Consider the following 72089-nt stretch of genomic DNA (forward strand, 5'->3'; position numbering starts at 1 on the left):
TCTCGATTGAGATAGTGCACTGCTTTAAACACCAGTCAGCAGAACTCGTGCTGTAAATACTTGGAATGCTTTGATGTCTCTCTACTGAGCAGAAAATATAGAAACTGAAAGCAGAAGACCTCTATTATTGCCTCACGCTGCCCCTAGTGCCATAAGTACACATTACATCAGTACTAATTAGAAGCAAGGAAATATAACCTGCAAGCCTCTAAATAAATTGGCAGCTAATGAGTTAGGAAAAGGAACTATATTTAAAATAATTGTAAAAATACATTTTATTCATATTCATTTATAAATGATTTAGTCAGTGTTTGCCCATTGTAAAATCTTTCCTGTCCCTGATTTACATTCTGACATGTATCACAGGTGGGCGCATACTTAGTACTGGCAGGTGATCTTTGCGGAATGTTCGTTCCCTGAAAACGCCAAAGCCAGTGGAAAACGTTTCTGGTCTCCCAGATTGCTGGGAAGGGGGAGAGAAAATAACGCATAATAAACAGCCTAGGCTAAGCACCGCTGGAAGGGCGGGATTACATACCAATATACAGCAGTATATACATATAGGAAGTGTGTCTAAAGCTGAAACCAGGAGGATTACTGTAAAAGTGGGTACCCTGGATAATTTTCTGCATTCTACTATATGTCACTACAGGGCCTCTTTAGTGTATGGCCTGTTTCTCAGATTTTCATACCTCTGCTTCCCTCCCCATTGTACGAGGCGAATAGGGTAAATCTGATATGAGAAAAGCTCCAAATTCTTTGTTTGAGGAGAGAAATACGTTTTCTGTCTGCAGGATTGCTTTCAGTTCCATGCCTGGATTTATAAATGCCCACATACATGTACGAGTGTGACAGGTTCTCTTTAGGCTATCTTACATCCAGTGTGTTGTGAACTCTACTGATCATGCCTGTTCTCTGTGAATGTAGCAGTATGGAAGATGCTTATCTGTGTGAAATTATAGTTGTCCTACCTACCTCTGATACTAAACGCAGCAGCACACTGCAAGGGGGACGTCCCATTACCGACCAATCACAGCTCTTCTATAGCCAGTACACACACTAACTCATGCTGCTGTAAAGGGGACCTGTAGTGTATTTCCAGCATGTAAATCGCTGTTATTTCTTCATACTTGCTTGCTGGTTTATATTATTATATTATTATTATTTCATATACAAATGTGTAGATTTTCAACACTCCTGTTTATCAGACCACCGGCTGAGAAAACGCGTTAAGCCCTGATTTAGGAAGGCCTCTAGAGCCCGTGTAACCGGGCGAATGTGAAATGGATTCATAAGTATTACATCATCTGGGTCATATCCAATTATAGCGAGCATTGGTAAAAGGACGGCCGTAGCATTGCAGACATATACATGCACCTGGCACTAGAAATTCTCTTAATAATCCCAGGACTACCTGCATATATTGTAGAATGTTACTCTGCAGGTGTGTCAGGAACATTTCCTCACTCCTCCTGCTGGTGGCAGTATTTGCTTGAACTGCTGTGGACTTCCACTGACCGCCAGCAGATGGCACTGCACTGACTGTCCATAGACTGGAGGGGGCCATCTGCTGGCGGGCAGTGGTAATCCACAACAATTCAAGCAAATTATAAAAACAGCTTGAATACAAGTTGTATTCGATTGCACTTTGGATATGGAGGATATTTGCTTCCAAAATGGTTTGCATGCAAAAGCATTCAGTACTAAATCCTTTCACCAGCGCTGAGGTTCCTCCTGAATGTGAAGGGGTTCCTGTTCTACCCACACCAGTCAGCAGGCAAGAAAACATTTCATGTTCATGAACCTGAGATTCACACTGAGGCTGGTCTTGTTCTGGGTTCCCTAGAATGGAACCTCAACGCTGGGGAAAGAGTTTTGTACAGAATGCTTTGGCATGTAAACCATTTTGGACGAGAATATCCTCCATTAGTGCAGCTGAATATAACTTGCATTTGGGTTGTTTTTATCATTTATTTACAGCTTGGTTTGGGTGCAGATGGTTATTTGTTCCCTCTCAGTTCCATTAACCGTTAAAGTGAACCTCCGGACTAAAAATCTACTCAGCAGAATTGAAAAGGCTTGGTGTTTCTTAAACAGTTTTACAGCATCAGAACTTTGTTTTTCATACCAAAGCATCATTTTTAGCTGCATTTTTAGCTAAGCTCCACCCATCAAAGAAAACTGCCTGGGCTTTTTTGCCCTAACGCTGTGCAAAGCATGATGGGATTTCCTATGTTGTTATTCACGTTGCCTAGCAACTGGGAGGGGTGATCAGGACACAGGACTGTTGGAACTGTGTCTCATACTTCCTGTCACTCCCTATCACCTTATTTCAACCAAAAAGATGGCTGCCCTCATGAAAGCAAACATTTGCCCATTCTTTTAAAACAGGGTGGGTAAGATTATACTACCTGTCTATTTTAATTAACATAACTAACTTAAAGGGAACCTTAACTGAACGGGGGGTAAAGAGTTTCACTTACCTGGGGCTATTACCAGCCCCCTGCAGCAGTCCTGTACTCTCGGAGCCGCTCTGGAATTCTCCGGTCCCCCGCTGTCACTTAGTTTCGTTTTTGACGACTCACCAGTCGGCTGGCCGCCATGCGTATTATTGGACGCATTCCCTACTGCAATTAGCGCTGTTGCGGACCTGCAACCCGTACAAAAATACGAATGCGGCAATGTGTATTTTTGTACGCGTTGCGGTCCGCAACAGTGCTAATTGCAGTAGGGAATGCGTCCAATAATACTCATGGCGGCCGGCCGACTGGTGAGTCGTCAAAAACGAAACTAAGTGACAGCGGGGGACCGGAGGATTCCAGAGCGGCTCCGAGAGTACAGGACTGCTGCAGGGGGCTGGTAATAGCCCCAGGTAAGTGAAACTCTTTACCCCCCGTTCAGTTAAGGTTCCCTTTAATGACAGTATGTTTGTTAGGCTGAAGTTCCTCTTTAAAGATAAATCCCACGTTTGATGTAAAAGACGCAACGCTATCAAGTTCAGCTGTAAATAATGTAGAAACGGATGGCGAAGATCGCTTCACGTTGCTCACTTTATTTACATAAAGCGCAGCATTTCCACAGTGCGTCCAACAGAAACTGCCACGTCGGAGTGTCAGTTTGCTGCCAGGCAACACATACAATTCGGTTTACCCTGCAGGGCAAAATGACCAGTTTCGCCAGATTGCAGCGGTTATGTTAACAGGATCCGTTCACACAATAAATCATAACACAATCAGCGCAAACGCAAAATCATAGAAACCTATGGTGGAAACACATCTGGTTCAGACACATATGTGCCCCAATAATCAACCGGGGGACACTGAACTGTAAACAGGCCGCTTTGTCTACAGCTCGATGTGAAGCGAGCCTAAGTGCTTGTTTTGAAAATGAGTAACAATAGCTCCTGCTCTATCACAGCTCAATAATCATGTGACATAAGGATTTCTAAGCTGCCTGCAAACTGAATAGAATGATCTTGTTTCAATTACATTACAAAAAAAACCCACATTTTGTAGCATGTCTGTATTTTTGGCAATTTTGCAGTGAAAGTGGCATTTATAGGTAAGGAATCGGAGTCCTTGGATGGGTTTCGTAGCACAACCAATTACACATGAACTGCCCTTTTCTGGTTTGTAGAGAGGCCACCCCCACTGGGGTTTTAGGCCACGCCCTGCAGCCAATGAGAGCCCTGGTGCCAAAATCTACCAACCGGAGGCCCAGGAGGAGGTGACGTGAGGTGGCCCAATAACAAGAATGCAAATTGTATTTAGCTTGAAAATGGGCCAATCTTAATCAACAGGAATTATATAGGATTGGCCCAGTTCTGAACTACATCATGTATGCATGTCAGTGATCCCCTCTGTATGACACGTCAGTAATGTCTGGATACTGCACTGGTAAAGGGCTCCGCCTTTGACATGGGAGACCAGGGTTTTGAACCCTTGCTAGGGTCAGTACCTATTCAATAAGGAGTCCTTAGGCAAGACTCCCTAACACTGCAGGTGGCCTCTTGAGCGCGCCCTTGTGCCTGGAGCTCTTGAGCGGTTTGAGTCAGACAGGAGAAAAGTGCTATATAAGATGTTTGGATTCAGTAGATGATGCTACACAGCCACGAGTCTCTGTAATTGTTTCTGCCCAGTCCGACCCTTCATTTAGTTCACAGTTTGTCTCTCCGTGACGTTGTTTTCCCACAAGCTTTACATTATCTGCTGCATTATTACACTCTGTTATCAGAAATCATGTTGCCAAATACCATTATAACAGTATTGAGAGGAATGTGACAAAGTTTACGTTCTGTGAGTGGAGGATGAACATGAAACTTGTTTCTGCATCAAAGACAAGTTAATGAACCTTCTGTGGATGCTATTCATTGCAGTAGAGCTTGGTACACACATCCAATTTTGATTGGCCAATTTTACCATCTACATGTAGTATGAAAGCTTACCTACATGATCCGTTCAGTATTCAGAATCTAATGGCCAGCATACCGCATAGTAGTGGTAAAATTGACCAATCAAAGTTGTCTGTGTGTATCAGGCTTAAAGATTGTGTATATACATTGTGCTGGTTGCAGATGATCGATGAGCTGTTAGTTCTTCTTAATCGATGCTAACTTAGTTGTCGTTTGTATGCAAATTGAAATTGCACCAATTCAGTGTGCATTAGGGCAGCCATACACCATACAGTCTCGGTGGCACAAACTTACGGAGTCTATGTAGTATAAAGGCCAACAGACTGAAAATGCTTTGAAAGCTTTGTTTTGGTAAGCTGGCCGGGCTACAAGGACTGCCGCTATCCTGGCATCTACCGAGGTGGGCAAACTCTGAAATGCAGATATACTGCATTATTTATTAATCACCCAGTATAAAGCAGTTAGTGAAAATGTGTGTAAAAGTGAACATACGTGTTAAGTGGACCTGTTACCGTGTAGGAGACATAATGCTGCAGAACAGATAGATAAGCAACGTGGTGTTTACAGTGCAGCCAACCTTTTATTCTCATCAGTGGAAGCGGGTGGATGCAGTACTGGCGGTTTTACCAGCTTCCTTATTCATAATGCCTTGTAAGTTGTCTGAAACCCACAGGAGCAGGAAGTTGTCTCATACCAACAGGAACAGGAAGTTGTCTCATACCAACAGGAAGCAGTCTGTAACAGACTTCATATCCTGCTACAAATTAGAGATTAGTTAATTTATTTATTTTTTCAAATCGTGCAAAAAGTAACCCAGATGGAGTTCTCCTTTAAGGACTTCAGTACATATTTTTAATAATTGGCTTGCCTACTCCTAATACATGTCATAGCATTAAAGAGAAATATCCCTACGTCCATCACCTCCTCTAGTGCAGCATTATGTCACTCTTGCACAGTGACCGGTCCTCTTCATGCCACACAATGCACTTTTTGAGTTAAAATATTTTTACCATCTGGACAGAAGACAATCTTTTACTCTCCCACATTTCCTCTAATTCTAGAAATTTCCTTCTGATCGGTGAAGGCTGGGGGGGGGGGGGGGGAGGGGGGGGATTTTAGCACTTTAACCTTAGTGGCTTGGATAATCCTCGATGACTTTTCTGACATAATGCATTGCTAGGTTTCTAAAAATGCTGAAAGACTTATTTTGTAATGTATTTAAATTAAATAAATTTTACAAAGATTTCCTAACGTGTGTTGTTGTTGCGAGTCTTCTGTGTGTCAATCGGCTTGGGGGCTCGTACCGGGATGGTCGCTGGAGATACATGGACAATGAGAGGCAAATGATTCTAGCTTGCATGCAGATTTAAAGGGATACTGTAGGGGGGTCGGGAAAATGAGTTGAAGTTACCCGGGGCTTCTAATGGTCCCCCGCAGGCATCCTGTGCCCACGCAGCCACTCACCAATGCTCCGGCCCCGCCTCCGGTTCACTTCTGGAATTTCAGACTTTAAAGTCTGAAAACCACTGCGCCTGCATTGCCGTGTCCTCGCTTCCCCTGATGTCACCAGGAGCGCACGGCGCAGGCTCAGACCATAACTGGGCCTGCGCAGTACGCTCCTGGTGCCATCAGCAGGAGTGAGGACACGACAACGCAGGCGCAGTGGTTTTCAGCCTTTAAAGTCTGAAATTCCAGAAGTGAACCGGAGGTGGGGCCGGAGCATTGGGGAGTGGCTGCGCGGGCACAGGATGTTCGGGGGGGGGGGGGGGCATTAGAAGCCCCGGGTAATTTCAACTCATTTTCCCCCGATGCCCCTACAGTGTCCCTTTAATGCCGGTTGCATGCAGATTGGAATTGGTCAAATTTGGGAGGAAATGCTTTTGATTGACCAGTTCCAAGCTGTAAAAATTTGCATGCAAACTAGAATTATTAAACTGGGCTCAAACTTGATTGTTTAACGTGCATCATCCATCATGTGAAGTTGCATTAGAACTTACAACCAAGGCAAGTCGATAAGTTAGTTCGCATCTAGATGCAATTTTCACATGCGGGGAAAAAAGTACAATCTACAGCATAACTGAGCGTTTTCACATGAACAATCATTTTACCGCTGTGGCAAAACACACAAGTTGTAACGCAGATAAACGTGCATAGTGTCCAAAGTTATTGCACAAACAAGTGTGAACCCTCCCTTCTTATCGTGACTATCTTTCGTGGTTACACACATCAAAAATCTGTAGCTCGACTCCCAGGCACGACTGATTGTAATGCTACTGTATTTTCACTTCTGTTTACTGTGGTAAGCTGTTTCATCATCAATCCCCTCCCCTCCACAGCAACAGACCACATTGCTAGCCGGAAGGCTAGGATGTGTCTGTACAGCATCGTTCTCCGATTTGTCGCCCGAGGGATCGTTTCCTTAATGATGAACAATAATTGCAAGTGTGTATATAGCTTTAGTTTCATCTTTTCACAATCTTCAACAATTGTGATTTTTTTTTTTTCTTCTGAGGTTAAATGACTAGAACAGGGGGTAGGGAACCTCGGGCTCGGGAGCCAGATGTGGCTCTTTTGATGGCTGCCCCTGGCTCACAGACAAATCAGTAGGGGTTGATTCACTAAGTTACACGGCTCAAGCAGCGCAGCTTACTATGGCAGCGCAAGTGACATTTGCTGTAGCATGCAACTTACTTGCGCTACCCCAAAACTAATGGTTGCTCCAGTTGTCCTACTCCAGGCCCTGTCAGGTCCAGTGACTTTGCAGGACGGGATCCCCACACTTTGATTAGCCCAATGGGCTGTCTGTCACTTGACAGGCAGCCTATTGGACCAAAGTGCGGGGATCTCTTCCTACAAAGTGAATCAGCCCCCTAGTCAGCTAGCTAATTGTACAAGCTGTTAGTCAGTATTCCTCTTGTCTGGCTCTCGGGGAAATTGCTGATGTTGCTGAAACCCAAGAGAAGCTGAAGCGTGTCTGACACTTCCACTGCCCAGAGAATCAACTGTGTACACATCACCATGGCAACAGGGACAGCCCTCTGCTGCGCATGCGCACTGTGCCAGTTTAAAACATATTGTATGGCTCTCAGGGAATTACATTTTAAAATATGTGGCGTTTATGCCTCTCTCAGCCAAACAGGTTCCTGACCCCTGCTCTAGAAGGTAAGTGCTGTATGACTTCAGTGAGTACTGGTAAAATAGCTGTGCACTGGGTGCATATGGCAATTTTACTGCGGGTTTGTGAATGTCCCCCAAAGAGGGGACTCCCGCTGCAATGATGGGAACAATAACAGTAAGATCCGGTTCACACGGACGTTTACCACCAAGCATCCGGGACTCGTTGGTTAAACATTCCCATTCAAGTGAATGGGAGCGTTTAACGTTGCGCGATTACCGTCGATTGCACAATCCTGATTTTTTCGCAGCGTTTCAGGCACCGCTTCTTCATGTCCCCTGGCGGGGATGAAAAACGCAGATCGAGACAGGACATTGACGATCGCCTGCAGAAAGCCCGCTGTCGCCCGGCAAAGGTGACGACGTAGAACGGAAGGCTGGAAGAAACTGCCAAGCGTCCGTGTGAAACGGCCCTAATATAATGAGGGGGGGGTGCTATAATAGGCACATTATAATGGAGCATGCAGGGGCACCAAATTATGGGGCTCCCCAGCAATTCTTTGGTGGGACCTCACTCTTGTTCACACCGTTTCCCTTGCCTCCCCCTGGTGCCCCTCACAGCCTGGGGGTCCATCTCACAGGGGTCATACAACAAGGGTGACCATCATATCCTTCATACCCATAACAAGTGCAAGCCACAAAACACTCGATCTGAAGGATCAATCTAGTCTTTATTGAAGGGAGTGAAGCAGTAGTTGGGGGCCCCCTCACAGCTCCGGGCCCCCCTGTGGTCACAGGGGCAGCTACCCTCTAGTTACACCCCTGCGAGCGCGTTACAAAGCTGTAGAGCCAATTGTCATAAGTGTGGGTGTCCTCTTTTGGCTGCAACCACCTCCAGGCTGGGAGCACACTTGTCTGTTCTTATGTGCGATTTCTACACGGGAAAACTGCCAACCAATGTTAATCAAACTGCTAGTGCACAACTGAATGCATTTTTCCCATGCAGAAAAAACAACGTACAACAGTGAAGCACTGCGCGCATTTTCTCTATCACTTACATTAGCGTCTGTGATAAAACTTGCATGTTTCACACATACAGACACGCATAGGGGCTGATTCACTAAACCGTGATATGACAAATATCACACCTTATCAGAGATATCACACCTTATCAAAGTTAACACACCTTATCAGAGTAGCACAGCGAGCGCTACAAACTTATGCCTACTAATTGGCAATGGCACTCGTCCTGCCCTGAGCCCCTGCGGGTTCGTAGCGCTCGCTATGCTACTCTGATAAGGCGTGTTAACTTTGATAAGGTGTGCTATCTTTGATAAGGTGTGCTATTTGTCATATCATGGTTTAGTGAATCAAGCCCCAGGTGTGCAGGAAGCCAGGGGCGTAACAATAGACCCTGCAAGGGATGCAGCTGCAGGGGGCCCTAAAGCCGCAGGGGGCCCCATGGGAAGGAGGGGGAGTTTATTTTCCCTGTCCTGAGAGACTGACAACTAAGAGCAGGGAATGAAAAAAGCTTTCTGCTGTCTGCACGATTGTTCTAATGACTGCATCTGCTCAGCCACTGATATGGAATCATACAAAGATTTGTAGACAGTCCCATTCAGTGTTCAGCAGGGTCTTGTGTACGGCGCTGCTCTACCCCCAGCATTTTTACCCCTCCTTTGGCGAGGGTTGGCCCATCCAAAGTTGAGTGGGGGGGGCAGTGATTTCTAGTTACACCCCTGCAGGAAATGCTTGCAGAAAAAAACAAATTTGGGCCCATTTCCAATAGCGATAGGATGCGATGCAATCACGGCGCGGGCACTTCCGGTTTACTTCGAAAGTCCGGATGTGGCTATCAGTTCTTGCTAAGGGCCTGTTTCCATTACCACGATCTGATGCGATCATCGCATTGGATCACATGCAAACTGAAGCTAATGCAAGCCAATGGAGCAGTTTCCATTGCTTGCTAATTCTGCAATGCGACCTGGGAATAGAATGTGGTGCATGCTGCAGATTCTTGCAGCACGCACCCAATTCCATAGGCAATTACAGACGGCTGCCTCCGAATCTTTTCCCGGGTCACATAGCAGCGGATTGTCGGCACGACCGGTTCTAGACTTGTTGCTGCGTGAGATAAACGTGTGAGGATGCCCCCCCCCCCCCCCCCCCTTCTTTACAATTTGGAATGATCGCACGGCACCCAACTATTTACTCTGCTTCATTTAAAGGATACCCGAAGTGACATGTGACATGATGAGATAGACATGTGTATGTACAGTACCAAGCAGACAAATAACTAGGCTGTGTTCCTTTTTTTCTTTCTCTGCCTGAAAGAGTTAAATATCAGGTATGTAAGTGGCTGACTCAGTCCTGACTCAGACAGGAAGTGGCTACAGTGTGATCCTCACTGATAAGAAATTCCAACTATAAAAAAACTTTCCTAGCAGAAAATGGCTTCTGAGAGCAAGAAAGAGAGAAAAAGGGGAATTTCTTATCGGGTCACACTGTAGTCACTTCCTGTGTGAGTCAGCACTGAGTCAGCCACTTACATACCTGATATTTAACTCTTTCAGGCAGAGAAAGAAAAAAAGGAACGCAGCCTAGTTATTTGTGTGCTAGGCACTGTACATACACATGTCTATCCTCATCATGTCACTTGACACATGACATGCTGCAGCTCAACACAATAGCACGCTGTGAGTCTGTGACAAACAAACTGCTCACCCTCAGCCACTCCATTCCTCCTATCACTTCTCCTCCTACTCTGACTACATGCTGTTAGTGTAAACACAGTGCAAACATGCTGCCCCTGTAATCTCTGTGCCTGATGCAAGTGTTTCACCTTGCTTCAGGAGAGAACCGTCCCTGACCATCGGATCACAATATTTACAAGCAATGGAAACAACTCCATTGACTTGTATTCGTTCTGCTCGTGTCGGAAGCAATGATTGCATTGCACGGTGGCTGGTGGAAATGGCCCAAACAGAAAAAGACAGACAAGTGTGATCCCGACCTAAACCACTGACCAATGAAATAAGGATTACAGCCTTTTCTAATGTCATCTGAAAACAGAAGGCATTGTGAAATATATATATATATATATATATATATATATATATATATATATATATATATAATCTATCTCCTTCCTTTAAAAACATGATGATGTGTAATTGTGGTTTCCCACAATGCATCACTAATGCATCACTACTGAATATGCAAATGATCTCTTTATGCCCCTGAGGCCTGGCTTATATCCAGAACCCAGTGGCGTAGCAATAGGGGTTGCAGAGGTAGCGACCGCATCGGGGCCCTTGGGTCAGAGGGGCCTCGAGGGGCCCTCCCTCAAGCAAAATATTAGCTCTGTATTGGCCATGTGCTGGTAATAATCACTTCTGTAGATGCTTTAAATCATACCTCCCAACTTTTTGAGATGAGAAAAAGGGACACTTAAGCCCCGCCCCTGCCACACCCCTGGTCACGCCGCCACCACGCCTCTAGTCACGCATACCATAAAAATTTAACAAGAAAAATGTTGTTTTATAATTCAAACCACACTGGTCCTTTCTATCCTGGTTAATTTTCCTTCATAGTAACATTTTAAAATTAGTAATATATCAATTTAAAGGATGGTAATAAAGTTTAGAGTCAAACACATTTTTAGTAGATAAATATATATATTTACATAGAAAGAGGGACAAAGTCCTGAAAGAGGGACAAATGAGGGTGACAGAGGGACAGGGCTCCCAAAAAGGGATTGTCCCTCCGAAAAAGGGACAGTTGGGAGCTATGTTAAATAGTAGTAATCATTAACAAACTGTTCCCCCTCCCCTTCTTGCACCTCTGACACTGTGAAAATCCTTGGTAGGTTTTGGTGCACCATATCAATTGTTATGTACAGAGTGCTTGGGAGGCCCCATGTAAAACTTGCACCGGGGCCCACAGCTCCTTAGCTACGCCACTGCCAGAACCGCTGGTGTATAGCAAGCCTATAGCTCATACATTTTACACAGCCATATCAATGTTTGCTTTTTAGTAGGAGGTTTTTTTGGTCTCTCTCATCCCCAATACTTTCCTAGTGTTTCTTAGTTATTCTGTTAGCCTTGCATAATGACTTCACAAACTGCCGCCTGGACACGCCCCCACCACGCCTCCCAGAAAACAGTTACACCAACTGCCACAAAGATGGAGAAGCAAGGCCAGAAGGAGTCTCCTCAGCCCAGAGGGCCCCAGGAGGAAGCAGAGATCCATGGCATGCAGGGTATGATTCATGTGGCTTTTCCTAAAGATTACACCAATGAAAATGGTGTTTTTTTATTTAGTTTACCCCAAAAAGAAAACTATTGCATGATAAAACAAAAATAAGTGGGTTCAGGAAAACCTGATCAGCATAGGACAGAAATGTCACACAGTCGTCATGACAGCAAAACATCAAAGGTATAACTGGATAGAGGCCAAACTGACCAGAAGAGAAACAAAATATCAGCGATTTCACCCCAATGCAGCCAAATAAACAAACGGGAGATATGATCAGCTCCTGGCGTTCCTTTATCACTGAAAACAGGTGATGTCTTGTATTGGCTCACATGAAGCTGAAGAACAAAGGCCGCGTTCACACTTGGGCGCTGTCCAGAAGCGTTTTGTGCTTTCGATCAGCAAAGATCAGCAGTGTAATCGTATGGGATTACCCCCAATGCGGCCATTGCGGCGTGATTGGGATTCCCACCGATCGCAAACGTACTGCATACAGCATTTTCTGGGCAATTGCTTTCTAATTCTCATTTACTGGAACGTAAAAGTGTGAATGGGGCCTAAGAGATTAAATCTGTTACTTTGGGAAAACCGCCATTTTATAGCCAGAATCTTACATTTGCATATGTTGCTATGGGCAACTGCCATTTTATAGCCTCAATCTTACAGCCACATATTTTGCTATGGGCAACCTCCATTTTAGTGCTATAACCTTACAGTCACATATGTTGCTATGGGCAACCTCCATTTTAGCGCTATAACCTTACAGCCACATATGTTGCTATGGGCAACCTCCATTTTAGTGCTATAACCTTACAGTCACATATGTTGCTATGGACAACCTCCATTTTAGTGCTATAACCTTACAGTCACATATGTTGCTATGGGCAACCACCATTTTATAACCATAATCTTACAGTCACATATGTTGTTATGGGCAGCCGCCATTTTTTATCCACGGTCTTAGGGCCTGTTTCCACTACATGCAGATTGGATGCAGAATGGATGCAGAAAAACTGACTCCAATTAATGCATATGGGGAAATCTGCATCAGAAAAATCGCGTTTAGTTGAAATCGGCCCATAGGCATTCATTGGAGTCCGTTTTTCTGCATGTAGTGGAAACAGGCCCTTAGAGTCTCATATGTTGCTACTGGCAACCGCCATTTTATACCCAGAACGTTATAGTCACATATGTTGCTACGGGCAGCCGCCATTTTGTAGTCACAATCCTACAGTCGCATATGTTGCTATGGGCAACCGCCATTTTTTATTCACCGGCTTATAATCAGGTCTGTTGCTATGAGCAATCATCGTTTTTATATTCCCTAGGTCACAATTATATGAGTATATATACTAGGTCACAATTACAGTATATGTGTTGCCATGTGGAACCCCCATTGTATATTCACTAAATATATATATATATATATATATATATATATATATATATATATATATATATATATATATATATATATATATATATATATATATATATATATATATATATATATATATATCTCAATCAGACCTAATGCTATGTGCAACTGCCATTTTATATGCACTAGGTCACAGCCGGATGTCTTGCAATATTTACTAGATCACAATTATATCTGTTGCTACGGGCAACCACCATTTTATATTGGTGGCTGGATCAGGGCCGGCCCTAGACTTTTTGCCGCCTGAGGCAAATTTAGAAAAAAATTGCCGCCAACGCCCCCCTATCCCCCCCGCCCCCGAGCGGGGGTCCCCCGATCGCCGTCCACTGTTACTGTATTGTGTGCTATTGTAAGTGGACGGTGATGCAGGAAGTGACGTCAGTGGAGCGCACGCTGGAACGCGGAAAAGGTGAGTCCTCCCCGCCCGTGCCTCTTACTATCGGGCATCGGCTGCTTCCTATTTACAGCTGGAGGGGAGCGCAGATCGGGGGACCCAGGGGAGGGAGGGGGGGTCCGACCCCCCTCCCCACCGCTAGGCCCAATACCCCCGTCCTGCCCGCTACCCCTCCGGCTCGGCAGCCGCCCCCCCCCCCGCCCCCCGCACCCATGGATGGGCGGGTGCCGCCCCTAGAAGTTTGCCGCCTGAGGCAAATGTTTCACCCCGCCTCATGAGTGGGCCGGCCCTGGGCTGGATGGTGTGATGGTTAAGGGCTCTGCCTCTGACACAGGAGATCAGGGTTTGAATCTCAGCTCTGCCTGTTCAGTAAGCCAGCACCTATTCAGCAGGAGACCTTAGGCAAGTCTCTCTAACACTGCTACTGCCTATAGAGTGCCTCCTAGTAGCTGCAGCTCTGGCGCTTTTAGTGTGCCAGGAGAAAAGCGCTATACAAATGTTATTTGTCTTGTCTTGTGTATTAATTAGCACTATTGGAAATCACTATTTGATATTCACTGCCTTACAACTGGATCTGTTGCTATGGGCAACCACCATTTTACAATCTCTGGATCGCTATAGAATACAGAATGTTTACATAATAGCATTAAAGAGGCCACATATTAAAGTAAAACAATCCAATTTCATGGCAATTGGATAACAAAACGATCGGTTGTACAGAAAAGTCTAAAGCTTTTTTTTTAGGTCGTTTGAAAAATCTGATTGAATTTATAATTTTTATTCCACAGTATATAAACTAGGTCACAATGATATGAGTTACTATGAGGAACCGCCATTTTATATTCACTGCATTACAATCAGAGCTGATGCTATGTGCAATCTTATATTCTCTACTAGCTCACAGTCAGATCTCATGTTATATTTACTACATTACAGTCACCTCTGTTCCAACGGGCACCCACCCAGTATTTTCTACTCACTGACTCACAATCACATCTGTTGCTATGAGCAACTACCATTTTGTATTCGCTAGGTCACTATCACATCTGTTGCTACAGGCAACCGTTATTTTATATTCACTAGGTCATAATCAGATCTGATGCTATGGATAGGCACCATTTTGTATCCACTAGAACTGTTGCTCACAATCAGATCTCTTGCTACATTTACTAGATCACAATGATATCAGTTGCTATGGGCAACCACCATTTTATATTTATTTAGGTCACAATCACATCTGTTGAGAGAGATATATATATATATATATATATATATATATATATATATATATATATATATATATATATATATATATATTACATTACAGTCACATCTGTTCCAACTGGCAATCACCATTTTATACTCACCGGCTCACATTCACATCTGTTGCTATGGGCAACCACTATTTTATATTCAATAGGTCATAAACAGATCTGATGCTATGGATAGCTACCATTATGTATTCGCCAGGTTGCATTTAGTTCTGTGTCTGTGGGCAACCACCATTTTTGTATTTACTAGCTCACAATCAGATCTCTTACTATAGTTACTAGATCACAATTACAGTGGTGTGAAAAACTATTTGCCCCCTTCCTGATTTCTTATTCTTTTGCATGTTTGTCACACTTAAATGTTTCTGCTCATCAAAAAACGTTAACTATTAGTCAAAGATAACATAATTGAACACAAAATGCAGTTTTAAATTATGTTTTTTATTATTTAGTGAGGAAAAAACCCTCAAAACCTACATGGCCCTGTGTGAAAAAGAAATTGCCCCCTGAACCTAATAACTGGTTGGGCCACCCTTAGCAGCAATAACTGCAATCAAGCATTTGCGATAACTTGCAACGAGTCTTTTACAGCGCTCTGGAGGAATTTTGGCCCACTCATCTTTGCAGAATTGTTGTAATTCAGCTTTATTTGAGGGTTTTCTAGCATGAACCGCCTTTTTAAGGTCATGCCACAACATCTCAATAGGATTCAGGTCAGGACTTTGACTAGGCCTCTCCAAAGTCTTCATTTTGTTTTTCTTCAGCCATTCAGAGGTGAATTTGCTGGTGTGTTTTGGGTCATTGTCCTGCTGCAGCACCCAAGATCGCTTCAGCTTGAGTTGACAAACAGATGGCCGGACATTCTCCTTCAGGATTTTTTGGCAGACAGTAGAATTCATGGTTCCATCTATCACAGCATGCCTTCCAGGTCCTGAAGCAGCAAAACAACCCCAGACCATCACACTACCACCACCATATTTTACTGTTGGTATGATGTTCTTCTGCTGAAATGCTGTGTTACTTCTACGCCAGATGTAACGGGACACGCACCTTCCAAAAAGTTCAACTTTTGTCTCGTCGGTCCACAAGGTATTTTCCCAAAAGTCTTGGCAATCATTGAGATGGTTTTTTTTAGCAAAATTGAGACTAGCCTTAATGTTCTTTTTGCTTAAAAGTGGTTTGCGCCTTGGATATCTTCCATGCAGGCCGTTTTTGCCCAGTCTCTTTCTTATGGTGGAGTCATGAACAATGACCTTAATTGAGGCAAGTGAGGCCTGCAGTTCTTTAGATGTTGTCCTGGGGTCTTTTGTGGCCTCTCGGATGAGTTTTCTCTGCTCTCTTGGGGTAATTTTGGTCGGCCGGCCACTCCTGGGAAGGTTCATCACTGTTCCATGTTTTTGCCATTTGTGGATAATGGCTCTCACTGTGGTTCGCTGGAGTCCCAAAGCTTTAGAAATGGCTTTACAACCTTTACCAGACTGATAGATTTCAATTACAGTACTTTTGTTCTCATTTGTTCCTGAATTTCTTTGGATCTTGGCATGATGTCTAGCTTTTGAGGTGCTTTTGGTCTACTTCTCTGTGTCAGATAGCTCCTATTTAAGTGATTTCTTGATTGAAACAGGTGTGGCAGTAATCAGGCCTGGGGGTGACTACAGAAATTGAACTCAGGTGTAATAAACCACCTTTAAGTTATTTTTTAACAAGGGGGGGCAATCACTTTTTCACACAGGGCCATGTAGATTTGTAGGTTTTTTTTCTCACTAAATAATAAATACCATCATTTAAAACTGCATTTTTTGTGTTCAATTAGGTTATCTTTGACTTAGTTAACGGTTTTTGATGAGCAGAAACATTTACGTGTGACAAACATGCAAAAGAATAAGAAATCAGGAAGGGGGCAAATAGTTTTTCACACCACTGTATATCTGTTGCTATGGGCAACTAGCATTTTATATTCATTAGGTCACCACCACATCTGTTGCTATGGGCAACCACCATTTTATATGTATTAGCGATATGGGCAATCACTATTTAATAATCCTCTGCCTTACAATTGCTATTCCTATGGGAAACCACTATTTTACATTCCCTGGTCCGCTATAGAATACAGAACGTTAATATAGCAGCATTAAGGTGGCCACACGGTAAAAAAACAAAATCAAATTTTACAGCAATTAGAAAAAAAAAAGGATTGGTGGTACAGAAAAAGTGAAAGCTTTTTTTTCTTGTTCATTTGAGAAATTTGATTGAATTTATAATTTTTTTCCCGCTTAAAATAGATCTGGAGTGGTGGATTTTTCAGACTAATTGTAAAATGACATCTTTGGCTTATGAATCTTTAGTGGTATGTGTGGCAAGGCATGTGGTGGGGGTGTGATTAGCGGTGTAGCATAGGCGTGTCTTAAAGTCTCTGTCTTTCTCATTTCAAAAAGTTGGGAGGTATGTCTTTTGGGCAGCGGCTTCCAAAGCGGCATCCCCCAGGGCGTGCCTGCTGCGCTTATTAGGAAACATGTCTCTGAATAAACCTGTTTGGTTTCTCACTAGGAATCCCCGACGTTCCATTCTGCATGAATAAAAGTGGTCAAGTAAAACGCCCAATGAACCCATTCTTGGTCTGGGCCCGTATTCAACGACCCATTGTGTCCAAAGCCAACCCCTGGGCCAGCACCACCCAGATCAGTACGTTGCTTGGGATGGAGTGGAGCAAGCTCACCGAAGAAGAGAAGAACCCATTTTATGAAAAAGCCCATGAAATAAAAATGAAGCACAACAAGATGTTTCCAGGTATGCGAGTTAAGAAGCTTAATGCCATAGTTAGATGTTTCTTATACTTACTGCTGGTTGGGGAGGGAGGGGCTTAAAGGACCATTGTAGTGAAAAATGTTGACTCCTGCAACTCCTGTGTAGAGATGATTGTGTGTAGAGGAACCCATGGACAAGCAGGTGATCAGTCTCATCAGGTGATACGTTTGCAAGGCTCTGATTTGTTGTGATTATTTACTTCCTGTTTAAAGCTACATACCAAGTTTACATTTTTGTCTTGCCCATCGCTCTTGTCAGCCAGAATTCTAAAGTGTTAACAGGCTTCTTTCAATGTCACAAACGTCCCCTTGGTGATCTATCTGGTTAGATTCCTATGCCCAATGCCTCCTAACTGTCCTGATTTCACCGGGACTGCCCTGAGTTGAAACGTATGGTCCTGTATCCCGTAGCAACCCCTCAGATCTCAAACAGGAAAAAAGACTCGTGCTCTTACCGAAAACAGTATGCCACCATAGGCACCTATTATAAGGAGTGGGGGGAGTTAAGTACTAGGCATAGGTGGAGAGAGGTCTTAGGGTTGGGCATCGGTAGAGGGAGGTCTTTGGGTTAAGCAACAGTAGAGGGTGGTCTAAGGGTTAGGCATCAGTAAAGGGAGGTCTTAGGGTTAGGCATTGCTAGTGGGAGGTTTAAGGGTTAGACATCAGTAGAGGGAGGTCTTAGGGTTAGGCATCAATAGAGGGAGGATTTAGGGTTAGGCATCGGTAGAGGGGGGTCTTAGAGTTAGACGTTGGTAGAGGGAGGTCTTAGGGTTAGGCATCGGTAGAGGGAGTTCCTAGGGTTAGGCATCAGTAGAGGGAGGTGTTAGGGTTAGGCATTGGCAGCACGGTGGCGTAGTGGTTAGCTCTCTCGCCTTGCAGCGCTGGGTCCCTGGTTCGAATCCCAGCCAGGGCACTATCTGCAAAGAGTTTGTATGTTCTCTCCGTGTCTGCGTGGGTTTCCTCCGGGCACTCCGGTTTCCTCCCACATTCCAAAAACATACAGATAAGTTAATTGGCTACCTCTAAAAATTGGCCCTAGACTACAGTACTTACACTACATAATATAGACATATGGCAATGGTAGGGATTAGATTGTGAGCTCCTTTGAGGGACAGTTAGTGACAAGATATATATATATACTGTACAGCGCTGCATAATATGTCGGCGCTATATAAATACTAAATAATAATAATAATAATAATAATAATTGGTAGAGGCAGGTCTTAGGGTTAGGCATCGGTAGAGGGAGTTCTTAGGGTTAGGCATCAGTAGAGGGCGGTCCTAGGGTTAGGCATCGGTAGAGGGAGTTCTTAGGGTTAGGCCTCAGTAGAGGGAGGTTTTAGGGTTAGGCATCAGTAGAGGGGGGTCTTAGAGTTAGACGTTGGTAGAGGGAGGTCTTAAGGTTAGGCATCGGTAGAGGGAGTTCCTAGGGTTAGGCATCAGTAGAGGGAGGTGTTAGGATTAGGCAATGGTAGAGGCAGGTCTTAGGGTTAGGCATCGGTAGAGGGAGTTCTTAGGGTTAGGCATAGGTGGGTTGAGGGAGTTTGTAGGGTTAGGCATCGGTAACAGGAGTTCTTAGGGTTAGGCATCAGTAGAGGGCGGTCCTAGGGTTAGGCAACGGTAGAGGGAGTTCTTAGGGTTAGGCCTCAGTAGAGGGAGGTTTTAGGGGAAGGCATCAGTAGAGGGCGGTCTTAGAGTTAGATGTTGATAGGGGGAGGTCTTAGGGTTAGGCATCAGCAGAGGGAGGTCTTAGGGTTAGGCATCAGTAGAGGGAGGGCTTAGGGTTAGGCATCGGTAGAGGGAGGTTTTAGGGTAAGGCATCAGTAAAGGGCGGTCTTAGAGTTAGATGTTGATAGAGGGAGATCTTAGGGTTAGGCATCGGCAGAGGGAGTTCTTAGGGTTAGGCATCGGTAGAGGGCAGTCTTAGGATAAGACATCGGTAGAGGGAGTTCTTAGGGCTAGGCATCAGTAGAGGGAGGTTTTAGGTTTAGGCATCAGTAGAATGTGGTCTTAGAGTTAGACGTCGGTAGAGGGAGGTATTTGGGTTAGGCATCGCTAAAGGGAGGGTTCTGTGTGAGAGTAAGATTAGGTTAAAACATAGTAAAATATCAGTATATATCAAGATAACCGATATTTTACTATTGGAATTAAGTAGAATATTGGTAATTTTACCGATATTCTACTAGCGGCAATCCTATGCGTCCTTTTTTCCCCGGCAACTATTTTACATGTACGCCCTCTAATGTCCTGATGGAGGGAAGCAGTGGAAGAATCAGGGCGGAGATCACAGCCGCAGGCCGAGCCGGCTGTAATGACGTGAGTTTTGATCACGCCGCATCACCTGGGCTGTCGTCAAAGCTGGCTCGGCATGCGGCTAGTTGAGCGGCACTGGAACAAAGAGAGTGAAGTGAGTCATTTATCTACAGTCGCTCCCTGTGCCGATCTTTGCGTAGAGGGATGGGAGGATTAGGAGGAACCACTAGACAACAGGGAACTGTTTAGGGGAGGCACTAGACATCAGGGATCTGTATAGGTTAAGGGAGGAGCTACTAGACACCAGGGAACTGTATAGTTGTGAGGAGGGGGTACTAGACATTAGGGAACTGTATGGAGAAGGGAGGAGGAACCACTAGACACCAGTGAACTGCATAGGGGAGGAGGAAGAGGCACTAGACACCAGGGAATTCTATAGGTGAGGGATGGGGACCACTTGACAATATTGAACTCTACAGGGGATGGAGACCACTAAACACCAGGAAACTGTATAGGGGAGGGGAGCATGCTGCGTGTAGAATTAGGGCCTGGCTAGAGGTGTAGCAGAGGCATGTCTTAGTGACCCTTTTTCCTGGCTCCAAAATTTAAGGGAGGTATGCCGGTGCCTGTTATCTGTAGGACCTTCAGGAAGATCCTTCTTTTAGGAATCAAGCATGGACTGGAGGGCAACTGACCTTTGCATTACTTTGTACCACACTGAGAAGAACAAATCAAGGGGTAGTAACATTCAAGAAACAGGGGCATAGCAATAGGGGTTGCAGAAGTTGCGACCACATCGGGGACCTTGGGCCAGAGGGGCCTGAGGGGCCCTCCTTCAACTACAGTATTAGCTCTCTATTGGTCCTGTGCTCATAATAATCACTTCTATAGATACTTTGAATAGTGGTAATCACTAACAAACTGTTCCCCATCCCCTTCTTGCACCTCTGAGCACTGTAGTTGCCATTGGCAGGTTTTGGTGCCCCGCATCAATTGCTATGTATCGAGTGCTTGGGGGTGGGGGGCCCGTTGTAAAACTTGCATCAGGGCCCACAACTCCTTAGCCACGCCACTGTCCAGCACTCAGCAGCACTCAGCCCAGCAACTGAATATTTTGGCAACCTCTTCAGAGTCAGAGTCAATGATACCATCCCCTTGCCGTCTCAATGTTTTTAGAGGGCCACCGATTGGTGGACAGTGGAAGTTCATTAGTACGCAGGCCTGCACCATCAGCAGCAAGTGAAACAAGGCCTTGTACGCTCATCCTTTAAGGGTGCCTGAGATGGGACTCCAGGCTATATGGGGGATGGGGGGTGCGCGGGTGGCCGAGCCACGCATGCACAAAAGAGTGCGGCCAGCCAGATTACCAGAGAGAATTAGAAGAGAACGGAGCTGCCCAGGAGGACAGTCAGGGAGCCCGTGAGCCTCATGGGGTTAGAGGAAGCCCTAGGTAAGTATAAATATAGCCTGGAGTCCCATCTCAGGTTCTCTTTATCCCCTCTCTTGTGTATATAAAATAACTCTATGTTTCTGTTCAGAGTGGGAGTACAAGCCACGAATTGCAAAGAAGACAAAACCTGCAATGGGTGATGAGGCCTCCGGTTCATCCAGAACCTCTGTCTATCAACCACAAAACATCCTGATGTACAAACCCAATCCACGTAAGTCAAGAATATTTCTGTAACTTGCCAGTCTTTAAAAAGCACCATCTCTATTAATATGATTAGCTACACGTGCCTTAAAGAGGAACTCCAGTGAACATTTTACTGTTGGCAGGTGATGTAGCTGCTGCATGTTTTTTGGCAGTTGGAAACAGCTGTAAACAATTATTTTCCACAATGCAGCAAGGTTCACAGACAGGACACTGCCAAAAAAAAGTACAAACTTTTCTTGTGGGAGGGGTTTCTTGTGGGAGGGGTTTCACCACAATATCAGTCATACTGGGTGCACACATAGCAGAACGGGAAAGAGTGCGTTTTCTGCCATGTGCTCTTTTGTGCGTTTTTAGTGCGTTTGCGTTCAGCGGTTTTTCCACAGATGCATTTTTTCAAGCGTCTTGCATGTGTTTTTATGCGTTTGCGTTTCGCATGTACAAAAAACATATGCATTTTGTATGCGTTTTTCATATGCTTTTCAATTGTGTCTTATGCAAATCACTAGGTAGACAACAGGAACCGGAAATACATCACAAAACAATTTAAAAAATTGCATATAAAAATGCATGGGTACGGTCAGGGGGCATGGCTAGCGGCTGCTCGAGATGGACGTCTGTTAGCAGAGCTCCGCACACCCTGGCTGCATCGGCTCACTTCACGCAGCACTTTTCGCCCCAAAAGGTTTCACCCGACATCCCTGCAGCTTGCTGAATCCCCCAAACCTAGATGGGAGGTAAGAAAGCCCGGCGCGAGAGAGATCTTACTGAATCCTCCCGGCAAGAGCCGCGCTCACGGAGGAACAAGATGGCGCCCGGGCCCAGCCAGCAAAGAGAACAGGAGCATGTGGAGAGCGAATCCGACGGAGAGAGCAGATCCACCAGTCTCAGCAGACCTCTATCCATCGGCGGACAGTCTGGGTCGGGAAGCAGAGCCCCAAGCAACCTTTCAGCCCGCGATCAAGCGCTTATGGACATGTTTAAAGTGATCCTGCAGAGGGAGCTTGAGGAATCCTCCGGCAAGCTGGCTGCTCGCCTCTCAAAAGAGATCAAGGAAATGGGGTCCAGGATTAACGAACTTGAGCGTCGCATCGACAATGTAGATGTCGTACTGGATGAACATAACAAGGATCAGGAGACGACCCAAGCAGACCTCCAAGATGTACAGCTGCGTATGGAGGATTTCGAAAACAGAGCTCGCAGAGGTAATTAACGGGTCAGGGGTCTGCCTGAGAGTATAACAGATCTGACTTCTACAGTAACTGCTCTTTTTCAAGAGCTTGTCCCTAGTCTGCCGATTGATAGACTCGAGTTTGATAGAATTCATAGAGCCCTGGGCCCAGTCAAGCCTAACGGCCTCCCCCGGGACATTGTCATTAAGTTTACCTTCTATAGATCTAAGGAAACTATTCTAAAAGCTGCAAGAGATAAAGAAGACCTTGAATTTCAGGGACACCATTATCAAATATTTGCTGACTTAGCGCCTGCTACAATCCAGAGGCGTAGAGAGATGAAGCCTTTCACTAAAATCCTTCAAGCTCATGACATAAAGTACAGTTGGGGTTTCCCCTTTAAGCTGGTGTTCTCTTACAATAACCGAGTCCATGTGATTCTAAACCCAGAAGAAGCCCGGAGAAAGTTGGAGAGGCTCAAACTTACGCTTCCGGCCTCCTCTCCCACCCGAAGCCAAGGCCCACCTCACTCCCAGCCTCCATGGGAAAAAGTAAAACAGCAGGGGTCCTCAAAGAAGCGCGAAAAGGAGATACTGATGCCGGCAACGCAGTCCGAGCCTGGCTGATCCAGTTTGCCCGGAATTGATTGGCTCTTCATCTTGTCCTCACCAAGCTGATCTGGTGAACTTACCTTATCGGTGTCATGTCGTATCCTTGGAGCCTGACTCTCAGACTAGAATTTATCTTTGCGTTTTCTATAGTGAGCTACACGTAGTGTATGAAAACGCACTCTTGCTCCAGTAGCCAACTGGACTCCTAGGCTAAATGATTTATCTACTTGACTCTATTTTATATATTTCCACTAGTTTTATCACCTGAAAAACCCAGATATAGACTCTGGTGTTAGGTGCAGGGGTAAGCGTTCATTTGGTATTCAGTATTTAGTATTTAACTCTTAGCTTTATAGTATATCTGATAGATTTTGGGGTTAATTAGGTGCTGTTAATTGGTATAACCTTTAGTTTGCTCAGCCATGCAGCCGGGGTGGGATTATCCCCCCGCACAAGCGATTTTTTCACCCGCTTGTTTTCTGGCACTGAGCCTGGATGGCCCAAGCCAGTCTCAGGTTGCCCTAAATTCTTGTATCGCCGTTTACTCCTGTTTTCAGGAGAACCGGCGAGCTAACTTTGGGCCCTTTTCTATTCTCTCTTTCTCTTTCTGCTTCCCCCTCCTCTACCTCCCCCCTCCTCTACCTCCCCCCCTGGTCCGCCCTAGCCTACGAAGAATATTCATCACCTGATAACCTATGGTGCCTCGCGTTTCCATTGTCGAGGCACACAAGGACCTTCTCCTCTGCTAGCAATAATGGCTGACCCTACTTTAAAAATTATAACGCATAATGTCCAAGGCTTCAATTCTCCCCAAAAAAGGAGCAAAGCCTTTCATTACTATAAGTCCGCTCACACAGACATTGTATGTCTGCAGGAGACTAGGTTCTCTAGATCCAGTCGCCCTTCTTATCTTAGTAAACATTTCCCGATGGCTTTCCATGCTTGCGCAAGGGAGAAGGTCCGTGGCATGTCTATTGCTTTCAGAAGGGGCCTCCCTTTCAAATGTGAGCACACTCTAGCTGATCCCACCGGGAGATATCTGATATTACGGGGCACCCTCTATGATTCCAAAATTACCTTGGCTTCCTATTATGCTCCTAATCAATTCCAGGACCGTTTCCTATCCCATTTCTTACAGGTGGTAGCGCAGCACGGGGAAGGTATGATTATCCTATGTGGAGACACAAACGAGGTGCTAGATGAGGGAATGGATAGGGCCTACAAACCTGGTTCTGCAAGAGCTCTCCAACCCATTTCGTCCACTCGGTCGCTGGCTGTCTCCCGTCTATTCAGGGACGGAGGATTGCTAGATGTCTGGCGTGATTTTAATCCACAAATGCGCGATTATACCTTCTGCTCAAGCCCACATGGGAGCTTTTGCAGAATCGATCACTTCTTTATGCAGGCACCCTATTTAGATAATGTCTCAGCCGCTAAAATCCTCGCAGTAACATGGTCAGACCATGACCCAGTGCAGATCCAATTGTCCTCCTTGATACCCAGGGGCAAGAGTTTCATCTGGAGAATTAATGACTCTGCTTTCCAGGCAAGACAATTTTGAGAGGATTCACTCCTTTCTCACCGAGTATTTGGAAACCAACGAAGGGTCGGTTGCCTCTGCGGTTTCTCTCTGGGAGGCTTTGAAGGTGACCGTGAGGGGACAGATAATTGGCTTTGCTTCCTATCTCAAAAAGCAAAGAGCTCAAAATATAGTTAACTTGACAAAACAGTACGAGGAAGCAGATCAGGCCTGGAAAGCCTCCCCATCGGCCGCTCTGAAGCTGACCAGGGACAGATTGCGGTTGCAACTAGATTCTACCTTAAGCGTAGAGGTAGAAAAGCAACTTCGATGGCGTAGAAATTTTTACTACCGTTGGGCTGATAAACCCCACACTTTCCTAGCTCGCAAATTGAAAAATCAAAAATACAAGCCTCCCACTCTACGAGTGAAAGACTCTCAGTCACCCCCCACTACGAATCCCTGTAAGATAGTCCAGTACTTTCAGAACTTCTTGCAGAAGTTGTATAGGGCGGAGGGAGAGATCGATAAGACGCAGCTTGAAGCCTATCTTGAATCAATTCACCTCCCTCCTCTCGATGCGGCCGATGCTGAACTCCTTAATGCAGAAATTACCTCGGACGAAGTTCTTGCAGCAATAAAATCGCTTAAAAGCGCTAAATCCCCGGGGCCAGACGGCTTTTCTCCCCTTTTTTATAAAAAATTCGCCCAAATGATAGCACCCCTCTTAGCCCAAATGTACAATGAATACAATAAAAATAAACTCCCAGGCCGAGATACGCTCCAAGCTAATATAGCTATGCTCCCTAAAACTGAAACAGAACCAACGGATGTTAGCAATTTTCGCCCCATTTCCCTTCTCAATGTGGACATAAAAATCCTGAGTAAAATTCTAGCCTCACGAATCAATAGGTTTCTCCCCCAGATAATCCACAAGGACCAAGTGGGCTTTGTCCCGGGGCGTCAAGCATCGGATGCTGTGTATAGAGCTATCCAGGTTTTTGAAAGCTTACGCCATAGAAAGATACCTGGTGTCTGTCTAAGCCTGGATATCTACAAAGCGTTCGATACACTTTCATGGGATTATTTATACTTTGTTTTGCAGTATAGGGGTTTTGGACTATCCTTTTTAGCCTGGCTTCAAGCCTTGTACTCCTCCCCATCAGCTAAAGTGCATTATGCTGGTTATTTATCTCCTAGCTTCACAATAGAGAGAGGAACTCGTCAAGGGTGCCCCCTTTCTCCTATTTTATTTATAATAGCGATGGAACCATTAGCGCAGATGATTAGAAACTCTGAAGAAATTCTCGGTTTCCAAATAGCCGGTACTCAGCATAAATTAAACCTTTTTGCTGACGATATGTTGCTGTTCTTGTCTAATCCAAAAACTTCTATCCCTGCATTAATGAAGGCTAGGCCGGGTACACTCTGTTAAAATGGTCTTGTTGCCAAAAATTCTTTATCATTTTAGGTTACTCCCCGTCTGGATTCCCCCGCACTTGTTACGACTCTTTCAGCATAAAATAAACAAATTTATCTGGGGAAATTCCAGGCCTAGAGTTGCCAAGGCCTCATTGTACCTCCCAAAACATTCTGGAGGCTTGGGACTTCCGGAAATACGTGCATATTATCAAGCAACACAGATTGCACCAATGGTTGGCTTGTATAGAGGGTCAGATATGCCACAATGGTCCTTATTTGATATAGCCTCTGGTTCGCCTCTGTCAGTACAATGCCCTATTTGGTTGCCTCCCAAGCTCCGGCCCCCATCACTCAGTTGCATGCTGTCTCATTGCCTTCGGGTCTGGGACTCTTTAAAATACTCGCAAAAGCTTTTATCCCCATTTCTGCTGCTCTTACCAATCACTAATAACCCCCTTTTTCCTCCAGCATGCGGTGACCCTGCAGCATTCCGCTGGTGGACTTAGAATCTGCTGATAGTATATCACATGATCAAAGATTCAAAAGTGGCTAGTTGGGATTATCTTAGGGACAAGCACCAAATCCCCGGATCAGAGTATTTTAGATATCTGCAGCTGCGACATTGGATAAATTCCCTGTTGAGAAATGTCCCAGATGCCAACATATCTCTATCACCTTTCGAGAATGCTTGCCTCCAGGACACAAGGGGTGCTGGGCTGGTGAGCAGGCTCTACTCGTCTCTAACCAGTTCTGCCCCCTCCTTTTCGCATGGGTACGTTAAGAGGTGGGAAATTGATTTAAAAGGTTCTCGCACTGTGGAAGAGTGGCAACATGCTTGGCATAGTCTCTTCCACCTTTCCATTAACTTGGGCCTTGCTGAAGCATCTTTGAAGGTGATGATGAGATGGTACTGGGTTCCCTCTAGACTAGCCCGTATGGGAGGAGATGGTAACTGCTTCAGGGGATGCCAAGCCAAGGGTGACCTACTTCACACTTTTTGGTCCTGCTCTCTATTATCTCGTTTTTGGTCAAAAACATATCGCTTGACACAGGCTGTTTTTCATACTCAACTGCGCAAAGACCCGTGGTCTGCCTTACTACACTTCAAAACTGGCAGCCTCAGCAAGGCTCAGGAAATTCTCCTCCAATTTATATTTGTGGCGGCTAAGCTAACTATTGCTAAAGCCTGGAAAAAACAGATTGTGTCATTTGAGGAAGTCAAAAACAGAGTTACCATAGCCCCCAACCGTCCCGGATTGGTCGGGATTCTCCCGATTTGGGGGGGCCCTCCCGCTGTCCCGGGCCCCCCCTCTTGAATCCCGGCCGGCTGGGCAGAGAAGAGGTGGAAAACTGATCGAGGCTCCAGCCGCGGTAATGAGGGATGCGGGAGCTTCACTACTTCCTCACTCCCTCTCTCTGAATACCCCCCTATGTATGTCTGTGTCCCCCCCTCCTGTAGGCAGAGTGAGCGCAGCGGAGCGGGCAGTCGGGTCCTCTTACCGTTGATGCACTCGTACTGACACCGGACCTCCATGTGCTTCCTGTGACGTCATAGTAAACAGGAAGCACATGGAGGTCTGGTGCCAGTACGCGTGCATCAGTGGTAAGAGGACCCGACTGCCCGCTCCGCTGCGCTCACTCTGCCTACAGGGAGGGGGGACACAGACATACATAGGGGGGTATTCAGAGAGAGGGAGGGAGGAGTGAAGCCGGCTCCCGCATCCCTCATTACCGCGGCCGGATCAGTTCTTCACCTCTTCTCTGCCCAGGCAACCTTCCCCCCCCCCCAACCTAAAAGTGGCACCCTCCTCCGCACCCACGGGCATTCCCCCCCTTCCACCCTCCTCCCCAGGTGTCAGTGTACCTTGGCCCCTGCACCCTTCCCAGGCACCCAGTCCCTGCCCCCTGTCCCTGCACCAGGCACCCTGCACCCATCCCCAGGCACCTGGCCCCCTGTACCCTTCCCCAGGCACCCAGTCCCTGCCCCCTGCACCAGGCACCCATCCCCAGGCCCCCTGTATCCTTCCTCAGGAACCCTGCACCCTTCCCTAGGCACCCTGGCCTCTGCACCCTTCCCCGGGCACCCTGTCCCAGGCACCCAGTCCCTGTCCCAGTCACCCTGCTCCAGGCACCCTGCACCCTTCCCCAGGCACCCAGTCCCTGTCCCAGGCACCCAGTCCCTGCCCCCTGAGTGTCACCCTCCCTGCCTCTGAGTGTCACCCTCCTCTCTGCCCACTGGCACTCTCCTCTCTGCCCACTCGCACCCGCCTCCTCTCCACTCACACCCTCCTCCTTCCCACTGGCACTTTCCGCCCCCACCCACTGGCACCCTCCTTTCCACCCAGTGTCACCCTCTCCCACCCTCCCCCCGCACACTCCCTCCCATTGTCACCCTCTTGCAAAAGCAGGGGTGTCTCTTAAGTGTCCCTCTTTCACATCTTCAAATGTTGGGAGGTATGGAGTTACAGGGTTTATGATTCAGGAGCAAATGGCGGGAATCCTTATGGATAGGCAGTCCAAGACTGATAAAATATGGGACCCCTGGAAATCATATCTGACCATCACCGGTCACAGATAGTTATATTACTCTGCTGTCACCGCTATGTCCACGAACTCAGGGCTATGAATCTTGGCCCGGGTTAGGACCAGTCCCCTCCCTCCCCCCCTCCCCCTCTTCTCTCCTTGCCTACTTTCTTTCTATTCTCTATCTCTCTTTCTGTTCTCCACATTCTGCAGCTAACTTCGCCTACCCCCACTGTTGGGGGAGGCCAGAGACCTTCAGGATGAAGCTCTCGAAGCGGGAACGGTGTTCAACCTGGAATACTAGTTCCCCCTATTTACGTATAGTTGGAGCCACTCGGCTCCCCTTACTTTTCTGACAACTCATCATGCCTCCAATATTGTTTTGTTTTTGCATTTGCACCTGTTTACTTGCTGTCAGTCATGATGTCTTGTTCAAATGAGTGCTTTGTCCTGCGTTGTGAGCTGTTATCTTTACTGAAAATTTAATAAAATTGTTTGAAATAGAAAAATGCATGGGTACTTTTCCGTTAGCCGGGCGCATCCTCTAGGTGGCGACAAAACTCCACCAGAGTTACATCTTTCCCTACTATCCATGTCGGCCTGGAGGGGGAATAGTAATTAGCGCCGCCGCCACCTGCCTGCCGGATGCGCGCGGCTAACGGATAAGTACCAATGCATGAAAACCGCATACCACTGCATTCCCACTGATTTTCATTATGTGCGTTTTTGATGCGAGTTTGAATACTATTCAACGAAACATGTTGCATATGCGTTTTTTCCTGTTGTCCATAGACTTCCATTAGCGGCAAGAAACGCAGCATTTTCCGCAATGCTAGCGTTTCTGCTAAGCGTGCACCTATCCAAAATGATTTGCATCTCATTGACCATCGTTAGTGCTAACACTATAAAGGCTACATACACACATCAGACCATAGTCTTTGTAAAATAAAAGATCACAGACCAAATGTTACCCCCTTTCATGTAGTATGAGAGCCATACCTACACAGTCTATTCTATGGAGCTGAACTCCCCATCAAATAGAAATATTTGCAGGATGCTGCACACACAGATGCTGTACACATGCAACAGATCAGTATCTGCAAAAGATCTGTTCCTGCAAAATGCATTCATAGTCTATGATATCTGCAGATCCTCATACACACCTTGTTTAACGGACAATCATCTGCAGATCAGACAATTATCTGCAGATCCTCATACACACCTTGCTTAACTGACATTCATCTGCAGATCAGACAATCATCTGCAGATCTGAAAATCCATCCTGGTGGATCTGATCTGCAGATGAATGTCAGTTAAACAAGGTGTGTATGAGGATCTGCAGATATCATAGACTATGAATGCATTTTTCAGGAACAGATCTTTTGCAGATACTGATCTGTTGAATGTGTACAGCATCTTTGTGTTCAGCATCTTGCAAAGATTTCTGTCTGATGGGGAGTGCAGCTCCATAGAATAGACTGTGTAGGTATGGCTCTCATACTACATGGAAGGGGGTAACATTGGTCTGTGATCTTTCATTTTCCCAAAACTTTTATCTGATGTGTGTACCCACCTTAACACTAGTGTTATCCAGTACATTAGTGAAGAGGGACAGGTCCTCTTCACTCCTCTTCAGTGTATAAGTAAGTACTGTACCACCAAAAACCACGTGTCTTCCATCGTTGTCACATGACATGCATGTAGGAGTGGACCCTCTGCCATGGAAGTGAGCTAAATACTGTGATCTCTGTGGTAAAAATAAACTGAAGAGATAAACAATTGTATTTATCCTCCTACACCTAAAATGACTTTAGACATCCCATGGTTTTATTTTATATTTAACCATTTACAATGCAGGTTGAATGTTTTGTTGCCTCTGCTCAGTGACAGCCTAATAAGTGTCCCAGAGTAAGAAAAAGGTCAATAGTTCATTTATTTTATCTTCCTCCATTTGCTCCCGGAAGCTGTATTCTGCCAGGAAAACTTTTATAGCAGTAATTTGCTTATCAGTAAAGTTTACTATATTCCTGACAAGGTACCGACAAGACAGAAGCTGTCACTTCCATGCCTGTAAATTAAAAGATACCGGAGGTGACATGTGACATGATGAGACAGACATGGGTATGTACAGTGCCTAGCACACAAATAACTATGCTGTGTTCCTTTTTTTCTTTCTCTGCCTGAAAGAGTTAAATATCAGGTATGTAAGTGGCTGACTCAGTCCTGACTCAGACAGGAAGTGACTACAGTGTGACCCTCACTGAAAAGAAATTCCAACTATAAAACACTTACCTAGCAGAAAATGGCTTCTGAGAACAGTAAAGAGACAAAAAGGGTCAATAGTTCATATATTTTAGCTCTGGCATACTTCAATGTGTCATTGAGCAAAAACAATAAAACAGTTAAAACTGAAAAAGTAGATTTAAACATAAAATAAAACTATGGAATATCTTAAAAAGTCATTTTTAGGAGAAGGAAGATAGATACAATTGTTTATTTCATTAGTTTATTTTCGCTTTGGGTGTCCTTTAACTCTTCCTGGCAGCAAAATAAAGCAAGTAAAACAGCCTGGATATGCACTGTGCATACATGTTTATCTCATCATGTCACAAGTCGCCTCGGGTACACTTTAAGTTTAAGCCAATCTGAAATTGTTATTTATGCACACTTAGATGTAAGTACAGTTATACGTTAACCCTGGGTGGGCTGTGTATTGTTACTGTACTAACCATGGAGTGCTGTTTGGCTGCAGAGCATTGTCCCCGGACTGCAAAGAAGACTAAAACTCCACTGCATGATAAACCTTCCACCTCCAGGCCACCTGTCTATAACACCCCAGCCAACCTGATGCTCAAACCAAATCCAGGTAAGTCCTGGCTGTATTCTGTAACTTGCAAGCATTTAACCGCTTAAAGGACCTCTGTCACGAAAATCCTAAAATTTTAAATACATATAAACATATACTAATAAGAAGCATGTTTCCTCCAGAGTAAAATGAACCATAAATTACTTTTCTCCTATGTTGCAGTCACTTACAGTAAGTATTAGAAATCTGACATTACCGACAGATTTTGGACTAGCCCATCTTATCATAGGGGGGTTCTCAGTGTTTTCTTTATTTTTAAAAGCACTTAGTGAATGACAGTTGCTCCGTCCAACGACCAAAAAGTGTACAGCGAGCAGGGAAGCTGGCCAGCATCATTGTATAAATCTTTTTCAGGGAGTGTCTTTATAAAGAATAAAGGCCATGCTGAGAATCCCCTATAGAGAGATGGGCTAGCCCAAACCCTGTCGGTAATGTCAGATTTCTACTACTTACTGTAAGTGACAGCAACATAGGAGAAAAGTAATTTATGGCTCATTTTACTCTGGAAGAAACATACTTCTTATTTGTATGTGTTTTAAATTTTAAGATTTATGTGACAGTTTTTCTTTAAGGCCCACAGGGTTTCTTCCTCAGTGACCAGGCCATTTTTTACAATTCAGTGCTCTGCAGCTTAAATAGCTTGCTGCAGAGCCATACAATGCAGAACACAAATGAATACCCCCCCCCCTTTTCTGCCCACCAACAGAGCTTTCTGTTGGTGGGCTCTGATCGCTGCTGCTGCAGCTTGTTTTTTGTTTTTATTAATTTAATTCTTAATACAAATGTGTTATCCCTCCCCCAACCCAGGGACCAATCAGAGTGGTCCTCTCTCATAGGCATCAGCCTATGAGAGGGGATCGTGATCGGAGCCCCTCCAGGGGACAGCAGCGTCACACAGCTGTCCCCAGTACAGTGCTGCCGTAGATCTCAGCGCTGTACAATGTAAATAGATGGTGGTTACGCCGTCTAACAGTCTGCTAGCGGCGATCGCTGCTGGGACTGGGAGACTGATGACGGAGCAGAGCTCCATCACTCAAGCAGGGATGCGCGCGCATCGGCGTGCGCGATCCCCTGCAAACCACTCCCCCAGGACGTTGCTTGCGATAGCGCTGGCGATTTATAATATGAACAAAGCCTTCACAATATGTCTGCTTCCATGAAAGCAGGAAGTAGACACATTGCAGATTTATTTTAGGATTTGTATCAGCTGTAACCAAGATGTTTTTGATTAAAGATTATTTTGCTGTTGCGTATCTTTTACAGCAGAGAGGAAGTTTTGAGTTCAGGTCCACTTTAACTCTTGCAAGGGCCGGAGGGATTGCTTCTTTTTTCAACAAAAGTGAAATTTCACTTTAAAAGGACTGCCATATATGTTTCCTTTCAAACAATACCAGTTGCCTGGCTGTCCTGCTGATCCTCTGCCTCTAATATTTTTCAGCAATAGACCATGAACAAGCATGCAGCATATCAGGAACTCTGACTGAAGTGACTGGATTAGCTGCTTGCTTGTTACAGATGTGTGAAATCCAGGTACTACTGCAGCCAAATAGATCAGCAGGATAAATATCAAGATAACTTCAGATAAAATACTCTAGTATCGTTCCACCCCAACGCAATGTGCAATTAGAATATACAAAACACTCCCAAGACTATAGGGGTTTTCTTTATTCTTCAATAGTAAAAATCTTCTGGATTGCAGTCGTGACAATTCATACAAAGATCTGCTCTACAGAACCATAAACTGCCTGACAGGCATTTCACGGTCAGAAGCCACTTCCTCAGAGGCACACAAATGTGTAGATATCAGGATAAAACCCAAGGTTAAGAGACCAGAATCCAAGATACAGAGTGTCCAGACATGACACAAGAATGTGCTGTCTGCAGTCACCAACAGGAACGCTGAGATCGCCCAATATACTATTGAAGAATAAAGACTGTTGCTGTTCCTATTAAAACCCCCGAAAGTCTTGGGACTGTTTTGTATATTCTAAGATAAGCAGGACAGCCAGGCAACTGGTATTGTTCAAAAGAAATTAAATATGGCAGCCTTCAGATCCCTCTCAGTCAGTTCAGGTGTCCCTGGCGTTTAGTTTCCCTAGGATTTCTGTGCAAAGAGTGATCCAATTAATTTTCACAACCTTTTTTTCCTGTAACTTGCCAAAATGTGTCAAGCAAGGGTCTAGTATACAGTGCAGGAGAGTACTGACATATATGCACATCAATACTGGTCACAGCATGTTCTGTATTGACGTGTATAACAGTCAATACCGCTAGGGAGTTTGACCACTTTACCACCACCGGTGCGTGTATCTATGCCCCTTTTAATACGCTTTCCCAACCAGGGGCGTAGATACCTGCACCCCCCGCCGCTACTGCCGCTGTCCGCGCTCCCGCGAGCTCGTGCGCGCGCTCCTGCGCTCGTGCACCCTGCCGCCCGCTCGCCCGGAGATCAATGAATGGGTAAAACCGTTCCCGTTCGTTGATCTAAGCCCCCCAGCAATGATCGGCTGCTTCTATGAGAAGCAGCGCGATCATTGTGAAAAAAAAAAAGTTTCCCAGCTTCATAACACTTCCTGTAATCGTACTTCCTACGCTTACAGGATGCATTCACAAAAAAGTACTGTGGCCACCTTTTGGCCAAATAGTAAAACTACACCCAAAAACATTTTTCATATATAAATGAATGGTTTTATAAAATTATGTATAAATTAACTCATTACCTCCCACACTCCCCAATTTCTTTTTTTTTGGGTAATAAAAAGAAAAAAAAATGACAATTAAAAAAAACAAACATAAATAGTTACCTTAGGGACTGAACTCTTTAAATATTTATGTAAAGAGGGTATAACACTGTTACTTTATAAACTACGGGCTTGTAATTAGGGATGGACGCAAAACTGAAAAAAATGCACCTTTATTTCTAAATAAAATATTGGCACCAAACATTGTGATAGGGACATAATTTAAATGGTGTAATAACCAGGACAAATGGGCAAATAAATGTCATGGATTTTAATTGCAGTAGCATGCATTATTTAAAAACTATAATGGCCGAAAACTGAAAAATAATGATTTTTTTCCCCACATTTTTTCCTATTTTCCCATTAAAACACATTTAGAATAAAATAATTCTTGGCATAATGTCCCACCTAAAGAAAGCCTAATTGGTGACGAAAAAAACAAGATATAGTTCATTTCATTGCGATAAGTAATGATAAAGTTATAGATGAATGAATGGAAGGAGCGCTGAAAGGTGAAAATTGCTCTGGTGCTCAAGGGATAAAACCTCTCAGTTGTGAAGATGTCCAACAATAAATCCTACAGAAAAAGTCCAATATAAGATTTTTATATAATTCATGCTAGTTGTTAAGCTAATTTCCACAATGTAATATTTGTTTTGAAGGTGAATCGGGGAAGCACACATCGTCCAGTGAAGGGAATATTGCACAGATAGCTGACGCTCCATCTCTGTTATCATGCCCGACAACCTCAAACCCACCACCGACCTCGCCTGATCCAGTCTCACCACCAAGATCTGAGAGGTCACAGCAGTCGGCAGGACCAGGACCTTCTGCAGAACCTTGTACACCTCTACCGCAAGATGGCCACGCCCGCTCGGGAAGCACAGAGAATACCGCCTCCCCGCTGTACTCCATCCGCGAACATTACGTCATGGATTATGGTGGCATCTGCCCTGGTTATGGATCACCATTCATGACTCTTCCACCAATCCACCCCTTCCCAAATGTATTCCAAGCACCTTATTCAGGATATCCCATGCCTTACGGGCATCCACCAAACGTCTCATACCCCTTCCCGTATGTCCTTCCAGGAAATTACTACAGTCCATATGGGTAAGGAAAAACTCTTATGATTATTGACACTATTATTATTAGCAGTATTTAAAAAGCACGGGACCTTTTGTGCATTGCTTTTCATATGTATGTTTAACAGTTTGTGTTACTAACTGTCAGTCAAAAGCAAGAAGTATTGAATCAGGATGAAACCATCGTTGGCTAACTTGGAAAAGAAAGAGTAAAGCTGAGTGCTCCCCACCCGACGGGTCCAGCAATGTCCCCTTCATGACGAGTGTGCAGTGATTTCTCTTTATGCTACGCAAGCATGACGGCACACGATGGGCGCGAAAGTCAAGCAATCGCAGTACTTTGTACTGAGTCGTCGGAGATCTTAACGACCCAATCCGCCGTGAGGGTCGTTATTGTCGTGCATCGCTTAACGTTGCTTGCGTGATCGCATGCCAGTGCCCATGTTGTGAAACCACAGAAATGGCCGCTTGTCTCTCAAACAAATTGCGGTCGTCTGGAAAAATCATCTGAAAAATCTCGAGGTGGGTTCCGGGCATATAGCATTTGGGTGATAAGCCTTCTTCAGACTTCGTCAGGAATTGAGTCTGCAAAAGACTTATTAGCCGAACCCTTACTCTTTTTCTTCCAAGTTAGCAGTACAATACTCTACTGCTAATACTAACTGTCAGTCAGAAAGGCTTGCATTTACATGGTAGCCAAAAACAGATTAGACCATAGATTCCATAAAACACTGAATTATGGCCTTTCCAGTCGATGTTTGGATATTATCAATAGTGATGGTCATGTCTAGGAGAACTCATGCAGAGGCATGTGATTTGTTTGATGAGCTGATTTGTTGTGTGATCACATCCTGTTTTAGCACATGATCCTGACTAGCAAATCAGAAACTTACATATCTATCATCTGACCAAACTGATCACATGCTTCTCCATGACTTCTCCTAGACATGATCATCACTAATCAGAGACGTACCTATCTATCACCTGACCAAACCGATCACATGCTTCTCCATGACTTCTCCTAGACATGATCATCACAAATTATCAATCCAACAATGATCAGGAAATGCTGTTCAGTGTGTGCTGCTGGGAGATGCATTTGCAGCATGTGGTCACTGACCTATCCAACCAGATTATTGCTGCAGTCAGATCTAACATCAAGCAACACAATGCAGTCAACAATGGAAATTATGGATACTTGGAATATATTGATTTTGTGATCTACTAGAAAAGGCACAGTGTATGGATACATTTATGTCCATACTCCAGTCATGATCTAATGTCCCTACCATAGTCATGGTCTGTTGTCCCTATCATAGTCATGGTCTGTTGTCCCTACCATAGTCATGATCTAATGTCCATACCATAGTCATGGTCTGTTGTCCCCACCATAGTCATGATCTAATGTCCCTACCATAGTCATGATCTAATGTCCCTACCATAGTCATGATCTAATGTCCTTACCATAGTCATGATCTAATGTCCCTACCATAGTCATGGTCTGTTGTCCCTACCATAGTCATGGTCTGTTGTCCCTACCATAGTCATGATCTAATGTCCCTACCATAGTCATGGTCTGTTGTCCCTACCATAGTCATGGTCTGTTGTCCCTACCATAGTCATGGTCTGTTGTCCCTACCACAGTCATGATCTAATGTCCCTACCATAGTCATGGTCTGTTGTCCATATCATAGTCATGATCTAATGTCCCTACCATAGTCATGGTCTGTTGTCCATATCATAGTCATGATCTAATGTCCCTACCATAGTTATGATCTGTTGTCCCCACCATAGTCATGATCTAATGTCCCCACCATAGTCATGATCTAATGTCTCTACCATAGTCATGGTATGTTGTCCATATCATAGTCATGGTCTAATGTCCCTACCATAGTCTAATGTCCCTACCATAGTTATGATCTATTGTCTCTACCATAGTCATGGTCTAATGTTCCTACCATAGACATGGTCTCATGATGTCCTTACATAGTCATGGCCTAATGTCCCTACCATGGTCTCATGTCCCTATCATAGTCATGGTATGTTGTCCATATCATAGTCATGGTCTAATGTCCCTACCATAGTCTAATGTCCCTACCATAGTTATGGTCTATTGTCTCTACCATAGTCATGGTCTAATGTTCCTATGATAGACATGGTCTCATGATGTCCTTACATAGTCATGGCCTAATGTCCCTACCATGGTCTCATGTCCCTATCATAGTCATGGTATGTTGTCCATATCATAGTCATGGTCTAATGTCCCTACCATAGTCTAATGTCCCTACCATAGTTATGGTCTATTGTCTCTACCATAGTCATGGTCTAATGTTCCTACGATAGACATGGTCTCATGATGTCCTTACATAGTCATGGTCTAATGTCCCTACCATGGTCTCATGTCCCTATCATAGTCATGGTCTATTGTCTCTACCATAGTCATGGTCTAATGTTCCTACCATAGTCATGGTCTAATGTTCCTACCATAGACATGGTCTCATCATGTCCCTACCATAGTCATGGTCTAATCATAGTCATGGTCTATTGTCTCTACCATAGTCATGGACTAATGTCCCTACCATGATCTCATGTCCCTATTGTACCATAGACATGGTCTCATAATGTCCCTACCATAGTCATGGTCTAATATCCCTACCATGGTCTATTGTCTCTACCAGAGTCATGGTCTAATGCCCCTACCATAGTAGTACCTGGAGGAAACCCACTCAAACATAGAGAGAACATAAAAACTCCATACACAGTAGATAAGGTTCCGGATGTGATTCCATTTTGAGATTCCAGTGCTCCAAATAAAACATGATATCCAGATAATGTCACAGATGGAGCACTGCATGCAGGTGTGAGATAGATACTTACCTTATACTTTTTAAACCTAGTTTTAGACAGAATAGAGAGGTATGGAATCTCTTGTGTATGTTGGTTTCCCATCTCCTGGTGAGGTACGGACCAGTGTTAGTTGTGGGAACAGATCTACAGACACCAAATCAACAAAAACTGAGTCAGAAAACACCTTTAATGACTGACTGTACATAGCTTTCTTGGGCCATTACCCCATAACAGCTTCCTGGACGTCACGCCGCTTTTTCAAAGAGCGTGGGGATCTTTGAAAGAGATCCCCCCGCTCTTTGAAAAAGCGGCATGACGGCCACGTTACCGGTGGAGCAGTCCCCCGGAGGTTCTCCTTGGCACCTTACTACTGATCTCCTTACCCTTGGCCTGGCTAAGTATCATTGCTATCTTGCATCTTTTGTGTTTCACTATATTGGTCACGTCTGATCTCACTGAAAGTCCTCATATATAAGGGCTGACGTTAACTGCTTATATATACTGGTTTGATATAGTTCAGTAATCATTATGTATTTTTGTATGTGTATTTTTCATATTCACTCTTATGCACTTTATTAGCTTTGATACATGAACCTGGGTTCTTGGCCCAGGATAGCTCATTATTGAACTTCCTGATGGCCATCAGAGATATATCATTTATGAGTTCGTTCTGTCTACCTATATATATGTATATGTGTATATCATCAAATTGGATAGATCACATGGGTTTGGTGCCTATTTCATTTTAATTGGTTTTAGATATGTACAGTAGTGTTGCAGGTTAGATAATTAACTTTTTTGTATATTTGCATATATGTGGTGTAGTGCTGTCATTTAAGGGCTGAATTCCTTTCTTTTCATGTAAACTATTACCTGTTAACATGCTCAGCCCTTTTGTTCCCATTTAACCAAAGCATATTTTATGCCCCCAACACAGCATGTGCAGATAGTATGCCCCCCAACACAGCATGTGCAGATAGTATGCCCCCAACACAGCATGTGCAGATAGTATGCCCCCCAACACAGCATGTGCAGATAGTATGCCCCCCAGCACAGCATGTGCAGAAAGTATGCCCTCCAGCACAGCATGTGCAGATAGTATGCCCTCCAGCACAGCATGTGCAGATAGTATGCCCTCCAGCACAGCATGTGCAGATAGTATGCCCTCCAGCACAGCATGTGCAGATAGTATGCCCTCCAGCACAGCATGTGCAGATAGTATGCCCTCCAGCACAGCATGTGCAGATAGTATGCCCTCCAGCACAGCATGTGCAGATAGTATGCCCTCCAGCACAGCATGTGCAGATAGTATGCCCTCCAGCACAGCATGTGCAGATAGTATGCCCTCCAGCACAGCATGTGCAGATAGTATGCCCCCCAACACAGCATGTGCAGATAGTATACTATGCCCCCCAACACAACATGTGCAATTACTATGCTGCTAATACAGCACGTGCAGATAGTAAAAAATGTCTTTATCGCCAGACAGTCAAGCATACTCAGGGGACAACCTGTCGTCCAATTGGACAGCACAGCAGTGTCACCTGATGCGGAATTCGATTGGATGCCAGCGAATGACTGCTCGCTGGCTTCTACACTATGTGGATGGGTGGTGTCAGCACTGCCATTCTATATGCGAGACACCAATATTTAAAGATGTAGCGGACTACGTAGGGGACTGCATTCGGCCAACGGGCCTTAGTTTGAGGACCACTGGTCTAGAAGGTACTATAGTTCCAGCTTGAAAGCAATCAGCGGAAATCATATGCAACTTGGAGATTAGTCAACCAAATCCACTTCCAACCGAATTTGGTTGGCTTAATTTGAAGCTGTACACAGTTGAATGAAATTTGCATACAAGGCAAAGTTATTAGTATCTCATCGACCATCTCCATTCCTGAGTGGTCAGCAGCCAGAGGAAAGTGGCCCGAGCAGGTCCCTCAATGCTGCTTTACTGGCCTGCTCTAACGTACAGAGGAGACAGGACACTCCCACCAATCCATCGCTCACTACATTGGCTACACATAAAATGGAGAATCCTCTTCAAATATTTGATGCTAACATTCAAGTCCGTGCATGACCCAGGCCCCGGATACCTGAAAGATTTGTTGCAACTGCGTCACCCCTCCCACAACATCAAATCAAAAGGATCCAATAACTTGACCACCCCACAGAGTTCAACTCAAACCATTTGGAGCTAGAGCTTTCTGTTATGCTGCTCCTACCCTGTGGAATGCCTTGCCAAGCTTGATCAAGACAGCCCCAACCCTGAACATGTTTAAATCAAAACTGAAAAGTCACCTGTTTAGTCTGGCATTTATGATGACATCACTTTATCACTACTGTTGCTCATACCAAGCAGCTACATCCTCATAGCTACTCGTAATTTAAATGAGTTCAGGCTGGCCGCACCCGGGGGAGGGGGGGGTGTTAACTTACCCAGGCACCAATGTTCTCCATCCAGGCCCCACGTCGCGTTCCGCATAACACCCATGGTTTCTTCTTCAAGGGTTGGAAAAGGAAGCATGGGAGTGAATGGAACGTGACATAGAACGCAATTGGAACACATCGGCGCCTGGGTAAGTTAACCCCCCTCGGCTGCAGGCTGCCTGAACTCATTTAGATTTCAATTTCGAGTAGTTACGAGGATGTAGCTACTTGGAACTATGTACTGATCTGGGACAAGCTTATGCGCTTTGCGTCCTACGGGAAAAATGCGCTTTACTGATGTCTTGTTGCTGTTTTTTTAAGTCTTTCCTGTTCTGACGTTTGTCTTACTTGTTCCTTGCAGCACCGCCTCTTTCACCAGTCCGGCGTTGGCCAATCGCGCCGCGCTGTCTCGGTACATGGAACATTACGGCAGCCAGAGCCTCACCATGAACAGAGGCTGGCCATCCCCGGCTTACCAGGCGGAGCCTCCACAGGAAGGAAACTGGCAGAGGCAAGGCCTTACCGACCCAAACCCCTCCCCAATCCCTGCATGGGATTCCTGGCCACTCCCACCGAGCTGTCAGACCCAGAGAGAAGGGGAGTGCCAACTTCACAGGATATAAACGAGTCTGCCGGCAAAGCAGATACCTAGAGATGGTTCAATGAGATGTAAATAATTCAAATGCAAATTGTACAACTCTTGGAATTAGGCCAATCAAAACTGGCAGGAAGTTTATTGGACCTACAAATTATTTCTATTAAATCAGAATCAGAAATGTTTTAATCACCAAGCATGACTGGGTCGTGCCCGGAATTAGTTTTGGCACATACTGTAGCTCTGAGTAGGGATAGGGGATATAGATAACAGAGCATAATAATAACATAGATAACAAGAGTGCAAATTCATAACTGTAACCACTAGTGCAAATTAAAATTAAGTAAATAGGGTACAGTTCCAACACAGTGTATCATTGGTCAATCGGTACAACAGGAGTGCAACACTGTGTTGGAACTGTACTGTTTATTTGCACTAGTGGTTACAGTTATTTATTTGCACTCCTGTTATCTATGCTATTGGCATGCTCTGTTATCTATACTCCCTGTCCCTACTCTGAGCTTCTGTATGTGCCAAACCCAATCCCGGGCACAACCCAGTCATGCTTGGCGATTAAAATATTTATGATTCTGATTTAAAGGGGCACTATGGCGAAAATTTTTAAAATGTAAAATATGTGTAAACACAAACAAATAAGAATACTTTTTTTCCAGAGTAAAATGAGCAATAAATTACTTTTCTCCTATGTTGCTGTCACTTACAGTTAGTAGTAGAAATCTGACAAAAGCAATAGGATTTGGACTAGTCCATCTCCTTATGGGGGGGATTCTCAGGGATTTATTTATTTTCCAAAGCACTTAGTGAATGGCAGTTGCACCGTCCAACTGCCAAAATACTGTGTAGCGAGCAGGGAAGCTGGCCAGCATCACTGTTTAAATCCTTTTGGGGAATATCTTTATACAGAATAAAAGCCTTGCTGAGAATCCCCCATGAAGAGTTGGACTAGTCCAATACCTGCTGTCACTTCTGTCAGATTTCTACTATCTACTGTAAGTGACAGCATTATAGGAGAAAAGTAATTTATGGTCATTTTACTCTGGAAAAAAACGTACTTCTTATTTGTACGTTTGCACATTGTGCTTGATTTTTTTGTGAGGTCACTGCTGAGTAATGGGTGAATGCAGGGATGTGTAACATATCTGATCTGCCTGGCAAATGGCTGTCACTGGATCCATTTGCTTAAAGGAAATCTAAAGTTTAAAAAAAAAAATCAGTTGAACTTACCTGGGGCTTCTTGCAGTCCCTGCAGTCATCCTGTGCCCACTGCGCCGCCCTTCCAAGACCCTCTGGCCAGCAGGGGTGATCCCCTGTAAGCTGGCCGGCAACGTAGCGTTCCCGTGCACGGCAGCATTCTGCACATGCGCAGTGCAGAAAAATCACTACTATGCATGCGCAGAATGCTTCTGGAAACAGGAGCGTGATCATGCGCAGTGTTCTGTGACTGGCCACTACCGGCCAGCTTTCAGGGGGCCGCTGCTGCTGGCTGAAAGGGTCACGGAAGGACAGCGTGGGCACAGGTTGACTGCAGGGGGTTGCAAGAAGCCGCAGGTAAGTTAAACTGTTGTTTTGGTTTTTTAGGCTTAAGTAACACTTTAATTTGAACCTAAAGCCTAAAATAAAAAAGTTAGATACTTACCACTAACCACGATTCCCCACGACCCCTCCACTGCTGGCCGGAGCCAACTCTGACAACTCTGATTGGCTCAGTTGCAAACTGCATACAAGCTGCACGCAGATCAGAATTATTAGTATCCAATTGACCTTCTATGGTGACCCTGGAGGGAGTTAGGCCCCATTTCCACTAGCACTCCCTGTTCTGCTAGTACGCAGCCGGAAGCTGCGCCATGCACGGCTATGGGATTCGCTGCCACTCGCTATGGCAAGCGATTCGGTCGGCGGCAGCATTATCCCCTATTGCAGAGTTACCCTGTGCGATTTGCCTGCGGGGAAACTCTACGGATTCGGCCCGATTTCCGCTCTAGTGGAAACAGTCCCTTATCTCTTTATATATTATTCCTGTGTCTCTGCGTCCGTTGTGTCCCTGTGTCAGTGCTTTTTTGCACTGTGCATGTGCAGGGAGGGACGCAGAGACACTGAGGAGAGCTGAGGAAGGACGGGGCCAGAAGGGGCAGACGGGCGGGCATGTGTTGTGGTGACAGTCATAGAGATGGCCCAGCCTTGGAGAACTCATGGAGAAGCACATGATCAGTTTGATCAGCTGATAGATTTGTAACCCTCTGATCTGCTGAGATGACTTCCTGGTTTAACACATGATCATGACCAGCAAATCAGAGCCTCACAAATCTATCAGCTGATCAAACTGATCACGTACTTCTCCATGAGTTCTCCAAGGCTCGGCCATCTCTAGTGAAAGACCTAGCCCGTTTTTAAACGGGCTCAGGTCACTAGTATTTTAATACACATTTATGGCACATCAGTTTAGTAGTTTTTAATTGGCACGACACTCCTTTACTGATATAGTAGCCTAATATAGTCACTACGTGCACTTTACTATTTAGTGCTGCAGACGTTGGTAATTGGTAGATAATACATTTTTGATGTCCATGTGGAATTGCTATGTGTACCTTTACCTTGATCTGACTGGGGGTGCAGTGTCGATTTACATATTTAGTTTCCTTTTTATACTACTTCTGACACTGCATTATTTGACCACAGTCTTTTTGGGGGAGAGGTCCCATATCCTTCATTTATATATAATATTCTTCATCTAGCAAGAGCTCAGGCAGGTTATTGATGACATGAGGGGCCTGTGTTTTGTTTTTAATCTTTATAGTTAGCGTTAATAAAGATTTTTGCATTTACTTTTTGGCTTCTTGATTTTCAATTCTCTCCGATGGAACAAGGATTGTTGATATTGTAAATATAGGGAGCTAATAGTTATTAAAGGACAAGACAAGGAAAAAGCACTTTGTGTGGTTTTGAATAGCAAGGAGACGGGTCAGGGTCTCTACTGTCTTTTTACTGCCGTCTGTCATTTTGTTTGGGAGATTCTTCTGGGGGGGTTGGGTAGGAGGGGAAGCCTCCGGATTCTCCTAATGAGGCTTTCCCCGCCTCCTCATCCATCTGGATCCAGCGCTGGCAGCCCCCAGACACAGAGCGGCAATAATATTTACAATTGCAGATATACACATGCGTAGTAGTGGCTCTCCGCTCGGGCTCCAGCAGAAATAGCCGAGTCCGATCGGGTTCGCTCTACTGTGCAGGTGCATATTGCTCATGCCTGTGCAGTAGAGCGGACCCGATCGGGCTCGGATATTAATGCCGTAGCCCGAGCAGAGAGCTGCTACTGCGCATGTGCGCACTCCGACAAGTGACCAACAAGGAGATCCTGGGGGGAAGGGGGGGGGCAGCGCTGGATCCCCTCTACTGAGGAGGATGGGGAAGCCACATTAGGATCCAGAGGCTTCCCCCTCCTGAGGTAAATACCCCCTGTTTTTTGTTACAGATTCCCTCTAAGGACTCTTTTCCATGGATGGCTGAACTGCTTGTTTGCCACGCTGTACACTCTCCCAGCTGCCGGACACAAGCGCAGTTTAGCTGAAATTCCATGCAGCACGCGTGTCACGTTTACCTGGCAGCAAAAAAGTCTCAAGTTGCGTCTGAGGACGGGAATCAGATGCAACTACAAGGGGAGGTCCGGGGGTGCGCCTGTTCACCGCCTGTGCCAAAACCTCACAAGAGCTTGTCCGGGGGATGGGAACGGCTTGCAAGTCGTGAATTTGCTGCCTTCAGCTACCCGTGGAAAAGTAGCCTCCACATCAAGTAACGGAGGTGAAACTTTGGAATTTACCTCAGGTTGTGGCCACCGACACCAGTTAGGGTGCATTTCCCCAACAGGAAATACAGACAACATTAAAGACCTAAAACAGGCTCTAACCCTTCCTTCACATTAGCTAAAAGTTCAAATAAATTGTTTTTCAGTTTTTACTTTCCTTCCTCAGATAGATATTCTCTGCTTTACCCATCCCAGTCATTTAATACTAATGCTAGGTAGTAAAAAGTCTGTAAATACTGTAGTTTGTAGATGAAGAGTGTGGTCATGTAACCTCCACTGTGCCCAGCCCTCTTCAGTCAAAGCCCCGCCTCCTCCACTGACAGTGTCCTATCCATCCTTCCCAAAGGAAAGGGAGGCAGATTGTCAGCTTAGCCACACAGGCAAATGTATGCTGAGATAGCTGATGTAACACATCTCATGTGTTCCATTTATTTACATGTTTTGCAGCCTTATAATTACAAAGTCATTCATTAATGGAATGTACATGTTCAAACTGTTATTAAATAAAGTTTCATGTTTGCTGTATGTTAAATGCTTTCTTTCCTTTAATATCAATCTTATATTGCTTTTAGGCTTTTATACCTGTGCATTTACTTAAAGAGAGCCTGAAGCCATTTCATTGCGTACGAGAGATAACGGCGCAGGAGACTTGGGTGCAGGATACAGCCGGTATATGGCTGATCCTGTTAGCGCACAAGTCCCGGCCGTTTTAAATACTGTTCCCCCTCCAGGCCACCATGGATGGTGGGGAATGAAATAATTCGGCTTCCAGCAATCGCTGGAAGCCGAATTATTATGTTTTAAAAGTAACTTCAGCTCCGACTTCTGACGGCACCGAAGGTACGAAAAAAACAAAGAATGGATGGGAGCTGAGCACCCGGCAAAAGATGGGGGTGAGCAACACCCGCTGTGATGTGTCATGCACAAGTCCTCACTTTTCTGGCCGCACCATATGTGCACAGTGAAGTGCTCACAGTTTCAAAAGAGCGGAAGAAAGTTCCTGGTAATGCGGAAAACATAAAGATGAAGAGACCGGGCACTGTCCTGTTATTGCATTTATTCACTGTTTGCAGCCAGGTGACATGACTTCCGGGGCAGCTCCAAGGACGGAGTGAGGGAGGCCTCATTAAATCGGCAGACCCCATATCGACCTTGGGGTTCAGTCCCATAGTCGTGTGGAATGAGACCGAGGTTGAGGCACTCCGGATACTGGAGGAGCTTTGGGAGGAGGGTGGGGACTCCACACAATGGGAGTCAGGGGAAGAAACAGCATTTCTTAAATTGGGTTAGGGCAGCCCTTTCCGGGCTTGCAAATCAGTACGGCCTGTTGCCATTCCAACCGGATCCCCCACAGACCAGTTTCTCCACCAGGTCGCTGCAGACATTAAGGCAATATGCTATCAGGAACCTCCCACCAACCTGCCGGTCAGAAAAAGATCGGCCTTTAGGTGGTTGAGGCAGCGCCGCGACCTGGTGGTGAAGCAGGCTGACAAGGGGGGAAACGTGGTGGTAATGTCTAGCGAAGTTTACACACAAGAGGCCTACAGACAGCTCAACGATCGGGAATACTACAAGACTCTCCCAGGTAACCCCACTCCCAGGTACCAATCGACCCTCCGCACCCTGTTGCGGCGGGGGGTCGAATTAGGGTACTTGTCGCAGAGGTTGTCCCTTGACCTAATCCCCCAGGCCCCCAGATACCCTGTATGCTACCACCTTCCAAAGTTACACAAATCGATGAAGAATCCCCCCGGCAGACCAATAGTGTCGGGGTGTGGGTCCCTGACAGAACGCCTTTCCAGCTATCTGGATCACCTCTTGCGCCCCCTGTTGGGAGGAGTTCCGGCCTACCTAGCAGACACACTAGATGCAATAAGGATTGTTGAAAGTGTGACATGGCAACCAGGCTACACGCTGGCCACAATAGATGTGGAAAGCCTGTACAGCCGAATACCACATGAGGATGGTATACGCGCCGCACGCAGGTTCTTGGACAGGACCAACAAAGACGACGGCTTCAAGGAGTACCTGGAGGAATGCCTCCGGTATGTCCTTACGCATAATGCCTTCATGTTTGATGGAAGGTGGTACCATCAGACCTCTGGGACGGCCATGGGGACCTCAGTGGCATGTACCTATGCAAGACTTTTCCTAGGTGCCTGGGAGGAGGATTATGTATGGACCACCAAAAATCCCTTCCGCAACAAGATAAAGGTATGGACCCACTATGTGGATGAAGTGCTGGCTGTGTGGCAGGGAACAAATGGAGAGTTCCAGATGTTCATGAGCTATCTCAATTCAAACAATATCAATATGCGCTTTACCAGCGAACTTAGTGATAGAGAGATCAATTTCCTGGACCTAAAGATTAAGCCAGATGGTGCTAGGCTGATCTGTGAGGGTTTCAGGAAACAGACAGCTGTTAACTCGTTGCTTCACATGCATAGTTTTCATCCTGGGCATGTGAAAAAATCCCTGCCATACGGCCAGTACTTACGCCTGAGGAGGAACAACTCCACTATGGCGGACTTTGAGGCCCAGTCTGATGACCTGACCAAACGCCTGGAAGCAAGAAGCTATGGGAGAGATCTCCTTAAAACAGCAAGAGCCAGAGACAGGGATCGAGCCTCTTTGTTAACTAGGAGGAAACAAAGAAGGGATGAAGGATCACTCACCTTCACATTTGACTACACATCTATGTCCAATAAGATCAAACAGATTGTGACGAGGAACTGGGCCATAATTACTAGAGACCCCACGCTACAACAGATCTTCCCCAAACCCCCACGAGTAGCCTTCCGTCGAGCACCCACATTGAGAGACAACCTAGTCCAGAGCGAATATCGATCACCTTCCCCCCTGAATTGGCTATCTGCCAGACGTCCTAAAGGAAACCATCACTGCGGCCACTGCAAGTTCTGCCCATACATGTTGGTGGGCACGAGCTATCGGTTGGGCGCAGTGAATTGGGAAGTAAGAACACTTATAACTTGCCAGACCAAATTTGTTGCATATGCCATGTTTTGTCCGTGCTCATTCTTCTACGTGGGCAAGACAACCAGGCCCTTAAAGGAGAGAGTGGGTGAACACCATGGCTCCATAAAAAGTGGCAAGAGATGCCAACGTCTGATCGAGCATGTCCGAAGTGTACATGAGGGTAAGTCCTCCTGTTTGAGATTTGCGGGTCTTTTTCACGTCGCACCGTTGAGACGGGGAGGCGATCGAGATCGCGAGTTAACTAGACGCGAGTCGCGTATCATTTTACGGACAGATGCAATGGGGCCTTTAGGCCTCAACGACAGACTGGAATTGGCATGTTTTCTTGATCCCTAGGGCAATATGGCCAATCTCTTTTTGGGAGGTCCTTCCTCACCCACCCTCTCATTCTGAGCGAGATATCCCCAATTGTCCCCTCCCTTCTCCCTCCCTTCCATCGCCCCCCTTGCCCCCCCTCACTCTCTGATCCCATTAGAATTCCTCCACACCAATGTTCAATGAAATGCTCTAGTGCCCTTTTCTCCCCTGTGTAACTAACAAGAACACTCTCCCCCTTTCCAACCATGAATATACATTTCTCCTGACCCCAGGGTACCCGACTTGATCTGGTCGGATAACCACGCCGATATGAAGTGGGGCGCCCCACAGTGAGTGCAATCCGCACTGGGTTTTGCCAATACGCTTTCCCTGTCCCAAGAACCCCTATAATGGGCAAGAGGTTGGCGAGAGTTGGAGGTGGTGCGTATACGGAGGGCAACCCCGCTCCGGCCTGATATATATGGAAACATGGTGGCTATTGCCACTTCCCCTTCCAACACAATTAATTAATGGCCCCATGGTTTATTTTTTGGGGGGAGTATCAGGGTCGGCGCGGCACGATTGCCCCCCGTCTTCCCGCACACCCCACTCTTCACCGCCATACCCGTGGGACCATTGGTGAGGAGCCATCCTCCTCTTTGACAAAGAGGAGGATGGCTACTACTGGAGTGTCACCTAAAGTTACGTGCGCATCATATAGACTACTTGTATCATCAGAAGAAAAAAGTTGAGGCACTGTAACTTGCAAAGGTACATTTACTCACAGTATACAGACAGCGGAAATGCGGTGGGGGTGACGAGGCCTGACAGCTGTTTCGCTTAGAATAAGCTGCCTCAGAGGCCAAAGGTACATACCTTTGGCCTCTGAGGAAGCTTATTCTAAGCGAAACAGCTGTCAGGCCTCGTCACCCCCACCGCATTTCCGCTGTCTGTATACTGTGAGTAAATGTACCTTTGCAAGTTACAGTGCCTCAACTTTTTTCTTCTGATGTGAAAAAGAAATTGCCCCCTGAACCTAATAACTGGTTGGGCCACCCTTAGCAGCAATAATTGCAATCAAGCATTTGCGATAACTTGCAACAAGTCTTTTACAGCGCTCTGGAGGAATTTTGGCCCACTCATCTTTGCAGAATTGTTGTAATTCAGCTTTAATTGAGGGTTTTCTAGCATGAACCGCCTTTTTAAGGTCATGCCACACCATCTCAATAGGATTCAGGTCAGGACTTTGACTAGGCCACTCCAAAGTCTTCATTTTGTTTTTCTTCAGCCATTCAGAGGTGGATTTGCTGGTGTGTTTTGGGTCATTGTCCTGCTGCAGCACCCAAAATCGCTTCAGCTTGAGTCGACGAGTAGGTGGCTGGACATTCTCCTTCAGGATTTTTTGCTAGACAGTAGAATTCATGGTTCCATCTATCACAACAAGTCTTCCGGGTCCTGAAGCAGCAAAACAACCCCAGACCATCACACTACCACCACAATATTTTACTGTTGGTATGATGTTCTTTTGCTGAAATGCTGTGTTACTTCTACGCCAGATGTAACGGGACACGTACCTTCCAAAAAGTTCAACTTTTGTCTCGTCGGTCCACAAGGTATTTTGCCAAAAGTCTTGGCAATCATGGAGATGTTTTTTTAGCAAAATTGAGACGAGCCTTAATGTTCTTTTTGCTTAAAAGTGGTTTGTGCCTTGGATATCTGCCATGCAGGCCGTTTTTGCCCAGTCTCTTTCTTATGGTGGAGTCGTGAACCCTGACCTCAATTGAGGCAAGTGAGGCCTGCAGTTCTTTAGATGTTGTCCTGGGGTCTTTTGTGGCCTCTCGGATGAGTTTTCTCTGCGCTCTTGGAGTAATTTTGGTCGGCCGGCCACTCCTGGGAAGGTTCATCACTGTTCCATGTGTTTGTCATTTGTGGATAATGGCTCTCACTGTGGTTCGCTGGAGTCCCAAAGCTTTAGAAATGGCTTTATAACCTTTACCAGACTGATAGATCTCAATTACAGTACTTTTGTTTTCATTTGTTCCTGAATTTCTTTGGATCTTGGCATGGTGTCTAGCTTTTGAGGTGCTTTTGGTCTACTTCTCTGTGTCAGATAGCTCCTATTTAAGTGATTTCTTGATAGAAACAGGTGTGGCAGTAATCAGGCCTGGGGGTGACTACAGAAATTGAACTCAGGTGTGATAAACCACAGTTAAGTTATTTATTTAACAAGGGGGGCAATCACTTTTTTACACAGGGCCATGTAGATTTGGAGTTTTTTTTCTCACTAAATAATAAAAACCATCATTTAAAACTGCATTTTGTGTTCAATTATGTTATCTTTGACTAATAGTTAACGGTTTTTGATGAGCAGAAACATTTAAGTGTGAGCAAGAAGTTTTAAATCAGGATGATACCATTTATTGGCTAACTACAAATGAATAAGAATGAACCAGCTTTCGGCCTTGCAGCCTTCGTCAGGTTTACATCCTGTTAGTTTGCAAGCTGGTGGTACAGACAGCTTATATACATGCAACATCAAAAGGGAAAACAGATATTTTTTTCAAGCATAAATACATCATGAAGATGCCTTAATACAAACAGACCATCTAAATGGGGTAAGATAAGGATCCTTGTTTACTCCCTGCTCACAGACCTGGTATTAGGATTGACCCAGAGGTATCGTAAATTCTTAGTTCACAAGTTCAGCTAGGGTGGCTGAGACAGTTCATATATCATCAATCTCATACCAATATAGAAAGTTGTTGTCCTTATTCAAACCCTTCTGCACAGCTTTGAACCAATTTATACATTTTGTTTCTGCTATTAATCGGTCATTTGACGTTTTGAAGTCGCCCTTCAGGGCAGTGACACGAAGATCATCCATGCTGTGTCCGTTGGACCGAAAGTGTGTAGCAACTGGGAGTCCAGATTTGGTATCATTAATAGTGTGCCTGTGTCCATTCATACGTTTGCGCAGAGTTTGTCCAGTTTCTCCCACGTACATAACATTGGGGCATTTAGCACACATGATCAGATATACCAGATTGGTGGACCCACAAGAAAATTTACCTTGTACTCTGTACTCCTGTTGTGAACCTGGTATCGTTACCCTGTCAGTGGAGTAAATGTGTCTGCAGGTCCCACATATTTTTTGTCGGCAGGGTGATGTTCCGTTTTGTTGAGGCCTATTCAAAGAGCTCCTGACAATCATCTGTTTTAGATTGTGTGGTTGCCGATATGACAAGAGTGTGATTTAAGTGTGACAAACATGCAAAAGAATAAGAAATCAGGAAAGGGGCAAATAGTTTTTCACACCACTGTATGTGCCTCAGTATAGGTTAGCTGGGTATATGTGCCTCAGTATAGGTTAGCTGGGTATATGTGCCTCAGTATACGTTAGCTGGGTATATGTGCCTCAGTATAGGTTAGCTGGGTATATGTGCCTCAGTATAGGTTAGCTGGGTATATGTGCCTCAGTATAGGTTAGCTGGGTATATGTGCCTCAGTATAGGTTAGCTGGGCATATGTGCCTCAGTATAGGTTAGCTGGGTATATGTGCCTCAGTATAGGTTAGCTGGGTATATGTGCCTCAGTATAGGTTAGCTGGGTATATGTGCCTCAGTATAGATTAGCTGGGTATATGTGCCTCAGTATAGGTTAGCTGGGTATATGTGCCTCAGTATAGGTTAGCTGGGTATATGTGCCTCAGTATAGGTTAGCTGGGTATATGTGCCTCAGTATAGATTAGCTGGGTATATGTGCCTCAGTATAGATTAGCTGGGTATATGTGCCTCAGTAAAGGTTAGCTGGGTATATGTGCCTCAGTATAGGTTAGCTGGGTATATGTGCCTCAGTATAGGTTAGCTGGGCATATGTGCCTCAGTATAGGTTAGCTGGGTATATGTGCCTCAGTATAGGTTAGCTGGGTATATGTGCCTCAGTATAGGTTAGCTGGGTATATGTGCCTCAGTATAGGTTAGCTGGATATATGTGCCTCAGTATAGGTTAGCTGGGTATATGTGCCTCAGTATAGATTAGCTGGGTATATGTGCCTCAGTATAGATTAGCTGGGTATATGTGCCTCAGTATAGGTTAGCTGGGTATATGTGCCTCAGTATAGATTAGCTGGGTATATGTGCCTCAGTATAGGTTAGCTGGATATATGTGCCTCAGTATAGATTAGCTGGGTATATGTACCTCAGTATAGGTTAGCTGGGTATATGTGCCTCAGTATAGATTAGCTGGGTATATGTGCCTCAGTATAGGTTAGCTGGGTATATGTGCCTCAGTATAGGTTAGCTGGGTATATGTGCCTCAGTATAGGTTAGCTGGGTATATGTGCCTCAGTATAGGTTAGCTGGATATATGTGCCTCAGTATAGGTTAGCAGGGTATATGTGCCTCAGTATAGGTTAGCTGGGTATATGTGCCTCAGTATAGGTTAGCTGGGTATATGTGCCTCAGTATAGGTTAGCAGGGTATATGTGCCTCAGTATAGATTAGCTGGGTATATGTGCCTCAGTATAGGTTAGCTGGATATATGTGCCTCAGTATACGTTAGCTGGGTATATGTGCCTCAGTATAGATTAGCTGGGTATATGTGCCTCAGTATACGTTAGCTGGGTATATGTGCCTCAGTATAGGTTAGCTGGGTATATGTGCCTCAGTATAGGTTAGCTGGGTATATGTGCCTCAGTATAGGTTAGCTGGGTATATGTGCCTCAGTATAGATTAGCTGGGTATATGTGCCTCAGTATAGGTTAGCTGGGTATATGTGCCTCAGTATAGATTAGCTGGGTATATGTGCCTCAGTATAGATTAGCTGGGTATATGTGCCTCAGTATAGATTAGCTGGGTATATGTGCCTCAGTATAGGTTAGCTGGGTATATGTGCCTCAGTATAGATTAGCTGGGTATATGTGCCTCAGTATAGGTTAGCTGGATATATGTGCCTCAGTATAGATTAGCTGGGTATATGTGCCTCAGTATAGGTTAGCTGGGTATATGTGCCTCAGTATAGATTAGCTGGGTATATGTGCCTCAGTATAGATTAGCTGGGTATATGTGCCTCAGTATAGATTAGCTGGGTATATGTGCCTCAGTATAGATTAGCTGGGTATATGTGCCTCAGTATAGGTTAGCTGGGTATATGTGCCTCAGTATAGGTTAGCTGGGTATATGTGCCTCAGTATAGGTTAGCTGGGTATATGAGCCTCAGTATAGGTTAGCTGGGTATATGTGCCTCAGTATAGGTTAGCTGGGTATATGTGCCTCAGTATAGGTTAGCTGGGTATATGAGCCTCAGTATAGGTTAGCTGGGTATATGAGCCTCAGTATAGGTTAGCTGGACATATGTGCCTTCAGTATAGATTAGCTGGATATATGTGCCTCAGTATAGATTAGCTGGGTATATGTGCCTCAGTATAGATTAGCTGGGTATATGTGCCTCAGTATAGATTAGCTGGGTATATGTGCCTCAGTATAGGTTAGCTGGGTATATGTGCCTCAGTATAGGTTAGCTGGGTATATGTGCCTCAGTATAGATTAGCTGGGTATATGTGCCTCAGTATAGATTAGCTGGGTATATGTGCCTCAGTATAGATTAGCTGGGTATATGTGCCTCAGTATAGGTTAGCTGGGTATATGTGCCTCAGTATAGGTTAGCTGGGTATATGTGCCTCAGTATAGGTTAGCTGGGTATATGTGCCTCAGTATAGGTTAGCTGGGTATATGTGCCTCAGTATAGGTTAGCTGGGTATATGAGCCTCAGTATAGGTTAGCTGGGTATATGTGCCTCAGTATAGGTTAGCTGGGTATATGTGCCTCAGTATAGGTTAGCTGGGTATATGAGCCTCAGTATAGGTTAGCTGGGTATATGAGCCTCAGTATAGGTTAGCTGGACATATGTGCCTTCAGTATAGATTAGCTGGATATATGTGCCTCAGTATAGATTAGCTGGGTATATGTGCCTCAGTATAGATTAGCTGGGTATATGTGCCTCAGTATAGATTAGCTGGGTATATGTGCCTCAGTATAGGTTAGCTGGATATATGTGCCTCAGTATAGGTTAGCTGGGTATATGTGCCTCAGTATAGGTTAGCTGGGTATATGAGCCTCAGTATAGGTTAGCTGGGTATATGTGCCTCAGTATAGGTTAGCTGGGTATATGTGCCTCAGTATAGGTTAGCTGGGTATATGTGCCTCAGTATAGGTTAGCTGGGTATATGTGCCTCAGTATAGGTTAGCTGGGCATATGTGCCTCAGTATAGGTTAGCTGGGTATATGTGCCTCAGTAAAGGTTAGCTGGGCATATGTGCCTCAGTATACGTTAGCTGGGTATATGTGCCTCAGTATAGGTTAGCTGGGTATATGTGCCTCAGTATAGGTTAGCTGGGTATATGTGCCTCAGTATAGGTTAGCTGGGTATATGTGCCTCAGTATAGGTTAGCTGGGTATATGTGCCTCAGTATAGGTTAGCTGGGTGTATGTGCCTCAGTATAGGTTAGCTGGGTGTATGTGCCTCAGTATAGGTTAGCTGGATATATGTGCCTCAGTATAGGTTAGCTGGGTATATGTGCCTCAGTATAGGTTAGCTGGGTATATGTGCCTCAGTATAGGTTAGCTGGGTATATGTGCCTCAGTATAGGTTAGCTGGGTATATGTGCCTGCAGTATAGGTTAGCCGGGTATATGTGCCTCAGTATAGGTTAGCTGGACATATGTGCCTCAGTATAGGTTAGCAGGGTATATGTGCCTCAGTATAGGTTAGCTGGGTATATGTGCCTCAGTATAGGTTAGCTGGGTATATGTGCCTCAGTATAGGTTAGCTGGGTATATGTGCCTCAGTATAGGTTAGCTGGATATATGTGCCTCAGTATAGGTTAGCAGGGTATATGTGCCTCAGTATAGGTTAGCTGGGTATATGTGCCTCAGTATAGGTTAGCTGGATATATGTGCCTCAGTATAGGTTAGCAGGGTATATGTGCCTCAGTATAGGTTAGCTGGGTATATGTGCCTCAGTATACGTTAGCTGGGTATATGTGCCTCAGTATAGGTTAGCTGGGTATATGTGCCTCAGTATAGGTTAGCTGGGTATATGTGCCTCAGTATAGGTTAGCTGGGTATATGTGCCTCAGTATAGGTTAGCTGGGTATATGTGCCTCAGTATAGGTTAGCTGGGTATATGTGCCTCAGCATAGGTTAGCTGGGTATATGTGCATCAGTATAGGTTAGCTGGGTATATGTGCCTCAGTATAGGTTAGCTGGGTATATGTGCCTCAGTATACGTTAGCTGGGTATATGTGCCTCAGTATAGGTTAGCTGGGTATATGTGCCTCAGTATAGGTTAGCTGGGTATATGTGCCTCAGTATAGGTTAGCTGGGTATATGTGCCTCAGTATAGGTTAGCTGGGTATATGTGCCTCAGTATACGTTAGCTGGGTATATGTGCCTCAGTATAGGTTAGCTGGGTATATGTGCCTCAGTATAGGTTAGCTGGGTATATGTGCCTCAGTATAGGTTAGCTGGGTATATGTGCCTCAGTATAGGTTAGCTGGGTATATGTGCCTCAGTATACGTTAGCTGGGTATATGTGCCTCAGTATAGGTTAGCTGGGTATATGTGTCTCAGTGCCCTCCAGCGATGGCGTCCTGGTCTTCACTCCCTCAGCCGCGGCTGCCTCGAGGGCAGATGCAAAACTCGGCGGCCGAGGGAGTGCTCTGGTGGGCAGCGTGAGTGGAGGCGGAAATGTTGCTCCAGCGCCGCCCCTGGCCTCTCAGCCACGGCTCTCTCCTCCCCTGATTGGCCGAGAGATTATCAAAAATCAATGGGACGCGGCCATGGGGCCGCGATCTACCGATCAGGCAGTCACGATCTACCCGTAGATCGCGATCGACCGATTAGGCAGCCCTGATCTAATCCTACCATAGTCTAATGCCTTACTGTATTATTATGTATTTATATAGCACTGACATCTGCAGCACTTTACAAGAGTAAATCAGTGCAGAATAAATAGTATATGGTGTATATAGTGCAGTGATAGGGGTATATAGCAGCACAGTTTGTATAGTATATAGTGTGTAGTATATACAGTGGCTTGCAAAAGTATTCGGCCCCCTTGCAATTTTTCACATTTTGTCATGTTACTGCCACAAACATGAATCAATTTTATTGGAATTCCATGGGAAAGTCCAATACAAAGTTGTGTACACCTGAGAAGTGGAACGAAAATCATACATGATTCCAAACATTTTTTACAAATAAATAACTGCAAAGTGGGGTGTGCGTAATTATTCAGCCCCCTGAGTCAATACTTTGTAGAACCACCTTTTGCTGCAATTACAGCTGCCAATCTTTTAGGGCATGTCTCTACCAGCTTTGCACATCTAGAGACGGAAATCCTTGCCCATTCTTTTTTGCAAAACAGCTCCAGCTCAGTCAGATTAGATGGACAGCGTTTGTGAACAGCAGTTTTCAGATCTTGCCACAGATTCTCAATTGGATTTAGATCTGGACTTTGACTGGGCCACTCTAACACATGGATATATTTTATTTTAAACCATTCCATTGTTACCCTGGCTTAATGTTTAGGGTCGTTATCCTGCTGGAAGGTGAACCTCCACCCCAGTCTCAAGTATTTTGCAGACTCCAAGAGGTTTTCTTACAAGATTGCCCTGTATTTGGCTCCATCCATCTTCCCATCAACTCTGACCAGCTTCCCTGTCCCTGCTGAAAAGAAGCACCCCCAGAGCATGATGCTGCCACCACCATATTTGACAGTGGGGATGGCGTATTCAGAGTGATGTGCAGTGTTAGTTTTCCGCCACACATAGCGTTTTACATTTTGGCCAAAAAGTTCCATTTTGGTCTCATCTGACGAGAGCACCTTCTTCCACATGTTTGCTGTGTCCCCCACATGGCTTGTGGCAGCCTGCAAACGGGACTTCTTATGCTTTTCTGTTAAAGGACTTCCGAGGCCAAAAAGATGAAAATTACACAATACCTTTTATATATCTGAATCCACGGAGGACGTCCAGCGCGTCCTCCGCACCGTACCGCCGTCATTGCTGCCTTTCTCTTTCCCCCCTGGCTCGGCCCGACCCCACTGAACGGGTCGCATAGGCTTCCACTACTAAGATGGCCGCTGCCTTGAGCCGCGGCTGCGCAGTACGCTTTGCCCTTAGTGCGACTGCGCAGCCTTCAGCCCGCCTCCCGCAGCGTACGGACATACGCTTGGGCAGCATTACGGAATCCGTACGCTGCGGGAGGCGGGCTGAAGGCTGCGCAGTCGCACTAAGGGCAAAGCGTACTGCGCAGCCGCGGCGGCCATCTTAGTAGTGGAAGCCTATGCGACCCGTTCAGTGGGGTCGGGCCGAGCCAGGGGGGAAAGAGAAAGGCAGCAATGACGGCGGTACGGTGCGGAGGACGCGCTGGACGTCCTCCGTGGATTCAGATATATAAAAGGTATTGTGTAATTTTCATCTTTTTGGCCTCGGAAGTCCTTTAACAATGGCTTTCTTCTTGCCACTCTTCCATGAAGGCCAACTTTGTACAGTGCACTACTAATAGTTGTCCTATGGACAGATTCCCCCACCTGAGCTGTAGATGTCTGCAGCTCGTCCAGAGTCACCATGGGCCTCTTGATTGCATTTCTGATCAGGGCTCTCCTTGTTCGGCCTGTGAGTTTAGGTGGACGGCCTTGACTTGGTAGGTTTACAGTTGTGCCATACTCCTTCCATTTCTGAATGATCGCTTGAACAGTGCTCCGTGGGATGTTCAAGGCTTTGGAAATCTTTTTGTAGCCTAAGCCTGCTTTAAATTTCTCAATAACTTGATCCCTGACCTGTCTTGTGTGTTCTTTGGACTTCACGGTGTTGTTGCTCTCAATATTCTCTTAGACAACCTCTGAGGCCGTCACAGAGCAGTTGTATTTGTACTGACATTAGATTACACACAGGTGCACTCTATTTAGTCATTAGCACTCATCAGGCAATGTCTAAAAATTGGAATCATGTATGATTTTTATTCTACTTCTCATGTGTACACCACTTTGTATTGGTCTTTCAAGTGGAATTCCAATAAAATTGATCCATGTTTGTGGCAGTAATATGACAAAATGTGGAAAACTTCAAGGGGGCCGAATACTTTTGCAAGCCACTGTATGTAGGACTGCAGCTGTAGAACTACAATGCCATATGCACTTAACTTTTTCTCCTGAGTGATATTTTCAAACTTGTCCATAAAATGGCTTTTAGGCCTCTTGCACACTGCAAGCAATTCCGATATAGATTCCGCTTTTTAATCTGTTTTTACATCCGATTCAGATTCCGATTTGCAGTGTGCAGGGAGCAAACTGCAAATCTGAATCGGATGTAAAAACTGAGAACTGCAAATCTGAATCTGAATCGGATGTAAAAACTGATTAAAAAGCGGAATCTGAATCGGAATCGCTTTCAGTGTGCAAGAGGCCTTACACCCCCAGCAAGCAAGACTATACTCCAAATCATTTCGATAATACATTTTCACCAGCATTTGGGTACTTTATCACTTTTACAATACTTAACACTTATTTTAAAGAGAAAAAGTTAATTGCATATGGGCCCAAATATCTAGTGAGAGCAGAGCAGAGGGGAGCAGTAGAGCAGGTGAGGGCAGAGCACTGCAGGGGAACAGCAGGTGAGAGCAGAGGGGAGCAGTACAGCAAGTGAAACCAGAGCAGAGGGAAGCAGCAAAGCAGGTGAGGGCAGAGCAGAGGGAAGCAGCAAAGCAGGTGAGGGCAGAGCAGAGGGAAGCAGCAGAACAGGTGGGGACAGAGCAGAGGGAAGCAGAAGAGCAGGTGAGGGCAGAGCAGAGGGAAGCAGCAAAGCAGGTGAGGGCAGAGCAGAGGGAAGCAGCAAAACAGGTGGGGACAGAGCAGAGGGAAGCAGAAGAGCAGGTGAGGGCAGAGCAGAGGGAAGCAGAAGAGCAGGTGGGGACAGAGCAGAGGGAAGCAGAAGAGCAGGTGAGGACAGAGCAGAGGGAAGCAGCAGAACAGGTGGGGACAGAGCAGAGGGAAGCAGAAGAGCAGGTGGGGACAGAGCAGAGGGAAGCAGAAGAGCAGGTGGGGACAGAGCAGAGGGAAGCAGCAGAATAGGTGGGGACAGAGCAGAGGGAAGCAGCAAAGCAGGTGAGGGCAGAGCAGAGGGAAGCAGCAGAACAGGTGGGGACAGAGCAGAGGGAAGCAGAAGAGCAGGTGGGGACAGAGCAGAGGGAAGCAGAAGAGCAGGTGGGGACAGAGCAGAGGGAAGCAGAAGAGCAGGTGAGGACAGAGCAGAGGGAAGCAGCAGAGCAGGTGGGGACAGAGCAGAGGGAAGCAGAAGAGCAGGTGGGGACAGAGCAGAGGGAAGCAGAAGAGCAGGTGAGGACAGAGCAGAGGGAAGCAGCAGAGCAGGTGAGAGCAGAGCAGAGGGAAGCAGCAAAGCAGGTGAAACCAGAGCAGAGGGAAGCAGCAGAACAGATGGGGACAGAGCAGAGGGAAGCAGCAGAACAGGTGAGGACAGAGCAGAGGGAAGCAGAAGAGCAGGTGGGGACAGAGCAGAGGGAAGCAGAAGAGCAGGTGGGGACAGAGCAGAGGGAAGCAGCAAAGCAGGCGAGAGCAAAGCTGAGGGAAGCAGCAAAGCAGGTGAGGGCAGAGCAGAGGGAAGCAGCAAAGCAGGTGAAACCAGAGCAGAGGGAAGCAGCAAAGCAGGTGAGGGCAGAGCAGAGGGAAGCAGCAGAACAGGTGGGGACAGAGCAGAGGGAAGCAGAAGAGCAGGTGGGGACAGAGCAGAGGGAAGCAGAAGAGCAGGTGGGGACAGAGCAGAGGGAAGCAGCAAAGCAGGTGAGAGCAGAGCTGAGGGAAGCAGCAGAGCAGGTGAGAGCAGAGCAGAGGGAAGCAGCAGAGCAGGTGAGAGCAGAGCAGAGGGAAGCAGCAGAGCAGGTGAGAGCAGAGCAGAGGTAAGCAGCAGAGCAGGTGAGAGCAGAGCAGAGGGAAGCAGCAGAGCAGGTGAGAGCAGAGCAGAGGGAAGCAGCAGAGCAGAGCAGAGGGAAGCAGCAGAGCAGAGGGAAGCAGCAGAGCAGGTGAGGGAAGCAGCAGAACAGGTGAGAGCAGAGGGAAGCAGCAGAACAGGTGAGAGCAGAGCAATGGGAAGCAGCAGAGCAGGTGAGGGCAGAGCAGGTGAGAGCAGAGCAGAGGGAAGCAGCAGAGCAGGTGAGAGCAGAGCAGAGGGAAGCAGCAGAGCAGGTGAGAGCAGAGCAGAGGGAAGCAGCAGAGCAGGTGAGAGCAGAGGAAAGCAGCAGAGCAGGTGAGAGCAGAGGGAAGCAGCAGAGCAGGTGAGGGCAGAGCAGAGGGAAGCAGAAGAGCAGGTAAGGACAGAGCCGAGGGAAGCAGCAGAGCAGGTGGGGACAGAGCAGAGGGAAGCAGCAAACAGGTGAGAGCAGAGCTGAGGGAAGCAGCAGAGCAGGTGAGAGCAGAGCGAAGCAGCAGAGCAGCTGAGAGCAGAGCAGAGGGAAGCAGCAGAGCAGCTGAGAGCAGAGCGAAGCAGCAGAGCAGGTGAGAGCAGAGGGAATCAGCAGAACAGGTGAGAGCAGAGCACAGGGAAGCAGCAGAGCAGGTGAGAGCAGAGCAGAGCAGAGGGAAGCAGCAGAGCAGGTGAGAGCAGAGCAGAGGAAAGCAGCAGAGCAGGTGAGAGCAGAGCAGAGGGAACCAGCAGAGCAGGTGAGAGCAGAGCAGAGGGAACCAGCAGAGCAGGTGAGAGCAGAGCAGAGGGAAGCAACAGAGCAGGTGAGAGCAGAGCAGAGGGAAGCAGCAGAACAGGTGAGAGTAGAGCAGAGGGAAGCAGCAGAACAGGTGAGAGCAGAGCAGAGGGAAGCAGCAGAACAGGTGAGAGTAGAGAAGAAAAACAGAGGAGAAGCAGCAGCAGAGCAGGTGAGAGGAGCAACAGAGCAGGTGAGAGGAGCAGTGCAGCAGAGCAGGTTAGAGCAGCAGGACATCAGAGCAGCAGAATAGGGCAGAGGAGCAGCAGAGCAGGTGAGAGCAGCAGAGTAGAGCAGAGGAGCAGCAGAGCAGGTGAGAGGAGCAGTGCAGCAGAGTAGAGCAGAGGAGCAGCAGAGCAGGTGAGAGCAGCAGAGTAGAGCAGAGGAGCAGCAGAGCAGGTGAGAGCAGCAGAGTAGAGCAGAGGAGCAGCAGAGCAGGTGAGAGCAGCAGGACATCAGAGCAGCAGAATAGAGCAGAGGAGCAGCAGCAGCCACAAGTAGCCGCAGAACACTTGTTGTTTACAGCAGCACAGCTCAGCCATAGCCGCACACTACTCAGCAGCTCTGCCACCAGGAAGAGGCGTGGCCTCTGTCACCCAACTGACAGCAGCTTCAGCCAATGCGGAGTCACGCTGCGGGCAGGCAGCCCCGCCCCCCAGCGCTCCGGCCAGTGAGCGGGCGGCGGGGGCGGGATTTCCGTTGTCAGGGTGCTGGCGGCTCGGTTGCTGCAGTCGGTGCGGGAGAGGCCGGCATGTCCGGCGGCCATGAACGGCTTCAGCACGGAGGAGGACAGCAGGGACGGGCCGCCTGCGCCCGCCGCCCCCTTCTACGGCCAGACGTGCTGCCTGATAGACGGCGGAGAGCGCTGCGCCCGGCCGGCCGGAAACGCGTCCTTCAGCAAGAGAGTCCAGAAGAGCCTCAGCCAGAAGCGCCTCAAGCTGGACATAGACCGCAGCGTGAGTGTCTGTATACTGTGCTGTATATACACCCCATCACTATATACTGCTATATATACACCCCATCACTATATACCCCCATCACTATATACTGCTATATACCCCCATCACTATATACTGCTATATACCCCCATCACTGTGTATACACTATATACTGCTATATATACACCCCATCACTGTGTATACACTATATACTGCTATATACCCCCCATCACTGTGTATACACTATATACTGCTATATACCCCCCCATCTCTGTGTATACACTATATACTGCTATATACCCCCCCCCCCATCACTGTGTATACACTATATACTGCTATATACCCCCATCACTGTGTATACACTATATACTGCTATATACCCCCATCACTGTGTATACACTATATACTGCTATATACCCCCATCACTGTGTATACACTATATACTGCTATATACCCCCCATCACTGTGTATACACTATATACTGCTATATACCCCCCCATCTCTGTGTATACACTATATACTGCTATATACCCCCCCCCCATCACTGTGTATACACTATATACTGCTATATACCCCCATCACTGTGTATACACTATATACTGCTATATACCCCCATCACTGTGTATACACTATATACTGCTATATACCCCCATCACTGTGTATACACTATATACTGCTATATACCCCCCATCACTATATATATATATATATATATATATATATATATATATATACACTATATACTGCTATATACCCCCATCACTGTATATACACTATATACTGCTATATACCTCCCATCACTGTATATACACTATATACTGCTATATACCCCCCATCACTGTATATACACTATATACTGCTATATACCCCCATCACTATATACTGCTATATACCCCCATCACTATATACTGCTATATACCCCCATCACTGTGTATACACTATATACTGCTGTATACCCCCATCACTGTATAAACACTATATACTGCTATATACCTCCATCACTATATACACTATATATTGCTATATACCCCCATCACTGTATATACTCTATATATTGCTATATACCACCATCACTGTATATACTCTATATATTGCTATATACCACCATCACTATAAACTGCTATATTCCCCCATCACTGTGTATACACTATATACTGCTATATACCCCCATTACTGTATATACTGCTATGTACCCCCATCACTGTATATACACTATATACTGCTATATACCCTGCTATATACCACCATCACTGTATACACTATGTATTGCTATATACCCCCATCACTGTATATACACTATATATTGCTATATACCAGGGCTGTGGAGTTGGAGTCGGAGTCGGGGCAATTTTGGGTGCCCGGAGTCGGGAAAAAATGCACCGACTCCGAATAAATTTAAACTAATTAAAATAGAAAATATGATAAAATGTTCTATTTCTCAGATAATAGTCATCATAAATAATGTGTATATATACAGTAATAGCTGTGCTTAGTCCACAATAATGAAATAAACCAATCAAAATTAGTTACTTGTGCTGCTTCAATAAAGCAGTCCCCGTATTTTTAAAGTCAGATATACACATCTGATTGTGACTGTATATATGATGTGTACACAGGAATCTCTTATATATACGAAATAACATCTATGCTGTAAGTATAAAACCTGATGTGTAGCCGTGTCACTAATAGAGATGGTCAATGAGATGGGAATAATTCTGCGTTGATTCTGATTTATGCAAATGTAAAAGTACGCACTCTTTTTGCTCATGAAATCAAATAATTGGTACTTATCCGTTAGCCGGGCGCATCCGGCAGGTGGCGCTAATTACCATTCCCCCTCCAGGCCGACATGGATAGTAGGGAAAGATGTAACTCTGGTGGAGTTTTGTCGCCACCTAGAGGATGCGCCCGGCTAACGGATAAGTACCAAATAATTTGATATGTTGTTAAAATTTGGTTTGGTGACTACGAATTAAATGGTACCTGAGAAGGATGAAAAGAAAAGTTCTATACATACCTGGGGCTTCCTCCAGCCCCCTTCAGGCTAATCCGTCCCTCGCTGTCCACCTCCACCACCTGGATCTTCTGCTATGAGTCCTGGTAATTCAGCCAGTCAGCGCAGTCCGGCCGCATGCCGCTTCCACAGCAAGGAGCGTTCTGCACCTGCGCAACAGTGCTGCGCAAGTGTAGTACGCTCCCGGCGGAGTCGGTACAAAAATCCTCCGACTCCTCTAATTTGCATATTACAATCTTGTCGATTGAAAGTATGTAACATGAAATTCGTCTCTTAACTGCCAACGCTTAGGAATTTTAAAAGACAACTGAAGTGAGAAGGATATGGAGGCTGCCATATTTATTCCCTTTAATCATAGACTAAAACTAGTCCTTGGTAAGAGTACTTGTAAAAGGTACAGACCGGAACAAAGAACATCTATCAGACCCTAGGCAATGTAACTGTGGATACATGTACAGTGTTCTCCCCAGAATTTTTTTCCAGCCAGGTGGCATGAAAAAGTAGCCGGGTGGCGTAAAGTGGGCGTGGCCATGACGTGCTGGAAAATGGGTGTGGCCATGACATTGGCGTAGCCAACTGTATTGTAAAACTAACTCAAAAGGGCCCTTTTTTCCCTAAAGCACAGTTAGGCAAAATGTCCTTAAAGGTTTTAAAAATTAAACACTGTTTTCCCCCCAAAAACACATAATTAGGCAGCATTTCCATTACCCCAGATGTCCAATGCAGAAACCATTACTCAAAATTTCAAAAAAAAGGTCAGGCTGGTGGGGTGGGTAGGTAGGTCAGGCGTGTGGCTAGTGAGGTGGATTAGTGTGTTAGGCAAGTCAGGCTGGTGGCTAGTGGGGTGGGGGGGGGGTAAAGTAGGTCAGGCTAGGGGGTAGTTGGGTGGGTGGCAAAGTAGGTCAGGCTAGTGGATGGGTGGGTAGATCAGGCTAGTGGATGGGTGGGTAGATCAGGCTAGTGGATGGGTAGGTAGGTCAGGCTAGTGGATGGGTGGGTAGGTCAGGCTAGTGGATGGGTGGGTAGATCAGGCTAGTGGATGGGTGGGTAGGTCAGGCTAGTGGATGGGTGGGTAGGTCAGGCTAGTGGATGGGTGGGTAGATCAGGCTAGTGGATGGGTGGGTAGATAAGGCTAGTGGATGGGTGGGTAGGTCAGGCTAGTGGATGGGTAGGTAGGTCAGGCTGGTGGATGGGTGGGTAGGTCAGGCTGGTGGATGGGTGGGTAGATCAGGCTGGTGGATGGGTGGGTAGATCAGGCTGGTGGATGGGTGGGTAGGTCAGGCTAGTGGATGGGTGGGTAGGTCAGGCTAGTGGATGGGTGGGTAGGTCAGGCTAGTGGATGGGTGGGTAGGTCAGGCTAGTGGATGGGTGGGTAGGTCAGGCTAGTGGATGGGTGGGTAGGTCAGGCTAGTGGATGGGTAGGTAGGTCAGGCTAGTGGATGGGTGGGTAGGTCAGGCTAGTGGATGGGTGGGTAGGTCAGGCTAGTGGATGGGTGGGTAGGTCAGGCTAGTGGATGGGTGGGTAGATCAGGCTAGTGGATGGGTGGGTAGATCAGGCTAGTGGATGGGTGGGTAGGTCAGGCTAGTGGATGGGTGGGTAGGTCAGGCTGGTGGATGGGTGGGTAGGTCAGGCTGGTGGATGGGTGGGTAGGTCAGGCTGGTGGATGGGTGGGTAGGTCAGGCTGGTGGATGGGTGGGTAGGTCAGGCTGGTGGATGGGTGGGTAGATCAGGCTAGTGGATGGGTGGGTAGATCAGGCTAGTGGATGGGTGGGTAGATCAGGCTAGTGGATGGGTGGGTAGATCAGGCTGGTGGATGGGTAGGTAGGTCAGGCTGGTGGATGGGTGGGTAGGTCAGGCTGGTGGATAGGTGGGTAGGTCCGTAGGGTAGGTGCCCTCTCCCTGCTCCTTACGTGTGTTGTAAAAATCCGATCCTCGGCTGCTTCCTGAGCGTGTCCCCCAGCTGCAGCACTTGCTCCTTGCTGTCAGACAGGGCGCATGCTGCGGATCAGCAGGCATCCCGGCTGATTCTCCAGATCCCACCATCCGTCTTAGCAGTTGGCACGCGCGCCGCTGGCTGGCAGAGGGGCGGGTCCACGGCAAGGCAGCCTCCTATTGGCCGGTGGGCGGGGCGGACGCACGTTTATTGGTGGAGGACGCCGACTCATCCCGCCCAGTTCATCGCTGCTAGAGACTGGGAGAGGAGCTTCCACTGTGAGGAAACATCGGCAAAAGGTGTCCCCGGCTACAGGCTGCGCGGCGGCCATTTTCTGGAAGATCATTGCTCAGAGGATAAATACTTGGTGCCAGCGGGGTTTTAAACCAGGCGGGCGGGATTTTAAAACAGCCGGGCGGCCCGCCCACGTAATTAGCCCTGGGGAGAACACTGATGTAAGAGTGATGTGCAGGTATTCTGCAGGGGAATGAGGAGATTCTTCCTCTATTACACATTCTTCATGCACAATCTGAACATCTATCAGGCCCTCGGCAATGTAACTGTGGGTACATGTAAGAGTGATGTGAAAGTACTCTGCAGGGGAATAAGGAGATTCTTCCTCTATTACACATTCTTCATGCATAATCTGAACCAGGTTTATGGGTGATAGACAACACCTCTGTGTTCAATGTGCACAACATTCTCAGTGGATTCCCTGCAGCTCTGTGGGGAGTGCATATGTAGAGTATAGTACTACTGTGTAACAAAGTAAACCTGAGACAGATGAAATTAAAGTTTTATACATATCTGGGGCTTCCTCCAGCCCCCTTCAAGCCAGTCTTGCATAGTGCACATGCACACACTCCGCCGCCGGGAGCGTACTACATCTGCGCATCACTGTTGCGCAGGTGCAGAACGCTCCTGGCTGTGGACGCGGCATGCGGCCGGACTGCGCTGATTGGCTGAATTAGCAGGACTCATAGCAGAAGATCCAGGTGGTGTAGGAGGACAGCGAGGGATGGATTAGCCTGAAGGGGGCTGGAAGAAGCCCCAGATATGTATAAAACGTTTCTTTTCATCCTTCTCAGGTACCATTTCATTCGTAGTCACCAAACCAAATTGAAGCAACATATCAAATTATTTGATTTCATGAGCAAAGTACATTTGCATAAATCAGAATCAACGCAGAATTATTCCCATCTCACTGACCATCTCTATTAGTGACACGGCTACACATCAGGATTTATTCTTGCAGCATAGATGTTATTTAGTGTATATATAAGAGATTCCTGTGTACACATCATATATACAGTCACAATCAGATATGTATATCTGACTGACTGCTTTATTGAAGCAGCACAAGTAAATAATTTTGATTGGTTTATTTCATTTTTGTGGACTAAGCACAGCTATTACTGTATGTATAAATTATTTATGATGACTATTATCTGAGAAATAGAACATTTTATCATATTTTCTATTTTAATTACAGTTTAAATTCATTAGGAGTCTGAGTCGGTGCATTTTCTTCCGACTACAGGTACCCAAAATTGCTACGACTCCGACTCCACAGCCCTGGTATATACAGTATACACTATACTGCTATATATCCCCATCATTGTATATACATAGACCGCAGAGTGTTAGTATACTGCTATCTATCTATCTATCTATCTATCTATCTATCTATCTATCTATCTATCTATCGCAGCGTGTGTGTCTGTATACTGCTATATACCCCAACACTATATACACCATACAGTATATACAGTGTCCCCCTCTCTGTACCACCAAGCCTGTCATAGACCACAGTGTGAGTATATACTGTATACTGCTATATACCCCCCTCACTGTATACATAGACTGCAGCGTGAGTGTATAGACTGTATACTACTATATGCCCCCACCACTATACACTGCAACTATATACACCATGCATTATATACCCCATCACTTCATACATAAACCGCAGCATATGTATATATCTGTGTGTAGTGTATGTATCTTAGTCTAGGGCCAAGTTAACTTATCTGTATGTTTTTTTCTTTTATATATACAAAAGTTCTGGCTTTTTTTTATTAAATAAAAGCTAGAACATGTTCAGAGTTGGAGCTGTCTTAATTAAGTTTGGCAAGGTATTCCACAGGGTAGGGGCAGCATGACAGAAAGCTCTGGCTCCCCAGGTTTTTAGTTGGACTCTGGGGGTGGTCAAGTTATTGGATTCTGTTGATCTGAGGTTGTGGGAGATGTGACGCAGTTGCAGCAAATCCTTAAGGTATCTGAGCCTAGGTCGTGTAGGGATTTGAATGTTAGCATGCCAATTTTGAAGACTATTTTCCATTTTATGGGTAGCCAGTGTAGTGAGCAAATGATTGGTGTTGTGGCAATGGTGAGGTTGGCTTGTTAACAGCCTTGTGGCAGCATTCTGTACTAGCTGCAGAGTGTGCAAGTCTTTACTTGGAAGGCCTGCATAGAGGGCATTGCAATAGTCCACCTTCTAAATTTTAAGCTCACAAGGCCTTCCCCGTAGTACTTTTTTTTTTTTCTATGCCATCTTCCCACCTCTGTGCAGCAATGTGCTTGCCGCTAAAGGTCCAGACTACACTGTGATCACATGACTAAAGACTGGACCTCTAGTGGCGATTACAGAGCTGCACAGGAGACGGTAAGATGACTGCATGGAATTAGAAGACAGGGGAGCCTGGACCTCTAGTGGCGAGTACAGAGCTACAGGGACAGGAAGATGATTGAGGTGAGCCAGTGTGAAAGTCCATAGGGAACAGTTAGCAAATCACAGCAACGTCAACAACTTAAAGCATTTTAATTGGCCGAATAGTGTGGGCGTATCATTATTACAACCTATCTGAAACGTAGATGTTCATGAGGGCGATGTCCACCTAATCACAGAAGCTGGCTCACCTCAACCATACTAACACCAAGATGGCTGGCCGGAACTAGGAGAGGTCACTATAAATACAAGCATGCTTCCAATGTGCACTGTATATGGGGAACACCTGACTTCAATAGGTGTGTGTGGGGACCCTTCCAACCAGGGCTGTGGAGTCGGTCCAAAAATCCACCGACTCCGACTCCTCAGTTTAGGATTCCTCCGACTCCTCGACTCCGACTCCTCTAATTTGCATATTACAATTTTGTTGATTAAAACTATGTAACATGGAATTAGTCTCTTAACTGCCAACGCTTAGGAATTTTACAAGACAACTGAAGTGAGAAGGATATGTAGACTACTATATTTATTCTCTTTAGACTAAAACTAGTCCTTGGTAAGAGTACTTGTAAAAGGTACAAACCGGAACAAAGAACATCTATCAGGCCCTAGGCAATGTAAGTGTGGGTACATGTAAGAATGATGTGCAGGGGAATGAGGGGATTCTTCCTCTATTACACATTCTTCATGTACAATCTGAACAAGGTTTATGGGTGACAGACAACACCTCTGTGTTCAATGTGCACAGCATTCTCAGCGGATTCCCTGCAGCTCTGTGGGGAGAGCATATGTAGAGTATAGTGCTACTGTGTAACAAAGTAAACCTGAGACAGATAGTAGTAAAAATGTTTCTGTACCGTGTTAGCCAAACAATATATGTAGGTAGAAAAAAACAAAGTCTTGTAAAAGTAATACCTTTTAATGGCTAACTGATAAAGTTAAATAATGCAAGCTTTCTGGGATCTAATTAATGATTGACTTGGCTTCACTATCTTCAGAAACCTGCTAGATTTCATGTTTGCTTGCATAAGCTCACTGGCTCCAGCCTGCTGATCACCTGACATCTAACTGCTAAACAGCAACCAGTACAACTGCCATCTTCATGCAGCTTCCCTGCATCAGTGTTTTACTACAGCTAACATCTAGAAATATGCCTGAAGAAGGGGACTAGATCCCAGAAAGCTTGCATTATTTAACTTTATCAGTTAGCCATTAAAAGGTATTACTTTTACAAGACTTTGTTTTTTTCTACCTGAGACAGATGAAATTAAAGTTTTATACAGACCTGGGGCTTCCTCCAGCCGCCTCCCTCGTTGTCCTCCTCCACCACCTGGATCTTCTGCTATGAGTCCAGGTACTTGAGCCAGTCGGGCGTAGTGCGTATGCACACACTCCGCCGCCAGGAGCATACTACACCTGTGCAGCACTATTGCGCAGGTGCAGAATGTTCCTGGCTGTGGGAGCGGCATGCGGCCGGACAGCGCTGACTGGCTGAATTACCAGGACTCATAGCAGAAGATCCGGGTGGTGGAGGACAGTGAGGGACTGATTAGCCTGAAGGGGGCTGGAGGAAGCCCCAGGTATGTATAAAACTTTACTTTCCCAGAGCGTCCCTGGGACAGCACCCCTCCTCTGAGACTTGTCTCCCCTCCCAATTCTGGACAGGAAGCTATTAAACAAACAAATTTGCATAATGGACAGCAGTACATGTATAAATACAAGCCACTTACAATGATCCTCAGTTGTTTTTCCTGTCCCGGACAGGAGCGGATGGAGGGGTCTCTGTGCTCCCATGTCAGGTGGCAGGTGCAGCGTGTGGGGCAGGCAATGACGGGCTGAGCAGGGGACTCAGTGTGCTATGCGCCCAGCGTGGTGGAGGCTTCTCCTTGGAGTGCGGAAGTTTTATGGACGGCAGAGCGCTAACCGGAAGTTCCGGCGGAAGCGCGATGACGTCATGTGCAGGCGTCCCACATGACTGGTCACATGATCAGGCCTGATTGCAGGCCCGCAGCGGTGATCATTACGGCGATTGGCTGCTGGACACAGAGGCAGCTGCTGGCAATTAAGGAGGAGGAGGGTAAGATTTAAAAAAGATCTGTTGTTTGTCCATGACTCAATGCTGTTTGGTGGATCATGGAGGACGCCGCAGGCCTTTCCTCACTGCAATCTGCAGGGACTGGCTCTGAACCCTCTCTGGTGAGACATTGTTTGTGTTTCTTCTGCGGAATATGCTGTTTAAGTTACACTGAGGGGACTAATAGTTTTTTTCTTATCTATATATTTCAGCCTAAACTTCCAAAAGCTGACAAAGATAAGGAAAAGGATAAATCATCTCAGTCCACTCTGAGTAAACACTCATCATCCTCCAAAGAAAGACGATGTGCTATCTGCAATAATCGCATATCATCATCTGCTCCTTCATCTAAGAAATTATGTCAGTATTGTACAGATAAAATTGTCAAGGATGAATCCCCAGTAGTTTTCAAAGACTTAATGGGATGGATGCGCTCGGAGATGTCTTCAGCCATAAAAGAAATTAAGGATTCTGCTATAGCATCATCCTCATCAGCGGTAGCAGATCCTATGGAAGACATCCCACCTTTGGAGGGCACTTCCCCTATGGAGGGCACTTCGGCTATTCCTGATGTCACTGTCCCTATACCTTCCCTATCTGTTCCTAAGAGAAAGAGGGGAGAGGATTCAGAGGAGTCAGAAAATTCTGGGGAGGAGGGTGAAATATCTTCCTTTGAAGAGATTTCCGCTGAGGATACATCTGATAGACCAGACAAAGGGCAGAAATTTGCTTTTTCTCCGGACCTAATGAAGAATCTGTTATCTGATATGCATACGGCTATGGGTATTACAGTTGAACAGAGGACTTTGACACCCTTGGATCAGATGTACGAAGGTTTGTCAGATCCCCAGTCCAGTTTTATCCCAGTTCATTCTTCTCTAAAAAATATGATTAAGAAGGAGTGGGATGAACCTGAAAAGAGAGCCTTTTGGCCTCGGTCATTAAATCGTAGATACCCGTTCTGTGCGGAGGACCAGAAATTCTGGGGTACATCTCCCAAGCTTGACCCATCTTTTTCCAGGGTGTCAAAGAAAACAGATTTGCAGTTCGAAAATTTTGGAAACTTAAAGGATCCAATTGACAAAAAAGCGGATAATCTCCTCAGAAGAGCATGGGAGTC

General features: G+C 45.9%; 2 protein-coding genes across 3 annotated transcripts in view; both read left to right on the top strand.

Annotated features, from left to right (window-relative positions):
• The first annotated feature begins 11620 nt into the window (after window positions 1–11620).
• On the top strand, window positions 11621–41604 carry LOC137561767 (transcription factor SOX-30-like). Its single transcript, XM_068273123.1, has 6 exons — window positions 11621–11786; window positions 17430–17669; window positions 21478–21600; window positions 31590–31703; window positions 35107–35557; window positions 41168–41604. The coding sequence occupies exons 1-6, from the start codon at window positions 11636–11638 to the stop codon at window positions 41427–41429; spliced, it is 1341 nt and encodes a 446-aa protein (XP_068129224.1). The 5' UTR covers window positions 11621–11635; the 3' UTR covers window positions 41430–41604.
• A 20353-nt stretch (window positions 41605–61957) lies between these two features.
• Window positions 61958–72089, top strand: part of SAP30L (SAP30 like) — a 28458-nt gene continuing 18326 nt past the window's right edge. The window contains exon 1 of one of the 2 annotated variants that reach the window (XM_068278347.1): window positions 61958–62237. In XM_068278347.1, the coding sequence (XP_068134448.1) occupies window positions 62046–62237 (192 nt within the window). In that variant the 5' untranslated portion in view covers window positions 61958–62045. The remainder of the gene's footprint in view (window positions 62238–72089) is intronic. The other variant, XM_068278346.1, reaches the window with a different exon arrangement.

This window comes from Hyperolius riggenbachi, chromosome 3, assembly GCF_040937935.1.
Source record: "Hyperolius riggenbachi isolate aHypRig1 chromosome 3, aHypRig1.pri, whole genome shotgun sequence".
Taxonomy (NCBI): domain Eukaryota; kingdom Metazoa; phylum Chordata; class Amphibia; order Anura; family Hyperoliidae; genus Hyperolius; species Hyperolius riggenbachi.

Bases quoted from the DNA above. Each gene is read 5' to 3' on its own strand.
- LOC137561767 (XM_068273123.1), top strand. From the start codon at position 11,636: ATGACTTCACAAACTGCCGCCTGGACACGCCCCCACCACGCCTCCCAG. The intron at 31,704-35,106 runs GTAAGTCCTGGC...TTTGTTTTGAAG, and splicing joins GATGCTCAAACCAAATCCAG to GTGAATCGGGGAAGCACACA. The intron at 35,558-41,167 runs GTAAGGAAAAAC...TGTTCCTTGCAG, and splicing joins AATTACTACAGTCCATATGG to CACCGCCTCTTTCACCAGTC.